The 60,948-nt window shown below is 37.5% G+C and overlaps 4 protein-coding genes and 1 pseudogene across 6 annotated transcripts; 1 reads left to right on the top strand and 4 right to left on the bottom strand.

The window, feature by feature from the left end:
- Positions 1 to 2,793: 2,793 nt before the first annotated feature.
- On the top strand, positions 2,794 to 24,082 carry LOC126733310 (protein TONSOKU). Of its 3 annotated transcripts, none has more exons than XM_050436550.1 (20): positions 2,794 to 3,310; positions 3,461 to 4,258; positions 5,922 to 6,098; positions 6,397 to 6,488; positions 8,149 to 8,247; positions 8,555 to 9,036; positions 9,296 to 9,339; positions 9,434 to 9,697; positions 9,920 to 10,064; positions 10,743 to 10,859; positions 18,730 to 18,836; positions 18,977 to 19,100; positions 19,246 to 19,355; positions 19,971 to 20,082; positions 20,349 to 20,453; positions 20,538 to 20,604; positions 20,686 to 20,806; positions 20,914 to 21,081; positions 23,041 to 23,158; positions 23,238 to 24,082. In XM_050436550.1, the coding sequence occupies exons 1-20, from the start codon at positions 2,822 to 2,824 to the stop codon at positions 23,786 to 23,788; spliced, it is 4,290 nt and encodes a 1,429-aa protein (XP_050292507.1). In that variant the 5' UTR covers positions 2,794 to 2,821; the 3' UTR covers positions 23,789 to 24,082. The 3 variants fall into 3 exon arrangements, with proteins under 3 accessions (XP_050292507.1, XP_050292505.1, XP_050292506.1); XM_050436548.1 differs by having other exon boundaries at positions 2,795 to 3,310; positions 9,431 to 9,697; XM_050436549.1 differs by having other exon boundaries at positions 2,799 to 3,310; positions 9,431 to 9,697; positions 23,241 to 24,082.
- Positions 24,083 to 24,558: 476 nt separating this feature from the next.
- On the bottom strand, positions 24,559 to 26,309 carry LOC126733311 (protein NODULATION SIGNALING PATHWAY 2-like; annotated as a pseudogene).
- Positions 26,310 to 39,129: 12,820 nt separating this feature from the next.
- LOC126733309 (autophagy-related protein 13b) lies at positions 39,130 to 47,217 on the bottom strand. Its single transcript, XM_050436547.1, has 4 exons — positions 47,053 to 47,217; positions 45,410 to 46,880; positions 45,148 to 45,329; positions 39,130 to 39,732 (listed from the first exon to the last, which is right to left on the bottom strand). Exons 2-4 carry the CDS (start codon positions 46,766 to 46,768, stop codon positions 39,417 to 39,419), a joined length of 1,857 nt encoding a protein of 618 aa, XP_050292504.1. The 5' UTR covers positions 46,769 to 46,880; positions 47,053 to 47,217; the 3' UTR covers positions 39,130 to 39,416.
- Positions 47,218 to 54,624: 7,407 nt separating this feature from the next.
- Positions 54,625 to 55,812, bottom strand: LOC126690010 (uncharacterized). The gene is made up of 3 exons (XM_050385158.1): positions 55,425 to 55,812; positions 54,991 to 55,341; positions 54,625 to 54,642 (listed from the first exon to the last, which is right to left on the bottom strand). Exons 1-3 carry the CDS (start codon positions 55,647 to 55,649, stop codon positions 54,625 to 54,627), a joined length of 594 nt encoding a protein of 197 aa, XP_050241115.1. The 5' UTR covers positions 55,650 to 55,812.
- Positions 55,813 to 55,902: 90 nt separating this feature from the next.
- On the bottom strand, positions 55,903 to 57,668 carry LOC126689682 (uncharacterized). Its single transcript, XM_050384890.1, has 3 exons — positions 57,325 to 57,668; positions 57,072 to 57,173; positions 55,903 to 56,076 (listed from the first exon to the last, which is right to left on the bottom strand). The coding sequence occupies exons 1-3, from the start codon at positions 57,433 to 57,435 to the stop codon at positions 55,978 to 55,980; spliced, it is 312 nt and encodes a 103-aa protein (XP_050240847.1). The 5' UTR covers positions 57,436 to 57,668; the 3' UTR covers positions 55,903 to 55,977.
- Between the last annotated feature and the right edge of the window lie 3,280 nt (positions 57,669 to 60,948).

Below are 60,948 nucleotides of genomic sequence, written 5' to 3'. Positions count from 1 at the left end.
GTCCAACCCAATTGAACCCGACATGTTTATTCAATTTTACACACAAAAAAATTATTGGGTGTTCCTAGAGTATGATAACTTACTCCTTATTCTTCTTACGTTCATGGTGAATTTTACCAAGAATTTAATTATTAGGACTTATTAAGAATATGAGAGAAATAAGCACCACATTACCATATTTTAAGAACACCTAGTAATTACTTTAAGGTTAGTAAAATCCAGATTGTTTTGCCATTTTTTTTGTTTTTTGTTTTTTGTTTTTCTAATGGGTTGAAAAGTCCCTATCCATATGAACATATTTTTTCTTTCGAGTTTGAAGGGCTAGTGGGTTTGATTTTCGAACGCAATTTTGCCAAACAATAAGAATAGCAATTGGCATAGGGTGCTGGTGTGGTGTACAGAGAAAATGCAAGGCAAAGTGGCTAGCCCTTAAAACTTAATAAATGTTTTTTTTTTTTTTTTTGTTGAAATTGAAATTTTTTTACTAAAAATACTGTAAATAAATATAAAAGTTAGCTGAAATAATATAGTGAGTAAAAAAGTACAATGAAACCCATAAATAGTAGCAAAAATAAATTAAATAGTAAAATAAGTTGGCATTTTATTTGGAGCCAAACACACACTTAAATTGGAAGATGATCTATAAGAGCATCCACAGCAGTGGAGCTAAAAATTTAGCTTTTTAGCTCCACCAAAAGTTACTTTATCTATTTTACCTACATATATGCTGCAGCAGTGGATCTATTTTAGCTTTTTACACAATAAAATAATATAAACATCACAATAAAATAATATATCCATTACAATAAAATAATATATCCACTATAATAAAATAATATATCTTATACAATAAACAACAACCATAACCACCTTCAACCGCCACCGCCACCGCCACCGCCACCGCCGTTGCCACCGCCGCCGCCACCGTCGCCGCCGCCGCCATCTTCTTCGGTTATACCACTTTGATGAAGTGCGTTAATTTGAGCCATACACCCAGCAAACTTATTTGTCTTTTCACTAATCGTACCCCAACGACTTAGTAAGGAGATAACAGTGCGTGTGGTACCGGATGTATTGTACTGCATAAAATATTCCCAAACTTTTTGACGAAAGGTATTTTGTGTTTGTTCATTACTGTTTATGGCATCAACACTAGTATTGAGCCATGCTGCCACTAAGAGTTTATCTTCCTCTACAGTAAAGTTAGAGCCCCGTTTTCCTTTTGTAGAAGAGATATTTTCAACTTGTGGTGGTGGAGGTGGAGAATCAGAAACTGACACAGGAGTATTTTGAGACGTTCCCAAAAATTGAGAGTCAATTTCTATATCCCCGTTCATTATACCCGTGATAAATGTTAGGTCTCTACGTAACTCTATGTCCCTACATGACTCCATAAAATTAGAAAAAATATATATAAACTTCCCTGCACACAGAAAATTTCCAAACTAACATTTATATCGACACAACAAATTACATAGATAAATTACACAACAAACTTACATTTATATTACATTTATAGACAAATTACAAATTACATAGACCATACAATAAATTATAGTGACCCAATACATTCATGTGGTTTTATGCAACACAGTAATGTGGTTTTGTGCAACACAACAATTTACAGAGTGTGGTTTTGTGCAACACAACAATTTACAGAGACCACCCATACGTAACTCTGGCTCTGTGCAACACAACAAATTACACTAACAACAAAACATAAAAACTTTCCTGCACAAATTACAGAGACCACATAATCCAGACAACAAATTCTTGCAAATAGAAAATTCCCAATACAGAGACCACATAATCCACACAACCAATTCCTGCAAACAGAAAATTCCCATTACAGAGTGCACAGAATCCACACAACAAAATAACAGAAAATTTCCAAACACAAAATTTCCAATACAGAGACCACATAATCCACACAACCAATTCCTGCAAACAGAAAATTCTCAATACAGAGAGCACAGAATCCACGCAACAAAATAACAGAAAATTCCCAAATAGAAAATTCCAAATACAGAGACCACAAAATCACAATAACCCAGAAAAATTAAGCTATGAAAAAATTCACTACAAAAGAAAAGAGAGAGCACTGACCTGAAGTGGATCGGCTGGGATGGCAACGGCGACGGCGACGGCGTGGAGAGCTTGATGAGTGAGATGAGAGCTTGCGACGGCAACGGTGATGAGTGAGGGAGATGAGCTGGAGTGTGATGAGTGAGGGAGATGCGGCGACGGACGGCGTGGGCTGGGCTGGTTTGGGACGGTGACGGCGTGGGCTGGGACGGCGACGGACGGCGTGGGTTGGGCTGGTCTGGGACGACGATGGGTGAGAGAGATGAGTGAGGGAGATGCTACTGGGACGGCGTGGGCTGGGCTAGGCTGGGACGGCGAGGGAAGGCGTGGGCTGGGCTGGTCTGTGGCGGCGACGGTGATGAGTGAGGGAGGAGTGATCCGGGAGTTGAGAGTGAGGGAGAAGGAGATTGAGAGTGACGGTGAGAATGTGAGATATAAAATAAAAGAATGAAAAAAAACTGAGTGGAGTGATTATTTTAATCGGGCTGCTGATTAAAATTATTATTATTTTTTTTAGATGAGTGCTACAGTGCACATCTATCTATAGATGTGCACTGTAGCAAATCAGCCAAATATTATGGCTTTGACTCCACTACTGTGAGCTTATTTTACTATATTGGTGGAGCTAAAATAGCATTATAGCTTTTTAGTTCCACTGCTGCAAATGCTCGGATTGTGAACTTGTGATGTGGTGCAGATGCCAGCACAATTTAAAATGTAGGCTGTAGCCCTTAAAATGAAAAAAGAAAAGGAGTTTTGGCGGGAGTTCACTTTCATTTTCGCACACAAAAATATTCTCACAGGCTGTAGGAGTAGGATCAGACCCCAAACAAACAGTCTCCACTCTCCACCTACAGAGAGATTAGAAACCCTTGTTCAAAATTCAAATCCCACATCTCCTCAGAAGTCACTGTTGGTGAGAGAGAGAGAGAGAGAGAGAGAGAGATCGATGGGTGGAGAGGATGGTGCGAAATTAAGCGTAGCGAAGAGGTCGTACCAGAGCGCCAAGGCGGAGGGTAATCGGCAGGAGGAGGCCAGGTGGGCGAACGTGATTGCAGACATCCTCAAGCAAAGAGGCGAGTACGTCACCGCCCTTAAGTGGCTCCGCATCGACTACCACGTTTCCATCAAGTACTTGCCTGAGAAGCACTTGCTGCCCACCTGTCAGTCCCTCGGCGAACTCTATCTTCGCCTCGAGGACTTCAATCACGCCCTCATTTATCAGGTCTATATTGCCTCTCTCTTCTCTCTTTTTGTATATGTTTCAGAAAATCTGTGAATCAAATCAATCATTAGCTGAGCTGATACAATTATACAGTTAGTAATTAAATTTTGAAATATTTATATTTATATAATATAATGTTTTTGGGTTTAGAAAAAACATTTAGAGCTTGCCAAGGATGCCAATGATCTTGTTGAGCAGCAACGGGCCAGCACTCAACTCGGTCGTACTTATCATGAAATGTTTTTGAGATCCGAGGTTGACCATTTGTCTGTTCGGAATGCTAAAAAGTATTACAAGTCTGCCATGAAGCTTGCGGAGACTCTTAAGAGGAATCCGCCTGATAAGGATAGCAAATTCCTCAAGGAATATGTTGATGCACATAATAATCTAGGTTTGGTTGAAATGGATCTTGATAACTTTGAAGAGGCCTTGAAAATATTAAGTGTAGGATTAAAGATTTGTGATGAGGAAGAGGTGGATGAAAATGATGATGGGCGCAGCAGGCTGTACCACAACCTTGGAAAAGTTTACATGGACCTCAGGATGTGGGTTAAAGCTCGGGAGAACATTGAGAAGGACATAATGATCTGTAAGAAAATTGGGCATTGCCAAGGGGAGGCAAAAGGGTACATCAACCTTGGTGAATTGCATTATAGGGTTCAAAGGTATGAGGAGGCACTTCGTTGCTACCAGAGAGGACTTGATCTGGCAAATTCCATGGAAGATGAGGATGCTTTGGTTAGGCAAATTGATGATAATATTGAAATTGTTAAAGAAGCTATTAAAGTAATGGATGACCTGAAGAAAGAAGAGCAGAATCTTAAGAAGTTGACAAGAGACATGGTCGTTGCAAGAGGAACTCCACGCGAGAGGAAGTGTTTGTTGAAACAGTATGCATCTCTTGATTGCCTCGCAGAGAAATCAAGATCGATATTTGATTGGTTGAAGGTACATACTCTGCTCCATACACATTTTCTGTCTTTCTGCTCTTCTCAACAGTTAGACGAGACTTCAGCAATAAATGTTGTATTTAAATTTGTTGGATAGTGTCACATTTATTTTCTTATTTGAATTGGGGTTGTAAATTACATGCTTAGCTAGATATAATCTTCCACAAACATTATCTTCGATAACTTTATTGTCTCCTCTCAACTAATTGGGTTTGTATGTATGTCAAGACTGATGCAAACAGTAAGTAGTAGGAAAAACAAGATTCGATTACCAAATGATTCAAAAATTGTGGTTTAGTTTCAATGTGGGGTTTCTTGTTACCTTTCATAGGCTACTTTAGTTGTTACTGAGTCTTAGTATTAAGTTTCTTTTGGTTAGAAACTTGTTGGGTCAGTTTTAATAAAGTATACTAAAATATGGGTAGTTTGGTAATTTCCAGATTTTTATAGATTGTGCTATAGTGGGCTGTGCATGAGCCATTGGTCTTATTTTATGTTTTGAGCCATTTTTCCATTTTGTTTAGAAGTCCTAGTCTTTCTAGGAAAAAGGTTATTTAGGACTGGTTTGGCTTACCTCTAGTGCACCGGTGCCAGATGGGCATGACACATGTCTTAAAATGGCCATGTGTCGGCTTGGTGTCCTGTTCAGTGCACATGAGCATTGAATGGAAGCCTCACCCATTTAGGAGTCCTAGTCCTTCCAGGAGTAATAGTGGCAATAGAGCCTTTATGTATTCAATAGAGACAGAAATACAGAGATTGATGTACTCTTGCCACTCAAAGCAGGTGTATTGCTCTAATATTGGTTCAGGTTTAGACTTTCTGACCTTTTTGGACAGTTTCTTTCCTGAATCTTGGGGCTGTTTTGTTTTGTTCTTTTTCTTTCATATACTCTTGCTTTTGTTCTCCTTTAGAGTGTCCTTAGTATACTCCCTGTGTACTTTGGCCTTGGCTTTTTTTCTTCTTTTTTGATTTAAAAAAGTTTCTTTTCTTACTGATTAAAAAAAAGAAAAAAAGAAACTGAAGTGTGATTGTCTGGGGTTTATCTTGCTCTCTTTCTCATTCTATTTACTGTTTTAGCACCAAGCATCCCTCAAACTTATTCAAGATCTCATCAATCCCTATTCAAGATCCTTTCAAGGACTGCAATTTAGTGCTGAAGTCCTAAAGATCCTACATGACATTTTGCAGTCTTGCGATTTTGTTTTTGAAATACTTCAAAAATTCAACGGTCCATTATTTTTAATTGGAATGTGTGGGCTAAGATAATGAAATGAATACTGCTTTGAAACTTGACCAGGTTAGATGGGAATCTTGGTCTTTGTTTGGGTGTGGGAGTGTGATGCCAATAGGCAAGTCTCCATAAACTTTTTCAAAGTTGAATGCAGTTAGTGTAAGATGAATGTAAATGAAAAAAGTACATATCCCTCTTCCCCCACCAACCCTGCGCGTGGTTTCTTTTTTCTTAAATCTTTGAGGCATATTGCAAATAAACTGGATTTACATGGCAAGGGAGTATTGCATTCATATTTATGCTACACATAAACAGTGCTTGATACATCTAACAGGCAATTGGAAGTTATGAATGTTACCAAAGACTACATTATAGATTCTTGTACAATTTAATGCGGCTTTATTTCTTATTCAAATTTTATGTTTAGCTTTGTGAATATGCGAAAAGGAAGAAGAGAGTTGCAAGTGAACTATGTGACAAGGAAAAGCTGAGTGATTCACTTCTGGATATTGGAGAATCATACCAGAAGCTCAGAAAATTTGACAGATCCATTAAATGGTACAAGAAGAGTTGGGAAATATACAAGTCAATTGGCAACTTGGAGGTAAGTTGGTGTTTTGTTCTATCATCTTCTAACATATGATACACATTAATTATTGTTTTTCTTAGATAAGGAGTAGCATGGAACTTTGCTTGAAATCATTCTTATGATATATTTGTATGTGACCTTAGTAATAAAGTTGAACGTTTAATTTTAGTTGCTTAAATTTCAGTAATAGTGATTGCTGTATAGGAAAATTATAGGCATCACAGTTAAAGTATGTGGGAGCAGTTCTGTCCATGGATGTGCTGTGTATTTGTTGATAAGTGAATTTTCACTCTTGAGTTGGTATTGATTTCAGGGGCAAGCATTAGCAAAAATAAACATTGGTTATATTTTGGACAGCGATGGTAATTATACTGGAGCACTAGATGCATTTGAAGAGAGCTACAGGTAATTATCTGTATATATATACACACAAATGCACAGATATATATATATATATATATATGTGTGTGTGTGTGAATGTGTGTGTGTGTATAATAAGAAAGTTAAGAAACATTTGTATTAATTAATTCCTAATTAGCATGAGTAGTCAGAAGAGGAGCTTCTTTCATGCTGGGCAAGCAAGCCTAGATGTTTCTGACACATCTGGAACTATTTTGATCTTGTTTGCATCACCAAAATGAAACCTATTCAATATTGTAGAGAACCAAAAGAGGGTCTTGCAATCCATGGAATCTCACATCTTCTAGGGAAGCATATAGGGATGTGTTTATAAGGAGTGACCTCCGTTTAATGTGTAGGGCCTTTTTCCCCCACTACTATGTGCTTTGGGGGAGAACAAAACCGTAAGGGAGTATGGGCTCCAAAGCGGACAATATCTACATAGTTGGGGTGGGGTCGTTACAAATGGTATTAGAGCCACTCCCTAGCCAGAAGTGTGGGCCCCACACGTGAGGATGCCTGTACCCGTAAGGGGGTGGATTGTAGAGATCCAAAAGGGGGTCTTGCAATCCATGAAATCTCACATCGCCTAGGGAAGCACACAAGGAGTGACTTCCCTTTAATGTGTAAAGGCCTAGTGGACAATATGTACACAATTGGGGCGGGGTTGTTACAATATGATATGCATGTCTTCAGGCAATGGGCAATGCTGTTTTATTGTTATAATATGAAAGACTAATTGCTACAGCAAACAAATTACAAGTGTATAGTAGTTCTTGTACTATGGCAGTGAGTGTATGTTAACATAGATCAGCAAATAATCATAAAATAGCAATCTGTGGAAATATAAGTTCTTTATATTTCCATACTCAAACCCAATTAATTCAATTGTTGATCAATGCTTATTTAATTATTATTATTATTATTTGAAAAATAAGCATGGGTATTTATGTCAATTCATTATTTTTAAAAGCTGTAACAGTGCTCTAAAGAACTGTAACACTAAAGCTTGGATTCCAGTTAAGCTTAAAGCTATTTTTTAACTTTAAGGGGGTTCATATTGCTTCCAATGTGGTGATCCATGAATGGACCAAATATATCAAGCCGTTGATATGTTCACAAAACCATTGTGCTAGACTTGTTATGTAACTTATTGTCAATGAATGTGTATTAGGGTTAAAGTACCTTTCATCCCTCAATAAAATTATTCAATTACTCTGCATAGATATAAATGGCATCAAATATATAAATTTGATCCTATTGCAAGGGAAGCTTTTTCTTGCATATATGGATAATTTGGTGAAACCACACTATTAAATATATGATTAATCACTACACTAATTGAGCCTCCTTTAATTTTATGCTATTACAAGAATAATGCTCAATTTGGGGCACTAGTCGTGAATATTGACAAACCAGATTCAACCTGCTTTTGGCTGTATAGAAAGGATTAAGAACAGATGTCATCATGATCATCATCTTATGTTTAAGTGATTCTTATCATTATGATTGTGCTTTATATTCATCCAAAGATATTTAATTAAAAAAAAAAAAAAAGATCTAGCAGCAATAGCAGTAATTAATCCTTAAATATGCACAAATGCACCATTGTTAACTTAAGAGGTCAATGTTGCTTTGTGCTCATCTAGTTTATCATGTATTGCAGGATTGCCATTGAAGCTAACCTTCCTTCTGTACAGCTTTCTGCACTAGAGAATATGCACTATAGCCACATGATAAGATTTGATAATGGTGAAGAGGCCAGGTAATTTGGATCATGCAATCCTCTTTAACCATATAGACTAGCCATTAATTTTCTGTGATGCTGCAGGTGAAGCTTCCAAGTTTTGCAGAATATAGGCCAAAACATTGATTTAAATTATAGTAAACTTAACTTGAAGGGACAATTTTTGGTAGTTCCATAAGAAAAATTAAGTTTTATGACCCTCCTTGGCCTTTTCTGTAAGTTTATTTATTTATCAAAAGAAACTATTAAGTTCGGTGAATTTTTTAATGGACTTTATACCACTTGGAAGTTATAATATTGCCTAAAGAAAGATGCTCCTGTGTAGGAGATTGCAGCTTTTAATTGACAAATTGAAGAAGTCAAAAGATAAAGAGCTTGAAACACATGATGTAGCAGAGGATTGCTGCTCTGAAACTTACACAGAAGGGAACTATCATTCGTCAGAAAGTAGGTCTGATGCATGCTGCTCCCCAGACATGAGTAAATTGAATTCTAGCAGATCAAATTCTGTAGCCAGTGTAGAAGAGTTGAATGATGATGCACCTCTGATTTCTCTGCTTCGGTCCTCAAAAAATTCGCCCAAAATGAAAGCAGCTCAGTCAGAAAAGCACAATATTTCTACTCAGCCAGCTAAAGTTCTACCAAAAAGTTTGTCTATATCAACCAGCAATCAACAGACAGGTGTTGGTCGTAAACGTGCTCGTGTCATCCTTTCTGATGATGAAAGTGAAGTGCCATATGAGGTGGAGCGCTCAAAAGGAAGGCCTGATAAGTGTCCAGTAGAGGCTGTTACTACATCTGATGAATGTAGGTTTAAACTAAGAGTCCTAGTGACACAACACTTTTACAACATTCCCAAATCTGCATACTACCTCATATGTGATTCATTAAAAAAAAAATTAAATTAAATTATGGATTGTGGAGGGCTCACGTGTGAGATGGTAGGCTAATTTAGGAATGTTGTGGATTTTTGTTGTGTCCTTAGCTTTATTGTTAAACTAATTTGTGCTTTGGACTTTTTACTGTACAAGCAGAATACTGAGCTGTATTTCTTACCTGATTGCAGTTAAGAGTACAAGTAATTCAGCAAGTCATGATTGCAAATTTCAGGTAAACAAGTCTCTTGCAATCCTTGATCAAAATTACTACCTCGTTCAAGTTGTTCTGTTGGTGTCTGGTGCTTAATCCTTTAGTTTGGCAGGAGGTCTCAGCAACTGCCTCCAAATGTGCCACCAGGTCCTGCAATCCCGTTAATATTGATGAAAGTGCTGGTTCATACAAATCAAAGAGTCCTAATGTAGCCACCCCAAATGGCAAACTGTTCAGATCTTCAAGTAGTGCTGAAGTTTTGATTGCATCTGATTTTGCTGCGTCTGGGTTTAAATGTGATATTGATCTCTCTGGAAACCTATTGCCTAAACATGATGCTTCCAATCTCAAGTTGCATACTTCTTGTTATGAACATGATGTGAGTGTTGCTAAAATTATGTGTACAAATGTATCTGAATAGTAATATGTGATTGCAATTTGTTGTATTTTGCTACCCAAAGGGTAGCACAATCGGCTAGAGACTACACCTCTTGAATTAAAGGTCACTAGTTCGAATCTCCCATCCTCTCATCATGGGGGCCAAAACTTATATAGGAAAATGTCATATTTTGCTAAACGGTCTTTCATACTGTTTGCACAGCATATTATTTGCAGGATTGACAAGGACCTGATATATTTAGAATCAAGCTTATGCATGGATGGTGATAATTTGAGCACTGAGGCCATGAAGGTTGAACTTGCATGCCTATACTACTTACAACTTCCCAGTGAAAAGAGATCAGAGGGTAGGCACTCTATTGAACATTACATGCTAGTATTTGCAAGTCATCAAATTTTTCGCATCTAAGGTGATTTTTTACTTGCAAACCTGTCTGATTTAAATTAACAATGAATTTAGTTGCAATTCAATTATTTGTGAACATAAGAAAAAGTGGCAGAAAAATTTCAATTGTAGTTAAGATGACTAATGCATTTAACTGGATCCCTCAACATCTTGAGTGGTCCCCAATATGAGAAGGAGGTTTCAGATGCTAGTATTTTATTGTTTGAGATACGGTTGGCAGTGTATTAGAAATGGAGGGACATATAGAGTTGCTATAGTAAATTGGAGAGATATAGTGGCACATATAGTGTTGCTGTAGTAACTTGGAGAAGCAAAAATGCTCTTTCTAATGGCACCTATGCTCAATCATGCCTACTTTATTGTTGGGTTGACTGCTCAAATCACAAAGCTTGGCTTCCACACAATAAGCCTTGGCTACTTTGTAAACGTTTGTATCTAAAGGAAACATGCAAGTTTTTTGTTTCCCTACTGTCATACTTTTCTCTCTTGTGATGCAAATCAGTAGAAAGATTGAAAGCGTGGTGGGTGCAGCCAGCAACTCACTATTGTACTTGTTCCATTGGTACTTTTATGTTGGTTATGATTTATTAATATGGTGGATTATTTTATTTCTCATTAGGTCTTTTGCCCATAATTCAGCAAATGAAATGTGGTGGAAGAGTTTTAGAATCCTTGGAAAAAATTGATACTCTTAGGGATCATTTGGGAAAAGTCTTGCTTGAAGCATTCATCGATGGTACGTGTTACAATTGCTTTATTACATTTCTTGGTGTTGTGATTCTTTCATTTTCATTATTTATTGTGATTATGCTTGATGATTTCAAATTTTTATCATTGATCTGAAGGAAAATGGGTAGTTGTTTGACATGTTTTTCAGTATTAGGTGTTACATACTAAATGTTAGTGCAAAGGTGAAGTCCTGAGTTGTTGAGCACCGGTCTATTGAATTTTTGAGAATGGATACCTCTTGCCAAAATACTGCATGTTAGGACCATATTGATGTAGGATTTACATGTGTTTGTGTTAGGCTTAGGGAAAGGATTTATGTGTGATTGTGTAGGTTTAGGAGCATTTGTGAATTTTATGGTTTAGTCTTCAAAACCTTTTGAAAGAGGTGTTAGGGTTCAATAATTATTAGAGTTTTGTAGGGAAGGTAAAAGATTTGATTTAGGGTTGCAAAGTGGTAAGAAGACACAGAAATCAAATCTGCCACAATCAATGAACAGTGCACATGCACAATATTTGGATAATGACATAATATGAGAGAGAGAGAGTAGGGCTAACTTGCCTCAATATTTGATTCATTAACTCTGTCTTGTTTGAGTACAATAACACACTTATAACTTAACCTTCCTAATAGATTTAGAAATCCTATTTTGACTAGTAAGCCAAACCTTAATTGAATTGAACTGAAGTCCACCCATAAGGACTTGATTATTATTAATAAATAAAACCCAAGGACCACAACTTACAATTATAGAACTAGAAAATTACTTTTGACTTTAGAATAGCCAAATAATACATAAACTAAGATACTAAAAACTTAATTAACTAATATGGACACATATTCTTGGACTTTGCCGTAATTTTAAGCTTCCAAAGAGGATTTTTTTTTTCTTTAACGATGCTATGGTTGTGACATCACATATCTATGTAATGCGGTGAGAACTTCGATATAGTATAGAGGAAGGGTTTGAGAAGAAATCTCCATCAATAAATCAAGATTCCAACTAGCAGACGAAAATAGGATTGAAGTTGGAATACCAAAACATTGATCTCTGGGCTCAAAGAGCTCAAGAGATATTCAAATCTAAAATTTCATAGATTAGATTAAAAAAATATAGCCTACATTGGCCAAAATAGGCTATATAAAATGGTGTCTAGTAACCCTAGAATTTTACCGTTCATCTTACATATTCCAATTAAATCCTAACCAACCAACTACATTAAGTGTCACATGCTAGTTTCATGAACTTTTAAAATACTCAATACATAAGACAGTGCACTAATGGGCCTTTTTAAATTCTTTTACATCAATTTTCCATGATCTATTGGAGTCTTGGATACCGTTGTTCATCATTTCTTTCTATGTCAAAGTACATCAAGAAATACTTGGCCTTAATATGCCAATAAGAACTTGTTCATAACAAACTTGAGAACTTCCTTCAATTCATAACATTAACAATCCATGTAGAGTAAATTATCATCATTTGGTATCATACAACCTTGTTCTAAAAATTGGTTCAACCTTGTCCTTACATCTCTTGGATCTTGGTGACCTAAGCTTCACTCTATAAATTCTTCCTAAACACAATCAAATAAGATTCAAAATTTATGCCAATAGAAGAATTATTAAAAATCACATCGTTCCAAGTGAAAATATCCATCTTGTCTAAAAAATTCTCTTTAGAATTTTCATCAAACGCTAGTAGGTTATTAAAATCAATGTGTATGCAAACATTCTAGATCCAAAGAACACTCTTAGGACTTGCATGGTGGTGTGCATAACCCTCTTAAATAGTTTCTTTGATGTGTGTTGAAAGACATGCCTCTAATTTGATGTACACATAGTACATACTCCCTGTGTGCTTGGAATCCATGTTTTATTCCTATTAATAATTTTTTTTTTTGATAGGTAGTGAAAAAAATTTTATTAAGAAAAAACAAGCCAAGCCGAGTACATTGGGGATGTATTGTAGGGGTAAAAATCAAGAACCAAAACTACAAAGATCAAGTAAAGTGGGAAGGGAAAAATAAGAAAAATGCGATAAAGCCACACTCCAAACAAGGAGAGTATGCAAGAAAAAAGACTTAATCTCTAACAAGGACCACTCACATCCTTCAAAACATCTAGCATTCCTTTCTCTCCAAATACACTACATCAAACAATGTCGCACAAGTCTCCAAAAGAAAAAATATTGTGATGTCGCCCGAATTTACCTTGCCAAGACTCAAACAACTCAACTACCTTAAGAGGCATAACCCAATGGAGTCCAACAAAGACCACAGCTCATAAGCTATTGGGCAATGAAGCAGAAGATGATCTATCGACTCCCCACACTTCTTACACATATAGCACTAATCAAGAACAATAATACTCATTCTGCGAAATTTATCAGTTGTAAGAATCTTACCTAAAGAGGCTGACCATGAAAAGAAAGCCACCCTTGGAGGGACCTTGATTGCCACACCAACCTCCAGGGAAGGAAAGAGTAGGAGGGTAGAAAGAAAGATAGAAACTTCTAACCTTAAAACACTGACTCCTTGCTGGCTTCCAACAATCCTTATCAGGGCCAACACCCCCCCCCCCCCCCCCCCCTCCCCCTTCCTTCCTCTCAAAGAGTAAACAATGGCCATAAAGCGATCAAAAGAGTCTTCTTCCCAATCCTGTGGTGCACGACGAAATTGAAAATTCTAATGAATCCTTCCACCAGTCCAACACATAACCTCTGCCACCGAAGAGTCCCTTGCCATACTAAGGCAAAAAAGACTTGGAAAAGCTTCTTTAAGGGCACAATCCCCACACCACACATGCTTTCAAACTTCACTCTAGTACCATTACCTACATCATACTGTAAGAGTTTAGAGAAGTTCAACCAGCCATTTCTAATAAACCTCTAGAGGCTAACACCATACGCACTTGTCACATTTTTCGTGCACCAACCACCCCAATCATTCCCATATTTCGCTTCTATAACCTTCCTCCATAACACATTTGTCTCTAACCCATACCTCCACAACCACTTGCCCAATAAGGTAGAGTTAAAGCTTCTTAATCATCTTAAACCTAGCCCTCCAACCTGCATTGGCTTACAAACCTTAGCCCATTTCACCAGGTGTAACTTAGAATCACCACTAACTTAGAAAATCTCTTTGTAATTTCTCCATGCAATTAGCAACCTTCCTAGGTATAGGGAGTATGGAAAGGAAATACGTAGGTAAGGAGGAAAGAGTACTTTTAATAAAAGTTACCTTACTCTCCTTAGACAAATACAACCTCTTCCACCCTACTAGTCTTCGTTCCATTTTCTTTAATATTGGATCCTAGATTGACAACTCCTTGAATTTAGCCCCTAAAAGAAGTCCCAAATATTTCGAAGGGAAGAATGCCTACAACTCAACAGCCCTACCAACACATCCAAATTACTTACCTCACCAACTGGTACTAACTCTGATTTCCCCAAATTAATTCTTAGCCCTGAAACCTCCTCAAATCTATTTAGAATCCCCTTCAAAGTAACCAACTGATAAGGATCAACATCACAAGAAATAAGGATGTCATCTGCAAATAATAGATGAGACACTACCATCGATGAAGTAGGAGTAGAACCTACAGAGAAACCCGAAATTGTCCAGCAGCTGTAGCCACATCCAACATATGGCTCAAAGCTTCCATAACAACATCAATGAGCAACAAAGATAGAGGAACCCCTTGCCTAATCCCCCTAGAGCTTCCAAAAAAATCCGAAGGACTCCTATTAATCAAAATGGAAAATTAAACAATTGAGATGCAACACATAATCCATTTTCTCCACTTGTTTTAAAACCCACAACACTGCAACATATACATTAGAAAAACCCAATTCACATGATCATATGCCTTCTCCACATCCAACTTACACAATACCCTGGAATTCCTGTCTTCAATCTGCTATCAATACATTTAGAAGCAATTAACATGGAATCCAAAATTTGTCTACCTTTTACAAATGCATTCTGAGAACTTGAAATAAGCCCATATGCCACCCTTCAGAACCGATTAGCCAACACCTTTGAAATAATCTTGTACATCCCACCAACTAAACTGATTGGCTTGAAATCCTTGATCTCCACAGCATTTGCCTTTGTAGGAATAAGGGCAAGAAAAGCAGTGTTAAGACTCTTCTTAAATACAGCTTGAGTATGAAAGTTCTGAAAAACTTTCATAATCTCAACTTTCAACATACTCCAACGAGACTGGAAAAGAGCCATGGAAAACCCATCTGGGCCAGGAGCCTTATCACCATTAAAACCATGGATCACCCCATACACCTCATCCTCATTAAACGACCTATCTAACCAAATAGCATCCTCCTAAGAAATTCTAGAGATTTCCATGTCATCAAGTACAGGTCTATTAATCACATCTTCGGAATAAAGCTGCCTGTACAAGCAAAAAATGCACTCTTCTATGACCTTCGGGTCTGAAGAGAGCTCTCCATCCACCATAAGCCTATCTATGGAGTTAAATCTTCTGTGGGAATTGGCTATACAATGTAAGAATTTCATATTCCTATCTCTTTTTCTAACACAAAGTACTCTAGTCTTTTGCCTCCAACATATTTCTTCCAAAAGAGAAGCTTTTTCAAGCTCCCCCCGAATTCTTTCCAAATCTTTCTTCTCCTCTTCCATTAGACCACGAATCTCCTCAATAGTTTCAAACTCACTAAGATCCTTCCACAACTGTTTTCCTTGTTCTTCTACATTTCCAAACACCTCAACATTCCATTTTTTCAAATCATTTTTCAACATCTTCAATTTATTTTCCAACACAAAATTTGGAGCACCTTGAAAATGATAAGAATCCCACTAGGAACTCACCTTATCCACAAAGCCTTCATCCTTAAGCCTCTTGTTCTCAAATCTAAACGGACTCCTACCCCTATGCTAGAAGGATCCACCCTCTAGGGCAATCAGAAAGTGATCCAATAAAAGCCTAGACATTCTTCTCTGGCACACAGTAGGAAACTTAGCCTCCCAATATGCAGAGAACAAAAATTTGTCCAACCATGGCTTCAACTCAACTTCCCTAGAATTAGACCAGGTAAAAATTCCTCCTTCTAATGGGATATCAATTAGACCTTGCTTAAAAATAAAATCAGAGAAATCACGCATAGCAACTGTAAAAACAGTAGAACCAGCACGTTCGGAAGGAAATCTTACCACATTAAAGTCACATCCCACACACCAAGGAATATTCCACCAACTGCTTAATCCAAACAATTCCTCCCATAACAGCCTTCTATCTTTCATTGAGTTAGGACCATACACTCCAGTAAATGCTCAGGCAAATTGGTCAACCACACTTTTAAACTTACAAGACACCAAGAAGCTTCCCATTGCTTCCTCCACTTTATCTACAACCTGCGTGTCTCACATCAGCAACACCCCTCCAAAAGCTCCACAAGAACCTAAATATGACCAATCAACATGTTGTCCACCCCACAAACTGTGAATCACAGCTCTGGTTATCAACTCCAATTTAGTTTCTTGAAGACAAACAATATCAAGCCTCCAATTTCTAATTAGGTTTCTATCTCGAAGCCTTTTATCTTGCTCATTTAACCCCCTAACATTCCAAGAAATAATCTCCAAATTCATTGATGTACCACAACAGCCCTCTCACTACTGACACTCCTTAACTTAGTTGACGCAAATTCAACATTCAAAGAGGTCATTAAATTCTTTAGTTCCCGTTGGCCCTTCTGCCCTGATGAAACCAGCTTCTTTTGACTACCTACGTCTTGTTGCTGCTTATTATTATTATTATTTTATAATTTTATTTTTCTGGCCTCTAAAGCTAATAATAGACCCGTTATTTGCTCCTCAAAACCTTCTAAAGAAGTCCCCACATATTTCCTAAATGCCTTAATCCTATTAGTTACCCACAGTAATAATTGATTGCTATCAACATTCTCCTTACACCCAAGCTCCATCCCAGTATTACACTCAATTTCCAACGGAATTTCTGTGGCCAAAGGTACCACAACTAAGGGCTCCCCACCTCTCACCCAAGTCATTGACCTTTCATCAAATTCCTATAGCTCATCCTTCGACCCATCAAGACGAAGAATCAACCACCTTATCATGTTCCTCAGTCCAGCTAACAATTTTCCTATTCGTGACAAAAGCATTATCACCTGTACCAGCTTCTCCCTCCATGACTGAGCAATCCGACTTGCTGTCTGGAGACCAATAAAATGACAGTTGAATCACTATCTGTCTACCATCTCTCAGTTGTAACATTCAGTCTTTAGAATTACCCCATGATTTATCCAAATCTCCCACCAATTCCCCAATAGTGGGACAATGAGTCGGATTGGTGAAAGGTGCTCACCTCTAAATCACCATCATCAAAGTAGACATCATAGATTGGTGAAGAATACATATGGTACAAACTCTTTCAAAATTTTGATTCAATTCAATTGAACACACCAACCAATCCTCCGGCCTGTCACGTTTCACACATTCTATTCGTATCATGAAAGCGGTTTTATTCTTCTAAATCATCATACCACCTTTTGATATGTCCCAGGGTTTGTAGTTGGCTTCCAGAATCTCAATATGAGCTCCTGCTAGTTCCTGGTTGCTGAAGAACTTGTACAACTCGAAACAAATCTTCACTTATATGCCTCATCGTAGCCATCTCTATCTGTTGCCCTTGATTACTCTAACCCATGACATCAACCATGACCAACCATAACTTATAATTGCAACATTTTGATTCAAATATGAATTATGTGGCTTAGATTATAATCTTTTGCTCTGATACTACTTGTTGCTTTGGGAAGAACTTAGATATGGTGTAGAAGAAGGGTTGAAGAAAAAATTTCAAGCAAAAACAAGATTACAACTATAAGAAGAAAATGATTGAAGTTGGAACACTAAAAAATCGATCTTAAGCTTAAAGAGCCCAAGAAATATTCAAAGTTGAAAATTTCATATATTAGATCAAAAAAGGCTGCCTACAATGACTCAATAGAGGTTATTTATAATAGATTAATAGTCTTTAGTAGTCCTAGAATTCTGGCCCTCATCTTACATAGGACAATTGAATCCTATTCATTGAACTTCATTAAAAGTCATATGCTAGTCACATGACCTTTTTAAAATACTGAAGACATAATAATAAGTGAAACATAACATAGAGAAATCAAAGACAATGTGCCGTTATTGTTATTATATTTCCTTTGGTCTTCTCCCACATTACTCCTCAAGCCACTTTGCTTAGCTGAGAATGACATTGTGTACTAGTCTTATTTTCATCTTTGTGATTGACCATGACATATGGGCAAACCATGTAATTATTCATGGTAGTTTGAAAAGGACAGAGCTGATCAATTTTGGAAGCTATTGGGAAGGCTACTTTGAATGTAGCTAAATACTCCAGCAGATGAGGATTATCTTTCTTTCTTTTTTGTCTTTTTTTTTTGTGTCTCCCCCTTGTTTGTTTTTGCTAGTTAGCCAATGGGAGTTCTTATAGTGGAATTATACCACATCAAAAGTGTTTACAGTGATAAAGACTAATCAAATCAGGTCCTTGCTCCATGGAATGAACGTGTTTGTGCAAATGTTTCAAGGGATGATGGTTTGGAATGGAATTCATGGAAAACATTATTATGGAGCTCAACTTTGGTTCTGAAATCTTGGTAGCATGTTAACTTATGTTGCATATATGACATGTTGGCTGCACAAATTTTGTTGTCAGTCTTTTAATTAGGAAAAAGGAATAGATAGGCTTATCTTGTACATTGGATACTTCTGCATTATATTGTTTTTAAACTTACATTACATAAATGTACTTTTGTTAGTGAGATATCTGTTTAATTCTTTTGTTTTCTTTCCAGGCTGGGTTCAAAAGCCTCTGATAAAACTGTACATCGACAGCTGCAATGAATTATCCGAGGCACCTAACATGAGGCTGCTGAAGAAACTATACAATAATAGAATGGAGGTAGTTGCTGGTGAACGAGGGAAAAACTTAATACTATTGTTACTTATGTATTAATAATCATTGCATGAAAGTTCTTTGATTTTCTTGCCTGAGAGTTGGAATAAATTTGTTTATTCAGGATGTATGTTTTTGTTTACCAGGTTTCAGATGATGAAGTGATTGTGTCTGAATGTGAATTGCAAGATTTATCAATAACTCCATTGTTGAATGCACTGCATGCCCACAAAACATTTGCAGTGCTTGACTTTTCTCACAATTTGTTGGGTAATGATTTCCAGCTTCAAGCTCATCTATTCTCATTGTGTCTAAACAGCAGCATTTCTCTTCAATTCTCTTTACATTAATTCAAGCAACAAGTATTGTGATTCTTTAATTATTAATAGTTGTGCATTGGCTTGCTTAACCCCAGGAAATAGAACAATAGAGAAACTTCAACAAGTATTTGCATCAGGTCAAAATTATGGTGGATTAACTTTGGATCTGCATTGCAATCGATTTGGTCCAACTGCTTTGTTTCAGGTTTGTAACTTTGTTTGCAACCATTTGGACTTCTGCATGTTAAAGACTTCAGGTAGTGATTTCTTTTAAAATATTCAGCTTCCTCATTCATTCTATAGTCAAATATTGATTTCTCTAAAAAATTGAACCTTCCTCTCTCCCCTTTGGTTTGCTGCTAGAGTGGGGTAGTAGATATCAGGTTGATCCTATCTAACAAGGAGACAGCATGGGTATCCCTGGACTTAAGGGCTGGTATTTGTGAACATTGAACTTATAGGAGGACATAATACAACACAATGATGTTGTGCCCAACAGCCTTTGTAGCCTGGTACCTCGACCTTTTTACAAGAGGAAGTATTGGGTCCAATTCAAGCAATGGAAGGGGAGGAGTTCTAGGATGCACCTAGTATTATCTCTATCATACCTTATTTGAGGCAAAATTCTAAGGAATAGGTTTTTCAACTCTGGCATAGTGATACATATATTATTTGGAAGTTCCACGGAGAAGTTGAGATTTACTTAATTGAATTAGATTTTAATTCAGTAGTAGCATGACTAAAGTGGGAAATACCTTAATTTTTAATTTGGTATTTATTATAAGCTTATTACTTATTTATTTATCTTTCTAATCTTCAGATTTGTGAATGCCCTGTGCTATTTGCTCGACTTGAAGTGCTAAATATCTCTGGAAACCGTCTTACTGATGCTTGTGGATCTTATCTTTCCACTATTTTGGAAAACTGCAAGGGTAAAGTGCTATTCCCACAGACCAGTTAATTTTGATATTTATTTCAGTGTCATCTCCATTATCGTCAATAGCTTTTTCCTGCTTTTTATTTATTTATCTTTATATATCATGTGCATTTAATGTTGTTTCATACCAGCTTGTTGGAGGTAAAGCTTTGTGGAGTTCAAGGATATCTATTATCAACTGTTCATCTCTGTCAAATATACTTGATTGTGGATTCTTGCTGTCGAGAGATAATCAGATCACTTGTGTTCTCTGTTTTGTAGGCCTTTGTAGCTTGAATATAGAGCACTGTTCAATCACATCTAGAACAATTCAAAAGGTTGCTGATGGACTGAGTGCTGGATCTGTGCTTGAACAACTTTGTATAGGTATGCTTGACTTACCAAATAGGTCTTGAACAATGTATACTTTATCTGTATCTTACTAGGTTGTCCAACCCTCTTCTTTTTCAGGATATAATGACCCTATTTCAGGAAATGCCATAACCAATCTACTGGGCAAGCTTGCCACTTTGAAAAGGTTTTAACAATTTAAAATCTTGGCGTTTTTAAAATGGCCTATTGATGTGAACGTACAAAATTAAGCTCTCTTTTTATATAGGTTTTCAGAACTGAATCTGAATGGTTTAAAGCTAAGCAAGCCCGTTATTGATAGCCTTTGCCAGCTTGCTCGAACTACATGTTTGTCAGGATTGATGCTCGAGGGCTCCAGTATTGGAACTGTGAGTTTCTGTGTCACTCTGTCTTCTTGTTATTATTGTAGCCTTGCAGGTTGACTGCAACTCTAGGCATTTATCTCCTGCTTATGACTAGATTGATCTATCTGCAGGATGGAGCATTGCAATTAACTGAATCATTGTTCAATGGGATTCAAGACTTTGTCAAGCTTGACTTTTCATATTGTGGACTGACATCTAAATACGCTCTTGGACTTAACAATGATATCATGTGTAGCGTTGTTGAGCTGAACCTTGCAGGAAATCCTATTTTGCTAGAGGTTTGTTGTTCATCACTTCCAAGAGCTTTATTGCATAAAATTATACTTTTTATGCAGTCTCCTATAGTTAGTTTCTTGATCTATCACCAAATTTTGACATTTTAAAATTCCATTTCTTTACATTTCTATATATTATTACAAGTGAGGGTTGGCGAGGTGGAGAAAATTGTAAAAGTACTCTTGCCCCCACACATGCAAGGGTACTTTTGGATTGCAAGTGCCCAATGAAGTATTTGGGCTAGCTCTTGGGAGCTAAATCCAATGAAAATTCGATCTGGAATCCTATCATTGAGAAAATGGAGAAGAGGTCGGCGGGATGGAAGCATGTGTATCTCTCAAAGGGAGGTAGAGTTAATTTAATCAAAAGTACTCTTTCTAATTTTGCCCACATACTACCTTTCTTTGTTTCCTATCCCTAGTGTGGTAGCTAGTTGCCTTGAACAAATTTAGGGGAATTTCCTTTGGAGTGGGATGGGAGATGAGTCTAAGCTACATCTGGTTAAATGGGACAAGATTGTGCCCCTTTTCAAGCTGGAGGTTTGGCAATTAGAAATTTGAGATGTTTTAGTGAAACCCTTTTAGGTAAATGGATGTGGAGATTTGGGAATGAGCGGGATGTGCTATGGAGGAGGGGAGGGTAATAGAGGCGAAGTATGGATGCATGTGGGGGGGTTGGTGTACCAATGTTGTCTCTGGCCCTCATGGTGTGAGCCCCTGGAAATCTATAAGACGGAGATGGCCTACCTTTTCTCAGTTGATTCAGTTGGAAATTGGAGATGGGTCGAAGGCGCAATTTTGGGAGGATGTTTGGTGTGGGGAATGCTATTTGAAATCAGTCTTCCAGAATTATATGAGATCAGCCGAGATAAGGGGACTGTAGTGGCGGATCTTATGAATATTCCTAATGGCATTCTTCAATGGGATTTTTATTTTATAAGATCTGTCCAGGATTAGGAATTGGAGTCTGTCAAATTTTATGGAGTTTAATATACTCTACTTCATTAAATGGAGCTGAGCCTGATAAGATGGTTTGTAAGCTTGAGAAGAGAAAGGGGTTTATGGTGAGAGTAGGTTTTATCTTTTTCTAATCTCTCCCAATGACCTGTCTTTCCCATGGAAGAGCATTTGGAAAGCAAAGATCCTGCCCAGAGTAGCCTTCTCTTGAACAGCAGCCCTAGGAAAAATTCTGACCATTTGTGCAAGAGAGTTATTGCGGGTGTTGGAATGGTGTTACATGTGTAAGGGAAATGGAGAAACAGTGGACCCTTTATTGCTTCACTGCCCGTTCGCCTTGGAATTATGGTCTGTGGTGTTTAGGCTGTTCGGTGTGTATTGGGTCATGCCTAAATCCGTTTTTAACCTTCTTGCTGCTTGGCAAGGATGCTTTGGAAACCATAGAAATGGTATTATTTGGAAAGCCATTCTGCATTGTGTTATGTGGTGTATTTGGAGGGAGAGGTACGCTTGAAGTTTTGAAGATCTTGAAAGAAACTTACTGGATTTTAAGATGTTCATTTTAAGAACTCTGTTGGATTGGATATCCTCTTTGGGCTGTTTTTCTTTATCTTCTATTTTTGATTTGATGGATTTGTGTAATTTGTGGCTCTGATTGTCTTGTCCCCCTCGTATACTTTGGGTGACTTCTTTTCTTTGGGTTTTAATAAAACTCCTTTTGCTTATCAATATATATGTGTATATATACACACACACAACTGATTATGTTTTTGTATGATTTTTGGCAGTTCAAGTTTAGTTTGTTGATTGAAATAGTTCTAAATCACATACTGTACTTTTTATTTGTTTGAATTCAATGTTTTCAGTTTCTTTGGTAATTTGAGAAAATTTTGCACGAGGTCATCCATTATGTTATGCTTCTAAGTGATTTTTTTGGTCAATAATGATAATTTGTATCTAAGCTTTCTGTATTCTATGGCTGCCTGACCGCAAGCATGATTACAGGGTGCCAATGCATTATCGTCACTGCTTCTTAACCCTCAATGTTGCCTAAAAGTTTTGATTCTTAACAAGTGTCAGCTTGGGCTTGCTGGAGTTCTTCAGATAGTTCAAGCACTAGCAGGTTAAAGACATAAGCCAACTTTGCTTTCAGTATTAGTCCTAGAAACTATCTTCTCAAATGTTGATTTTGATGTTTCTAGCAGGAAATGACTCTCTTCAAAGGCTCCGTCTTGCTGATAATATTGACCAGGGTAAACACTATAGTCTACAACATGACATAATTGGACAGGGGTGCCCAGAAATCTTAAAGCAAGAACTCAACATGTATGAATCTTCCCCAAAGGTGTATGTAACCAAAGAAGTGGACAATGCTGAGCCTCTTCTATGTGCTATGAACAATGAATGCAATCAAATTGAAGTTGCTGATAGTGAAGATGCTTCAAATAGAGTAGAAGCAGCTGCATCTACTGGAATTGATGACAGTTGTGCAAGTTCATGTCAAAGAAATATTTTATCTCCCTACTGCCAGTTTATTCAAGAGCTTTCAACTGCCATTCATATGGCAAAGAACTTATGCTTACTGGATCTTAGCAATAATGGCTTATCAACAAAGGCTGCAGAAACGTTTTACACTGCATGGTCGAGTTTAAGACCTAGTTCTGTTGAGAGGCACATTGAGGACCAGACAATCCATTTATTTGTGAAGGGAAATAAGTGTTGCAATGTGAAACCTTGCTGCAAGAAAAATTAGTTCCCCTTCCTCTTTGCCCTTGGAGCTTCTTCCAAAGGAATTCAGATTCACGGAAGCAGTTATCCATAAGTTATTGAGAATTGTGTAGTGTCCTTACTACCATATGGTGAATTGTCAGTTAATGTAACTGGGGCTCACTTCTGTATAGTACCTACTACACATGTTTGATTTATAAATTATTTAATGTTTGGTTATGGTGGTTTCTTTATGTCGTGATACCATGGAACTGACAAAAAGGTATAGGCGCATGGCAGTTGAGTTCGAATGAAATTGAATGAATCAGGAAATTTATTTATTTATTTATTTATTATTTTTTTTTTTTCTATTGAGTTAAATATGAATGTCAACTTGGCTAGCACTCTGTTGTCTATGTGATGTTGCAGAGGTTATGCTAGGTTTTTCACTTTCCTGAGGGTAAAATTTAGGTACACTTTCTTTGGTATTGTTTATAAAGTTCTTCAATTAAATTCAACCTCCTAGTTAGTTGCATTGAACTTAATTGTCGTTTCAAAAAAAATAACATTATAAGTTCTTTATAGGGGGTGAAGTTTGTGTCTAGTGCCTATTGCACTGAACACAAGCCGTATCCCTTTATAGGTCAATTCAACCATGTATTTGAATTTAATTGAGAAATTTAATTTATAACACATAAGAACTGTTTGCATATCTTGTATAATTGTGTGCAACATTGGGCATTTGTAGCATTCCTAGTTAAACCGTTTGTTAGGCCTTTAACAAGGTATTTTTGTTTTTTGTTATGACTTCTAGTATTGAATAATGCCAAAAGTGAGAAATTGCATTGCTATAAACAAATGGCTATACTTTACAAAATAAGAAGTCCTAATCACCCTACCAAGTGGAGTTCCCCCCAGAATATACGTCAATCTACAACAACTCGGTTTTGATTTAGACAAAAAGAATTAAATTGGATTTGACCTTACTCACTTTGCTTTTGTTTTTGGCACCCAGATGGATGCTGTTGTCAAAGGCCTTGACTTCCAGCACAAAGCCAACATGCACTTCTCATGCTGCACCCAATACCCCCCACCAAACAGGAGCACCAAGGACTTAGCTTGAGAAATATTACTAAAACTCAGTGGGATTCTCCTAAATCCCTTCAAGTAAGCAAACCCATTTGCCCACAACATTTTCTGCTTTTTCTCACAAGGGAACTGCTTCAAACTATCTAAAATCCTAATCCCCAACAACTCCTTCTCTATTAGCCTAAACCCCATTTTATACCCACCACAAAAGCTGTTCACCAGTGAGTCACTAAGTGCAGTGTAATGATGGAAGGCTTCACAGAAGAACTCTACAAAGGACATGGATTGGATTCTATTAAAATTGAACAATTCTTCTTGGACCAAAATTAAAATTTTAGGGGTTAATTTGAACATACCAGCCAAAAAACTTTTGACCAATTGAAAACTTCTGTTAGGCATGTGAAGCTGGTGAATCATACAATTGGCTATCAAAGTATTACCAACTACTATTTTTTCATAATCTTCTCTTACTATCACCATCTGATCAAACATGAATGCTAGATTGATTGAATTGGCAAACTCTTTCAATCTTCTTCCTGTCTGTTGAACATTGACAGCATTTGTCTGGTCTGCTATGATGGCTGTTATTCTGAGGAAAGCATCCTTCCTCATTGCAAGCTCAACCATCAAAGGTGGCCACTGAACCCCCTCCATGATGTCAAAATCAATGATATGGATCTCATGATCGCCTTGTGTAGCCTCAAGGATCGCTTGGTTGGCTGTGAAATGTGCAAACTTTACATAAGGAGAGAGTTCTTGAAGCATCTGAAAGGCAAAAATAGTGTTAGTGTGTTCAGCTACTGGTTCATTCTCCATTTGAAGAGAAGTATTGCTCTTGTAATTCAGACCTTGAGTGAAGAAAAGAGTCAACCTCTTGAATGAATCATCTCCATTCTCTGTATTACTTAAGAGATCGTTAAGCTTCTCAACAGTAGCTGAAAGCAAGAGACCAGTTCTGTGCTTCAACAGCTTCAGCTCCCATCAATAATAGATCAGTCAAGCTGCTTTCTTGCATCAGCTCTTCTTGAATTCCGTTTATGGGAGAACTCCCTTCTGCTGATGCACTCATGTTTTCTTGATTCATTTCGACACATGATCCGATTTCTACAACACTCTCAGGAGTACCAATTACTGTATCTTGACTGATGGAATCAAAGTCCATGACCCCGGCCTCTAGTTGAACTTGGAGCAATCTTTCTATGCACTCGTCATCTATTGCACCATCTTGGTTGGTGTTGGTGTTTGGGGATAATGTATCTTCTCTTTGCAAGGAGAAAGCTGTTTCTGAGCTACATTTCTGGAGTTTTTCAATGCAACTAGAGTTGAAGTAATCCATTGAATTCATGGGATATGATTAAACTTGATAAGAATCTATCTAAAATCTTTGATGGCTAAAGCTAAGGCTTTGTACTTATATAGTACCAGACTTCAGGAGGTGAAGATCGGAAGAAATAAGATGGACCTCTCACCTTGTTGGTTGAACCTTCAAATCAATATATTACTAAAAGCTGAAGCGTAGCGTTTAATGCTGCTGCGCTCACGTTAAGCCACGTCAACGTCCACGTCATCATCCCTTTTTTTCTTTTTTCTTTTTTTTTTTTCCATTTTCTTATAATTATTTATAATTTTTTTTTTATTTCATATTTACACTTCTCCAACCTTTCTTCCTCCCTTACCTTTTCATCTCCCCACTACTTCTCTAACCTTTCTCCTTCTCTCATTCTCTCACCTTCTCATCTCCCCACTACTCTCTACATTAATATCATTTTTCATCTTTCCCTTCATCTTCATCTATTTTTGTCTCTTCTTATTCACACTTTCTTACTATAAATTTGTCACTATCTCATTCATTCCATGCATAGTTTTTCCTTACAAAAAAAAGGTTCTCTCTCTCTTTCTCTCTCTCTCTCTCACACACACACACACAATTTTTGAGTGGATTTTTATTTTTTATTTTTCTTGCATCTTCGCTTTAGGTTGATAATTTTTTATATTCTTTAATCTACTTTAGGTTAATGCGATTCAGTTCTCTCTCTCTCTCTCTCTCTCTCTCTCTGATTGTTAAATGTTATCCTATTGCATTATAAAGGATTAAATATAAAAATATAATATTATTCTAATACATAGCATGATTTGGATAATTTAATTTGGTAGCTACTGTAATTTGATAGCATGATTTTTATAGTGCTCAATTTAGATGTTAAACTATGAGACTTTAATCATTTTTGTTTATTTTTTAATCCTTTGTGGTAGACAAAGTACTCTATAATGCAATTTATTTAGAGAAAAGCAAAGGTTGGCTAAACAAAAGTTATTGGATGAGAGACAAATTTTATCTTTCGCAATTTTACTTTAATTATTATTATTATTATTTTATAACAATGCATATATAAAAATTTAATTCTTAGATTTTGCTAATAATTGATTATTTGATAATATGTTTTGGGTGGACGAAATTACAATTTCCGCAAAGAAAATAACCTTAGTAGATTATAAATAACAATTTTTTTTCCCTAATTGGTTCAATTAATCATAGTTAAGTTTTATTAATTTTTTTAGTTACTTTTTTCAGTGTTTTGGATTGTAGACAGAAAAAATAAGTTTGAGAAAGTTTGTTTATAACTAAAAGAATAATTTCTAAATTTTATTTTCTTTTTAATAATTCACAAAATGTTATAAATAACTTTTATTAAAAAATAAATATTTTCGTTAAATTGCCTTTTGAATTTTTGAGAAAAATTGTATTTTTTTCATTTTAGTACGACAAAAATTATTAAATTTATGATTTATGATTGTTTCTATATTACATTTATGATTATTCTTATAATGAATAAAAATATAATTACAAAATACATTACTCTTTATTAAATTAGTTTAAATTGTATAAAAAAAATTTAATAAAACTACCATAAAAATAATTATCATGCGCAACGCGCAGGTTTGTGGCTAATCTATATATATATATATATATATATATATATATATATATATATAAAACCGAAACCTTTGGAGCTCCCACAATTTTCCACGTCATCACTATTTTCTTTTTCTTTTTATTTTAGATTCTTTTTATTTTTTGTTCAATTTTCCACGTCATTACTATTTTCTTTTTATTTTTATTTTGGATTCTTTTTATTTTTGGTTTTATATCTTATCAATTATTACAATAGTTTAGTTTAAATAAAATTCTATTAGATATATGTTTCAAAAGCTTGAAAATAGCCTTTGGAGCTCCCACAATTTTCCACGTCATCACTATTTTCTTTTTCTTTTTCTTTTTATTTTAGATTCTTTTTATTTTTGGTTTTATATCTTATCAAGTATTACAATAGTTTAGTTTAAATAAAATTCTATTAGATATATGTTTCAAAAGCTTGAAAATTCTGTTTCAACTAAAATTCTATAACAAAAATTTTCACAAATATAAACTTCTGCCAAGGTCGAAACCCTTCATACTCACTCAAATTTTCACAAAGAAAACACACATATCAAATTGAAGCTATAGCAGGAAGCAAGTTGATTCTTCAACGAGAACAAATCTTGTAGTACAAAGGCCACTTAATTGCTTTTAGTTTTGAACTCGATTGTCTTATTAACAACAAAGTCTATGAATTGCAGTGATGGACAGCTGTCCACAAATAACATCCACGCAAGGGCTTGATGTTCTTCTTAATTATCTCATATAATTCTAGGAATTATTTTATTTAATTTTTTTTGGAATTAATATATTTAGATGGTTGGCATAGCAGACAACGTAAAAACAATTTTCTGTCATTTATGTTGCCTTCTGCATAACCCTAAATCAATGTTGAAATGTTGTGTTTTACAACCATCTGATCTTGGTAACCAAACCCTGCACCTATGATTGTTTATGATTATTTTTGTTCATTGCTTGTAGTTTAAACCCATTAAAACTTATTGGCTGATGGTATTTCATGGTTTTTTTTTTCCCTTTACTTTTACTTTCAAGGTTGCTAGGAACACAACCTAACATGTGATTTTTTTTCATTGTTTAAAGTTTAGACCCATTAAAATTTAAAACTAATTACTTTATAGGTTCATGTACTTTTTTCTTCTTCTTATTTTTCTCTTTTGAATAGTCATATATTTTGTGTTAGTTTTTGCAATATTTGAACATGTTTAGCAGATTTCAACAACTATACCATGTATTATTCTTTTGAAGGTAATCAATTTTTCTTTTATATTTCTCTATTATAAAATCATATATATATATATATATATATATAGTTTTGTTTCAATAATTTATAGGATGTAAATCTTATGATTCCTTAATATTTTTTGGCCTTTTGGAAATTTTAACATCTGACTTTTTGAGTTATATTTTTGTAATATCCAAAACTATCTGGAAAATTTCAATAATTATAACCATGAATTATTATTTTGAGTGTAACAAATTTTTCTCTTATATTTCTCTGTTGTGTAGTCACACACACATATATTTTTATAATTTTTAAGCTCTTAATCTTTTGATTCTTTTCAATAGTTATAAGTTTATAGTCATGAACTATTCTTTAATATTTTTCGTAAGTCATTGCACGTTCAAACAATGACTTCTTTATCAAATTGTAACACAAATTGAAGTTATACAAGAGCAATTCATGCAATAATATAGTTTCTTAATCAATTTAAAATTTTATAAAATCAATTTAGTTTACCACATAAATAGGTAGGTTCCCGTGCATAGCACGGGTTGGCGACTAGTTGTAATAAAAATGGTTTCTTACTGTTATCAACCGTACTATCCTATCATAAAACTACTTGGAAATGTTAATATGTCATCCAATGTACCTAACACTAATTGAAGGAGAAATCAATCTTGTCGTCTTGAGCCTACTGGAATATCCACAGCATATTGCAAATTATTATCAAGCCATAGTTGTCCAATGTCATAAACATTTCATCAATCAACTTTACTAATTTTTGTACATGTGATTCCTTTATTAAGTTGCGAGAATCACATGGATATTGTATGATTATCAATCTAGTTTCTTGAAGATGTTTAAAAATCGTATGAATAACTAGGATGCATCATACAAACTGTTGTGAACTGGTGAATCGTTACATTTCATGTAATACAATTGGCTTTCTACTTAACTACATATAAAAGATGTGTATATATATTAAGTTGGCATTACTTAGACAATACAATATTTTAGGGCTGAAAAAAATTTGTAATAGCTACCTGCTTAAACAAAAGCCATCCCAAAATTTTTTTTCTCCCCTCTCCAGCTCTTTTATCTTTTTATTGTTACTCTTTTTCCACTATAGTTTTTGTTCTACTTCTCTCTCTCTCTCTCTCTCTCTCTCTCATGGATTGTGGAGGTAAATCTCACCCTTAAAGTGGAGCCGGGTCCGAACTTGAACTCATCCTTTTGGGAGAGTTATAAATGCCACTAGGCCTGGCTTGTTGAGGATTTAACCTCCATTTAAAATATTAAAAAACAAAAAAGCTTTCCATAGTTATTTATTTTCATTAATTATGTATGGGATTTGTGGAGCTTTTTTGGTGTGTGACTATCAGATGTTAGTGCATGACATTTTTTTATAATTTTTTTATTTAATAATTATATGCTTGTTTTATAGCATATTCTATTTAGATCGATAATGAAGACTATAAGATTAGCTCAATTACTACTCTTATAGTTGAATAAGAGATTCAAAGTTCAATTCTCATTTACATCACAAATCAATTGATATTTTAGTTTGATAATAAGAGTAAGCATCAGAAGCTAATGTCATAAATTATAACTTTATAAAAAGGAGGAAAAAAAGAAGAAGATTATTTTTATTCTATATCATGATTTTCCACTTTTTGTAGGCAATCCATTTAAATGTTACATGTGAAATATATCTGTGTTTGCTTTGTTACTTTAAAAATATATAACGAATATATCTCTTATATATATATATATATATATAAATTATTTTTTCTAAAAAATTTTATAAGCAGTATGGTGTCTCCCAATATATGAGACAATATCTCCCTCTCTTTCCTTCTATCCAAATTGGCCATAAATTGCGATTATGATGCAAATGAATATAATCCAAAAACCAACAGATTGGACACGGCAAATATAAAATGGAAGACAACAAAGTTTGATGATATCAAGAGAATATGCTGCTTGCATGACCCATGGATGACGATCTTTGGTCAGAGTAGTTCCAGTTAAATTTGGCCTTTCTATTGATATTTTAGGTGTTCTATTTGGAAGGCAAAAAAAAAAAAAAAAAAAAAAAAGATTGATGAAACTAGAAAGAGGCTAGAAGCATTGAACTAGTAATGGGCAATGGCGCACATAACACAACTCTTATCTGTTGTGATTGCGAACGTTTAGAAGTAGATATACAGCACATTTTTAGAATATCCTTTGGCTGCCGTAATTGTGGAACTTGTTTACTATAATCATTTTGTCATTAATGGGGAATTATCTGTCCCATTAACTTCTTAGAGTACATGAATGTTGAAACAAGAGACTATAAAATCGACAACCATTGAAGCAGATCATTAAAAAAATCAAAGTAAAACAATGGATAAAATTGGCAAATGCCCTTTTTGGGCCAAAAAAAGCAGCATTATGCCCTTTTTCCCAAACTAATTAGGGAAATACTTCTCTTTTGAAACTCGATTTTCTCAAAATCAAGTTAAGCCCTATAGTGACGTTTTTAAGGAATCTATAGTGACATTTTAAGGATATATAGTGTCGTTTTGAAACTCGAGCTCAATGAACTTGAGCTATAGGTAAAAAAAAGAAAAAAAAAATTGCAAGTAACTTGATTTCATGGAGCTCGAGTTTCAAAACGTCACTATAGGCCCTTAAAACATCACTATAGGCTACTTAAAATGCCATTATAGGGCTTTAGAATTTTTTTTTTTTTAATAACTCGATTTTGAGAAAATTGAGTTTTAAAAGAAGGGCATTTTCCTAATTAGTTTGGAAAATGGAGCAAAATGCTTTTTTTTTTTTTTTTTTTTTTTCCAGAAAAGGGCATTTGCCAATTTTGTCCTAAAACATTGTCTAGGACTATATATTGTGACAACCAAAAAGCAATTCATATTACTTCTAACCTAGTGATCCATAAACAGGGGCATAACATAAATTTTTACTTGGAGAGTAGCGGGAGGAGGCTGATTTTAATATTATACATATGCATATATACATAAATGTATAGATACTTGTTTGCTTTAACAAGTGTTTTCACAAAAATATGAATGAGAATCATACATTTATATTATCTATGTAATATGTTTAAATATTTATTCTTATTTATGAGGAGAATTTTGCTTCCTCAAAAATTATAACTCTTGAATATTAGAATTTTAAAATATGTAATATTTTTTTTTTTTTTGAAACTTACACCTTTTATAATTCTAAGAAATATTATATTACTCAATAACTTTAATTGGAATAAAATTTTAAAAGCTCACTGTTAGATTACATGGTTTCAATGTTCTTAACACATGCCGAATTTCATATCAATCAGATGCTATTTACTATTGCATCTAAAAACCCATCTTTTCAGCATAATTTTAAAATACAAAAACTTGACATTTAAACATTTGATATATGAGATAATTTTGATCTCTAATCATTTAGAAAATTTGCAAGGATATAGGGTATAAGAAGAAAATATAATTCAATGATGGACTTGTCAAAAGTTGCATCAAATTAACAAAAAAAAAAAAATCAATAGTGTAATATTACTTAAAGTTACAAGTGTAACCTGACCAACTCTCTCTCTCTCTCTCTCTCTCTCTCTCTCTCTCTCTCTCTCTCTCTCTCTCTCTCTCTCTCTCCATGTGTGTTTGTATATATAATTGTGTGTGTGTGTGCACGCGCGTGTGTACAGGCATGCACAAGCTTAAAAGGGACACAACCCTAGTACATAGGGAGGAGTTTACAAAGGAAACATACCTAATGCACAAAACTCTTGCTTTTTGCTAGTCTGGAAGAGGTCACGGTAGGCACTAGGCAAAATAAACAAAAAGTGTAAAATAAAGGGCGCCCCCTACTAAAGAAAAAACAGTAGAATAAATAAAAAGTGTTTGGCGAGAGCTTAAAGTGTCCAAAAACTCTAGAAAGTTAGTAGTAGAGGAAGTATGAAAAAAAAAAAAAAAAATCCTTTTTGGAACCTATGACCGATAAAAGCTCCCTCTTTGGAACTAGCATCAGAAATGCTCCCTCTTTGATGTTTTAAGTGCGAGCATCATTATTGGTGGAGGCATATTACTATTTTTAGCACCACAAACTACAAAATGTTGTGCTACATTGGTGGTGCCATAGGTAAAAAAATTTGGCTACATGCTACAGTAAACTAGTACTAATTTATTGTAGCAAGTTGCTACTTGATTTTAATATTTTTTTTTTTATTCTTTCTTCCTGTTGCTCCTCTTTTTTATTCTTATTTTTTTCTTTCATCTTCTCTCTCTCTCTCTCTCCTGTTACTCCCCTCTCTCAAGTTCCTGACCATTTCTCTTTTCTCTTTCTTCATAGTTAGTCCTTCTCCTTTTCAATTTTGTTTCTTTCTTACTACAACCCAATCTTCATGGTGAGTGTGTTCAATACTTCTCCCTTTCAATTTTTTTTTTTTCTTTCTTCCTTCAGCTCGAGCTCTCAACCATACCATCTCACCACTGGGTTTGGGGTTTGGTGGCTGGGTTCATTTTTCTCTCTCTCTTCTTTTGTGGGTTTGGTGGTTGTGGTGGTGGTGTTGGTTGATTTTGGGTGTGAGTTTTGTGGATTGATGGCTATGGTGGTGGTGGTTGGTTTTGGTTGTGGGTCTTGTTGATTGGTAATTGATTTTAGGTGTGGGTCTTGTGGATTGGTGGCTGTGGTGGTGGTGGTGGTTGGTTTTTGGTGTGGGGTCTTGTGGATCAGTGGTTGTAGTGGTGCTGGTGGTTGATTTTGGGTATGGGTCTTATGGATTGGCGGTTGTGGTGGTGGTGGTGGTGGTTAGTTTTGGGTGTGGGTCTTTGTGGATTGGTGGTTGTAATGGTGGTGGTGGTTGATTTTGGCTATGGCAGTGGCAGCGGGTTGTGGTTGTGATGGTGGCTGATTTTGGTTGTGGATTTTGGCTGTGGAAGTGGGTTTTGGTTGCGTGGCTTATGATTGTTGATGGGTTTATGGGTTCTTGCCTGTTTGTGGGTTCTTGTCAGTTTGTGTGGCAATGATCTTTGAGAGAGAGACAAAGAAGTTATAAAGTGAGGTGTTAAAATAGATAAAGTATCTTTTCAAGTTGCAAAAAGCTAGAAATTATGGCTCTACCAATGTGGATGCTCAAATACCTTATTTGGGGTTGGTCCGTGTTTGGGACTTAGATACAATACTGTGCCACTAATCATGATTTGCTTTAAGAATTAATATAATTAGTTGTAGACTCACGCATTGCGTGAGAATAGATAATTATTTTGTAATTGTGATATAATTTATAACTTTTTCTCTAAAATTTGTTGAAAATAATTTTTCTCCCTATAATTTAAACAATTTCTAAAATTATTTTATATATATCTATCTCTACTAATATATCATTCTATTATTTTGGGTGATTTTCATTGATATTATTCCCTTTTGAGGTGGTTTACATTCTTCAAAATTATGACATAGTGTGGTATGTTTTTCTATTTTTTTTTTTTTTTACAACTAAATTTTTTTTGTTTAGAATAAATTATTTGAATTCTGCATTCTCTTATAGGAGATCATCATTATAATCAAAACTCATAACAAAATAACAATTAATATTACTTAAATAATTGATAGGCACATTCAAATACATAACCAAGATTGTGTTTTGATAAAAAAATCAAATTCTCACTTTCAAAAAAATAAGTATTAACTCAAACAAAAATTAAATTAAAACTATAAGAGGGAGATATACTAGTTGTGATTGGGAACTCAAAAACACAACACCAAAACGTATTACTCAAAATAGAGTTATTAAAAATACAATGATTCATCAACCTAAAGTAGAGTTGCAAGTAAAAATAAAAAATCAAGAGAGAGAGAGAGAGAGAGAAGTCACTTTATTAGGAGAGAATGTCAAAGAGAATGGTAAATTTATAGAAAATAAGGTGAAAAGAAAAAGAGCCAAAAAAAAAAAAAATAGTAATAAACAAAGTAGAGTTTTAACACAAAAATTCATTAACCTAGTCCTAGAGTAGAAATTCAAGGAAAAAAAAAAGGATTTTAGGAACAATCCCTAACAGCATAAACTCTGTCAAGGCAACAATTTGCATTCTCAATTGCTTGATCTCATTTTCTCGACGATCGGAAACTGCTAACAACATACCCGTAGGGTTGTAATGACGACCTTTTTTGCCCTTTTTAATGGAATTAACTACACGTGTACAGTCATTTAACTGTTGATTGCACTGGGCAATGTTTGATTTCAAATTATGGACAGTGAAATTGAAGCTCACGGTGAAAAGTGACTTTGGATACCGTGGCCTAATGGGGAAGGGAGCAGTTGATTATTTTGGACTAACATGGAATTTTGAGGAATTTGGGTGTGGGTATTAGGAAATTAAGGTCTATCAAGCCAGCCTTAAATTAATAGGGGAGACATACTACCCTATCCCTAGGGTTAAAATTTATCAAATTATAATTTTAGATTGCTTGGTGTTGGGAAGATTGGGGAAGGGAGGGCGAAAGAGGAGGTTATGTGGTGAATTTTAAGCTTAAATGATGATCTAGAATTGACTAAAGGAATTGGGAACAGAGGGAATTAGAATTGGTAGGAATTAAACTTACGCCATACCTAAATCCATAGGACTCATGGATGGTCTAATTTCTTGTCACGACCAACAGATAATTTAGCATTTGAGGAGTTAATTTTATTATTCTTAAATCATGAGAAAGTATCTAATGTTGTATTGCGTTGGTGTATGCATTGAAATACCTTTTGAGCTTGTCGTTATAGGTTCGAGTTAGTAAATTTGAGTGCACGAGTGTGGGCAATATAGTGAGTCGTGTAAGGTGGGTAGAATTCGCTAATTTGGGTGTTTTTTCAACAACAAAAATAAATTGGCTATCAAAGTTTTGTCTTCCATTGAAAAGTCTATGTTTTACTAGCTCTATTTAGTGATAAATTTAAATGTATTTGGTTAATTCTTTTTATTGTATTTTTCTGGGACTTAATTGTATATTTGTATTTGGAGTAGAATGTACTTAAAAGCTATCTCACAACCTTCATAGCCCGAGAGTAACACGTGGCATGAAGCCAGAATGAGAGTATTGACTTGGCAAGTTGCAATCATCTAGGTCGTTGCAAGTTGCACGACTATTGTACTCTGTTCTCTGAACATTTTCTGTCCACTATGCTATTGCCAGCACATACGCTGTGTGCTGTTGATCGTGGTTGAGTCTTCATATAAGAAAAAAAAGAGGAAGAAATATTAAATTATGTTTCCCGAAAATGTCAAAAATATGAACTGCCCTTGCAAATGCCAGATTCTTTTCTAGTTGTTTCTTATCCTGTCCTCCGTATGCATTGGGTCGTCAAAATCATGCACACACCATAGTATGGCAATTTGGTCTTGTACATTGCAATCAGATTAGGCATTAAGTTCACCAAAATCAACGAAACTTGGTTCCACAAAAAAACATGCCTATAATGCATCATCTGTTGCAATTCAGCAATTGCATTATTGCAAGGAAACTCAATTACACCACTCACTGTTCACAAAAAAAAAAAAAAAAAAAAACCTTTTGGTCCAAAACTTTAAAAATGACCTATTACTTATGTGCAATATTAATACCTAACAAATAAACTAACCTAAAAAAATAGAAGAAGAGGTAGCATATAATTATATTTGTACAGAGTTATTAAAAGGTTTTTTCTGTTCATAATGTTTCAATATTTCCATAAACAATGTGACTCGAGATTTGCAAAATCATTTGATTTATACAAACATTTCATCTTTATTTTTTAAAATATATTTTTGTTACTCTAATTAATAGTAACACGGACAAAAATAATTTGACAAATTTATGCTTTTAATTGATTTTTTTAATATAAAAAATAAATAGTTTAATTTGAAACCATTCTAATTGATAATAATTATGTAATTTACTCAAGTATCCAATAAAAAGCAATCACTTGTCAAAAGAATTATGTTAGTCACTCACCTAGGTAGAAGAATATAACTTGACATAATTATTGTCTGTAATGATCAACTTTTATTATCTAATAATATATAATGTGTGTCTTGTTTAAAAGATTATTTGGTAAGTTTGGATACTGTTTATTTTGCTAAAACTGAAAAAATATTACTGAAAGTATTGTAGATAAAGGTAAAAATTAGTTGAAATAGTATAGTAGAGTCATGAATAGTGTCAAAAAATGCAATGACGCTCATAAATATTAACAAAATTAAGCTGAATAGTGTAATAATTTTAATTTTTCATTTCAATTCAAACGCACACTTAATGTAACTCAAAAAAAAAAAAAAAAAAAAAAATCCAAAAATACATTATTTGAGAAGTCCCAAATCTGAAATCAAATTGCGTTTAGTAAACTAGTGGTGGTACTAAACAAAAAATCCAAATCATCATTTTTTAATCATTCATAAAATAAGTCCTAATCACCATATATACCGACTTTCCCATGCATATATACGTCGATCTACGACAACCTTGCATTGATTTAGACAAAAGAATTCAATTGGGTTTGATCTTGCTCACTTTGCTTTTGTTTTTGGTACCCAGATGGATCTTGTTTTCACAGGCCTTGTCTTCCAACTCAAAGCCAACACGCACTTCTCAAGTTGCATTAATCAATATCACCTCCAAACAAGCTGCCCACTTAGCTTGAGAAATATTCGGTGTAATTCTCCTAAATCCCTTTAAGTATGCAAACCCATCCCCCACAACTTATTTCTCCTTTTTTCTCACAAGGGAACTTCCTCAAACTATCTAAAATCTTAATCCCAGCAACTCCTCTATTAGCCTTAACCCCATTTTATACCCACCACAAAAGCAGCTCACCACTCCAGTGAGTTAGTAATTGCAGTGAATTGCTGGAGGGGCTTAACAGAGGAATTCTAGAAAGTACATAGATCGGATTCTGGCAAAATCGAACAATTCTTCTTGGACGAAAATTACAATTTTAAGGTTAGTTTGAACATACCCTACACCCAGGAAACTTTTGACTAATGGAAAACTTATGCTATGTGAAGCTGGTCAATCATACAATTGGCTATCAAAGAAAGTAAATGCTATTCTTTCACAATCTTCTTCTTTGACCATCACCATCGGATCAAACATGAATGGCAGCTTGATTGAATTAGAATTTCTCTAGTCCACTATGATGGCTGTTATTTCGAGGAAAGTACTCTTCCCCATTGCAACTTCAGCCATCAAAGGTGGCCATTGGACCCCCTCCATGATGCCAAAAATGAATGAATGAACCTCATGATCGCCTTGTGTGGCCTCAAGGATCACTTGGTTGGCTGTGAAATGCGCAAACTTACATAAGGTGAGAGTTCCTTCAGCATCTGAAAGTTTGTGTGTTCAGCTACTGACTCGAGCTTCATTTGGAGAGCAGTAATGCTCTTGTAATTCAGGCCTTGATTGAAGAAAATAGCCAACCCTCTTTCTTTCTTCGCAAGTAAAATTAGCCAACCTCTTGAATGAATAATTTATTCTCCATTCTCTAAGTTAGTTAAGAGATAGTTAAGCTTCTCAACAGTGTCTGAAGCAAAAGAGCAGCCGGTTCTGCTCTTCAACAGCTTCAGATCCCATCAGTAATAGATCAGTCAGGCTTCTTTCTTGCATCAGTTCTTCTTGAATTCCCATAAAGGGAAAACTTCCTTATGTACATGACCCCCACATTTTCTTGATTCATTTCAAGACATGATCCAATTTCTACAACACTCTCAAGAGTACCCAATTCTGTATCTTGATTGATGGAATCATAGTCCATGACATGAACCCTGGCTCTAGTTGGAGCAATCCTTCTATGCACTTGTCATTTCTAAGCTACAGCACAATCAGAACGCTGATAGAGATTCTGTAAATTTATGGGCTAATAAAATCAACTGATCAAGTCATCCCTAAAGAGATGCAGACTCAACACCCCTGGGAGATCTATTTCCCTATAGAACCATTTTATGCACCAAGAGAGTTTGACTGAAATATAAAGCATCAATTACATTTCTTGATTGGAAGTATGTAGAACAAACCTTGTAAAGCAATTCGCATTGGGATCAGGCCACCCTGGCTTATAGATGCTACTAAATGAGCATGATAGAAAAACCACAGTAATAAAAACAAAAGAAAAGTATAATCCGTAAGGCAAACTATTTAATGTATTATACAATATGAACATTCAGTATAGAATGTGTGTATTTACGTATAAGTAATAACGCCAAACCTTTCTCTTTAGTTATCAAGTTTTAAGCATAAACTTAATATAAAATATAACTACATATGTACAAGAGAGAAAATCGGCACCAATAAACATATTCTTCAGAACCAAAACGCTGTACATGTCCAAAGGATTTAATATCAACATAGGTTAAAATCCAGCTATAACTCTGCCAGAAAATTCTGCCGTCCAGTGTAATTGGATTAAGTGTATGATTTACTGCCTTGCTTAAGCAACAATTTCTTCATCTCTCTATAAACCTGGAGCTCTTCCAATGCATCAGCTGTTGTCTTCAACCTAACAAGCCCAGATGACGTGACGCTTGCAGAAACTTCATTCTGTGCAGCAGGATGGGGTTCCTGGCTGCTGCTACTCCATATTTCAGACCCAGAGACTTGTGGCACATTTACTGAATTGGAAAATTCTGGGCAGAGAGGTGGAGCTTTCTTCAACATGCGTACAAGATCACCAACAGCAGCATCTTGGGATATATGTCCTTTCTGATCAAAAGAACCTGGTCTGAGAGATATGCACTACAGGTCAGTTTTTATTCACAACAGCACAATCAGAAAACCTGAAAGTACAATTTTTATTTCACAAGTAAATCAATCCAATCTAAAAGACAGGCAGAGAAGATTCTCCACTATGATAATGGAGATACTTATATGATAGATGATGGTGCTAAAGTATAAAGGTAGTAGAGACTTCACTCACTAGAAAATCAGCAAACTAAAAAACTAATCACTATATCATACAAGGACTCCAGTACAAAAAATTATGGACTAATTTTTCCTGCATAACTAATTTTTGTAAACCATTCACTTGTTTTCAGACATTAGAGTTTTATGACCAAGAGCCTTACAAACCCATATTTGAAGCATCCAAACTTCTGCATTCAAAATAAAAATAAAATAATTAGAAAAAGGTCCCTCCATACTTCTAGTCCAAGATTTTTTTTACCATAAAAAATAACTTAGCAAGAAAGATTAAAGATATCTGCTCAGGTTAACAGATACACAAAAGCCACAAAAATCTTGTCTCATAACAATGATGAAGAATTCTGATGACTACAAAACAATGATGTCTACTACACCTTCAAGCCAAGGCTAGGGAAATTAATACCCATTATGGCAAATGCAAAAGGGTTATTGGTAGTTTGGTACCAATTGTGGTTGTTGGAAGCAAAGGTGAGGTAGCAATAAAGCCTTGCTTTTCACTAATTTCATTGATGATGACACAGAAAACACTATACTTCTCTCAATTGATCAGTGAAAAAGGTTTTAGACCCTCAGGTTTCATGAAGAAATATCCATATTCTTCAAATAAGCACATTGAAAGATGGGTAAGAACTGGATAATTATAATATTTGTGGCACAGTTAAAATTAGATTACTTGAAGGCCTGTGGCATAATCTGGGTAATTGATTCAGAATGCATGGGACTTTTTTGTGATAAGTGAGAATGCAAGGGATAATTAATGAAAACCACAAGCTACTCAGTGAAATCTCCCAATAAATAAATAAATATATATATATATATATATATTAATTAAAATACTACTAATATGAATGCACAAGCTAATACCATAAAAAATAAAATAAAAAAAAAGACACAAAAGGAAAAGGATGATGACAACATACGCAGATGCATTACGATAAGACTAGTGAGAAACTACAAGCAGTTAAAAATGCTTCCTAACAGCATTTCTAATATAGAAAAATTCAAGCTTAACCAACCATTGTAATCTCTTATGACAATCAAAATGTTCTCCGTGAAATTTACACCAATCACCTCCCATAAAGGATAATGTTAATGAAAACCCTTCAAGAAAATATCCAGCATTATTGATACGTAACATCTAAATGCGTTTCTTTTCCCTTTTTTATTTCTTTTATATTCCGTTCCATTTCCTTTAGGTTGGAGGACAGTATATTTATTGTTCATTGGGAGGAGGGGGATAGTCATCTTGTTTAAATAAGGTTGTAGCTTTGTATAAGGAAGCATTAGAAGTACTAAATCTAACATATGCACTTGAGAAAAAAATAAGAAAAAAACAAATTCCTAGCATACATCAGAAATTCTGTTATGGATTCTACCATGTGTTTCAACTTCAAGGTAACCCGTTCAAAAAGTATTTGGTATTTTTCCAACCCCATTTGTTTTTTTTGGATTTAAAAAAAAAAAAACAAATCATTAAAGTAGGGTATAAAACTGACACCCTGCCAACTAATATTTCCATTATATAACACTTGAGTATGATAAAATGTATTACCATATTTCCATTATATTACCACTTGAGTATGCTGCTCTTCACTTATTATCAGGCAGAAGCATTTCTAATACAACCTATAATTATGCATATTTGGTACACCAGCTAGTTCAAAATGTCATGTTAATGAGGTGTGGGATATCAGTATATGATATGGCTTTAATCATTATTTGCAATCCATGCACATAGGTGCCATGAGCAGAATACCAGCTTATTAAGCAGAAAAAGGAATCATGGACTCATCTTCCTCCCTAGTAAACCTATTCCCAGTGCTCTACTTGTCTATGCAATTGTTGAACCTCCCTTGAGCTCAACTAATGGTCTCGTTTCTTTTCAGGCTAGCTCCATAAATTTAACATTAATCTTTCGCAATGGTAAAATCAATTCTTCCACCATCCATAGCATCTAGATCATAACTATGGTGTTTTGAGGAAACTCTTTTTTATATATAAGCAATGTTTTGAGAAATTCAGTAAATCAAAATATGCCAAGATAGCTCTCTGTTATTGCAAACAACTAATCATTGGTTGGGTAGTCTCATTATATACTCTAAAACAAGGGATTTATTTTTATTTTTTTGGTTTTCTTTGGCTTCTTGAAAGATTGCTGACTTCAACTGCAGTCCTTCAACCACTTTTTAATATTAAAAAAAAAAAAATCATGTAACTACTGCTGAGAGCTGGGGGAGGTTAAACCCGGTGAACCAACACTCTTGGTGAAAAAAATTATCCAGCCTTTATGATTCAGAGCAAGAGGAGGTCAATGAACTCAAGCATCACCATATCATCAAGATGGACCTTACTCATCAAGAACTGAGTGGCAGAAAGGCTGGGCATTCTACTTCTAAATCACAGGTCTCTTTGGAAGCCTAAGTGGTGCTTCATCAGCTTATTCATCTCTCTCAGCCTTCTAGGCTCCAGTTCCAAAGCATGAGGATTAATCTAAGTTGTTTGGTTCTGGGTTAAGGCATTTGATAAACCAACCTAACCCAAGAGCCAACAGTGACGTGTGATTTGGTTTCTTTTTTTGAAAAAGAAAATGCATTTAAAGTTTTTTTTGTGTTAAAATTTAGTTGTTTGAATTTATTATTATTATTATTATTATTGGATAATTCAATAGTTGGGGAGGGGGGATTTAAACACTAAATGTCTCCGTTGGAAACATTAGAAGGTGCTAATTGAGCTGGAAAGATCCAATTGCTAATCCACACATGTACCATTCTCTTATAAGCTAAAATAGCTAAAATAAACCATCAACATAAAAGAATTGCAAAAGGTCCATTCAAGAACTTTCATGGATTAGGTCGATTATGTTCCATTAGCCAATGTGTTGGTTCTAGGTTGATACCAAATCTCTGCAACTATTACTTAACTACATCAGAATTAAATTATAACAACTTTGCTGGAAACATCTAGAAATTAAGACCCTCTTTAAATAAACAACAAGCAGGATTGGTTCAAACTTTTCTCAGGAAAAATATACAGGATTGGTAGCACCAAGCAAAGGTGGGGTGACATTGGAGGAGGTAAGAGAACAAAACGATAGCAAAATAATGATTAAGAAGATGAAGTAGGATGCAATGGTTAATTATTTGCTGGAAAATGCCACACCATTTGTAATGCTTGGTCTTATTCATCAGTTCCAATGGATGGCCATATTAAAATTTATTTAACTTAGATAGTTAAACTTAAGGATCTCACAAAATAAGCACCCAGGAATTTCAGTAACGTTGTAATCATTTATGTAATAATTTCGGTTTCAAGGAGGAAGATTTATGACTTGCAAAAGAACATTTTCCTTTTTATTGATTATAAATGAATACTTTTAAAGTAATCAATTTTGTAAACAAAAATAACAAAAATTTTGAATTTATTATACTTCAACTGATGTTTCAAGTAATATCATTGACCTCAAGTTTATTAAAATTAACAATTTACCAGTTAAGCAGTTTTCCTTAGAAAGAGAGCTAATCTACAATTCAACCTCCTAGTACTCATCTAAGTTCATTGTCAAAACTATATGCTGATTGACTTAGGACAACTTTGGATTTGTTATCCAGGTGTTTTCTGTTTGCATAGTTGCCAAAAAAAAAAAAAAAAAAAAAAAATGAAAGAAACAGAAAAGGGGAAAAAAAAAAAGAAGAAGAAGAAGAAAAGAATGAAGAATAAAAGGATAATTCTTAAATCATATTACAAATAAACAGCTTTTAGATATTCTTAGAAACAACCTTTTTCAATTGTGCTATGTTTCTATATTCTACATCTGGTTCAAGAAACCAAATCCTCTCCATGTGTAGAACAATCATTTAATTGTGTGAAGTGCACAGTTTATGTTGTACTGACATTAAATCATATAAGAGTAGGGATGGTAGCTGGGTAGAGAAGGATCAGATCAAGGGTGCCTCATCCCCTCTTTCAGGAAGGGAAAACCTGCATGGAGCAGGTTGGAGGTAATTTGCCATCCCTAAATTGATGTGGCTTCCGCATAAATGAAGTAGAGATGAAAGAGAAGGGGAAGGGACATTCAGGAGAGTCAAGGGTGAGAAAGAAAGCAAATGTTTAGGGGATGGTACTAAAATATGAACAAAAAAAATTATAAATAGGATTTGTATAAAAGAGATTAACTTAAAATAATTGAAATATATATTTAATAAAAATATACATATAGACATTCAGGGCAGGGCAAGACAGGTCGGGGCAAGCAAAACCCCTCCCCACCCCATTACCTCTTTAGGCCGGGGAAAACCCGTGTGGGTCAAGTGGGGCAGGGAATTTTTTGCCATCCCTATATCAGAGGTTAATGATAATTCATATGTTAGAATTTCTGGTGCTGTTATAAGTTAACTCAGGGGCAATTCCAAGAAGTTTTAGAAATACTGCCCCTTTTAAGCAATTAGAACACAACAAGTGTAGAAGAGATCGATTCAACGATTTCATAGAAGATAGATGACCTCAGAATCATGCAGAGGTCCAAAAACACTAGCCACAGAAAGATAGAGATTTCATCCAACTGTAATTAAGGGAACACGCAGAAATACTGAACCTTAGATGATTTAGAATATGAACTGCTACCAGCAATAAAGCAGGGTTTTTTCTTTCATAAGAAGAGTTACATAAATGCATACAGCAATTTTCTGTTTTAAACATATCAACCTTTCAAACTATATGAAAATGGGAGAGAAGCATATCAAAGTAAATAGTCCAATAGAAAACGAATGCTCAAAGTAGAGTTAAAAGTCTACGGATTATTAAATCTCAGAGTATAAAAAGAAAATAAGTAATACAAAAAGATATGGCTATTTGCTAGCACTTGGCATTTTCCTTCTAACCCTTCTCAAAATCTCAGATCACTTGGTGGGTTTCTTTGATACTCAGTGCCTAATACATCAAGTAAGCTTGGTAGAACATATCAAAAGCCAGTGAATCAACTACGATATGAATTTCTATCAAGTTTTTACACTTACACATAAGGGCCAACTCATTTACTAAGCAATATGAAAATTCTTGCATAATGTTCTCATTTTCTATTTTGTCATTCAAAAAACATGTCCTCAAGGAGAGAACATTACCAATTAGAACAAAGCAAGTGAAAACACTTATGATAAATATTAGCAAGCAAATCTGGTCACTAAGAAGTAGAATCCATTGAATGAATTTCAAACATTACCTGCTACCTGGATCTGTCATATCAACATCATCAACATCAAAAGGACAATCAAACTCAGGATCATCAAAATCATCTGGTAAAGACCTGCTTGAGCTTCTGGAAAATGAAATCCGCGGTGAGTCATTGGATGATATCTTCGTTCCAAAATGTTTTCTGTTGTCATCCTTCCCAAGAGAGAACAACTATAGCAGATAAAAAGAAATCATAAATGAAAGAGATACATCCAACACTACAACTACTGTGATGAAATACATAGATATACCTGCTCAACTGCGGCACCAGTCTGAATTGGTGTAAATTTATCAGTCCTCAAAGTACCAGACCTTGTATTCTTAATGGGAGGAGACGGTGGCAAATATTGCTTGTTGGACAATGCAGGCAAACTAGAGAGCCTAGTAGTAGGTATGTTTACCGGGGCACTCTCAGATCGTAAAAGATCCTTTGAAAGATGAGCTCCAGGAATATATATTGGTGGTGATGGAGTAGGGGAGGGTGAAAATGTAGGAGATGGACAGTACTCATCAAAATTGGTAGTATTCTTATGAGCTATAGATGTTCCAGGTGGATGAGGTGGCAGGCTTGTGGGTGGGAATCGGCGGGAAGCTGGGTTGGAAATTGAAGCATTCGATTCCGAATGTGTAGGTGAAGGTGAGAAAGAAACCGTAGGAGAAGAAGCTCTATAAAGGTCAAAACCCCAACTATGCCGCCTAGAAAATGGCAATGATGAAGGAGAGCCATGATTCCCCAATCCTGCCACAGGTAGGGATGGAAATCTTTTGAGCGGCTCTGCCAATGGGCTGCCTACATAATCTGGTATAACTTGTGGGGTAAGAGGAGTTGGTTCAGAGCTTAAATCCAAGACTGATGAACGATACAAGACCAATAGGCAAAGCCTACCGGCAGAAGTTTCAATAGGGGTGAAATCAAAACGCTGCATTTCAGCCTCTGCACTACGAGGGAAGGGTTCAACAACAGAAGACACATGATAAGCAAGACTAAATGTTCGGAGCTGGGCAGAGGAATTAAGGTCACGAAAGACCTTATAAGCAGGTAAAAGCCTAACAGTGAGATACAAAGACCTGAGAAGCAACATGGATTTCTTGTACAAGGTATGCAGAGTAGTATTACTAGACCTCCTGCTGCTCCCTGAACTATGATTATCCTTAACTTTCCTAGTGTGATCATACTGCAGTACCCATCTCTCTATAACAATTTCTTCCCTTGTGGGTGAAAAATTGAGTGTTGGGTCCCAATCAAGAGGCCTTTGAAGAACTAACACTACATCAACCACCATAGGTTCTGGGTTGCTGTGGTGCCAGAGATCAAGATTCTCCATGGCACCAGGGTATCCCCTAAGTGCCAAATTAAACCACTTGTCCCTCGGCCTCGGCCTCACACTCGATGCAGCAGAGGTCGAGGCCGAGGCCGAGGCCGAGGACGAGGAAGAGGATGGGGATGACAACGACATCGACATGATTTGCTCACCACTAAAATTACGAGAAGACACATATGGGGTTCTAGACTCCAATATTATGTGGAGGCTTTTGGTATAGAATTCTGTGATTATTTGTTCCAATTTCGCAGCATCAGAATGAGAATGATTACCACGAGAGGGTGGCATGTTAACTTCTTCTCTTTTTCCTCGTTTAGCAGAGTTTTACAATATCGTATAACCGAAACTCAGAAACCCCTTTTTCACAGCAACAACAGAAACCCCTATGCAAAGCAATTCACTGAAAAAATAAAACTATGAAAATTAAGAAACTGCAGCAAGAACTTAGATTTAAATAAAATCTAAGCTTCAATCATAAATAAGAACAAGGTACGATGATCTTATCATAAGCGAAGAAAAATTAGAATAATAATTTATAATAAAGAAAAAAGACCGAGCAAGCATAGACTCACAGTTGAGTAGTAGTTCGTGTCGTACAAGAAAAGCGTGTGGGTACTGAGTACAAGGGTTTATTTAATCGCTTTGGTGTTTTTTTTTTTTTCTCTCTTTAATATTTTAAAAAAGGTTTATTCTTCAGCAAACGCAAAACTCAGGAACCTGAAGCGACAGAAAAGGGATTTACGTATTTTTAAGAGAGATAGAGTGTGTATAAAATAAAAGGAAAATGAGTAAATATAGCTTACATTCGGCAAAGAGGTTCATTGTTGAGGCCTGACTCTGAGGGGAGAGCTTTATGGAATATGTGTAGGTCAACTTTAGAAGCTGTATTTATGTCTTGTCTCCAAGATCCTAATATTAATTTTTTCTAATAGAGATACTTATAGAGTCAAATTATATATTCCTTGAATATGAAAAAAAACTTGTGTCACTTTATTAATTATTATTATCTATCACTTTAATGTATAATTTACCAGAAAATAATATATAAACTCTCTATAGGGAAGAAGTTAATATGAGTAAAACGTCTCCACATTAAAGAAGTTGACATAGATAAAACTTTTTTTTTCACTTTATTAATTATTATTGAAGATGATAAAATATTGGGCATGATGGGCTTACCTTAATGGGCCTGACGGATTGGGTCTCTTGGGCCTGCGTAAGTATGGTCCCAGCTTTGAAGGCCCATCACTGCTGACGCAGCGAGGGCCCATGATCCGGAAATGGGAATCCTTGCTCACCACGTTTGGAAGAATTGGGAATAGAGTCCCACATTGAAAAGATGTGGAAACCAAAAAGGGAAAGTCAACCCCTTATCACTATAAAAAGGCGTAATACCCACAGAAACCGAGGTATGCTTTTATGAACCCTCTCTAACGCACTAAGTAAAACAAAGGAATTCTAACTTGACCGTCGGAGAGCCTTCGGCCGGCACCACACCGGTGCTTCTCTGAAGGATTCTTTTGTTTGTTTCGTCGTGCAGGTTCGATTCGAGTCGCGAGTACGGTGTGACCCATTGGTGACGGTTTTCGACGTCATCAGTTGGCGCCGTCTGTGGGAAAAACGACCGGGTACGGTAACATTTCCTAGATAAAGGAGTTACATGGTACTCACGCGCTCGATGGCAACCACAAATGACGTCCAAGAAGAAGCTCCTACGACTGCCCTTGAGAGACAGGTCAAGACGCTCGCCGCAGCCGTGGAGCGCCTCACCAAACAAAACCACGACCTGACGGAACAGCTGAATCAAAAGAGTGCAGCCGTGAATAGCCAAGGAGAAGATCAAGAAGGGAACAGTGAGGAAAGGAGAAATAATGACGGACCACAGGAGAGTAACGCCCCGAGCAAACAAGTGCGACGGGACGCTAGCATCCCCTCAGTGACGGACACAGCTCCACAACCCATCATCGCGGAGATGCAGGCGATGAAGGAACAGATGGAAGTCCTGATGAACGCTCTCAAGGGGCGAGTGTCCAGCGATCTTGACGACCTTGTCAACCGGACTGACTCGCCATTTACGGCGTCCGTCAACTCCTTCCCCCTGCCGAGTAAGTTCCGCATGCCGAGCATGGACAGTTATGACGGAGTCAAGGACCCCCTCGATCACCTAGAGACCTTCAAGACCCTGATGCACCTTCAGGGAGTGGCAGACGCAATTATGTGTAGGGCATTCCCTACAACCCTGAAGGGCGCGGCAAGGATTTGGTTCAGCCGGCTGACACCAAACTCCATCGGCACCTTCAGGGAGCTGAGCGCTCAGTTCACTACGCACTTCATCGGAGGACATCGGTATAAGAAGTCCACGGCTTGTTTAATGAATATCAAGCAGAGAGAGGAGGAGACGTTACGGGCCTACATATCACGCTTCAATAAAGAAGCGCTCACGATCGACGAAGCCGACGACAAGATATTGGTGGCAGCATTCACGAACGGGCTGAAGGGGGGTAAGTTTTTGTTCTCCCTATACAAAAACGACCCAAAGACCATGTCAGAGGTGCTTTACAGGGCCACCAAGTACATGAACGCTGAAGACGCATTGTTAGCCCGAGAAGACAGACCCAAGAAAAGGGACAGACAAGAGGACCCCCGACAGGACCAGGGGCGAAAGAGAGGACGGATGGGAGATCGAAGGGAGGAGAGACGCCCAAAACCAATGGGCGGAAGGTTCACAAGTTTCACTCCGTTGACCGCCTCGATAGACCAAGTCCTAATGCAGATTAAGGACGAAGGATCCTTGACGTTTCCGGGAAAGCTGAAGAGTGATCCCAACAAAAGGTCCAGAGACAAATACTGCCGCTTCCACCGTGACCATGGTCACGACACGGCCGACTGCTATGATTTGAAGCAACAAATCGAAACCCTTATCCGACAAGGGAAATTGAAGAAGTTCGTCAGTAAGGAGAGAACGGATCAACACCCACAAGAACAACACCCCCGCCGAGAGAACGAGCGACCAAGGCCCCCATTGGGGGACATAAGGATGATAATTGGAGGAACAGGTGCGGCCGGATCGTCAAAAAAGGCTCGCAAAACATATCTTCGGATGGTACAGAATGTCCAATTAGCAGGCACAGTGCCAAAGATGGCAAGAAGGGAAGGCCCTATTATCGGGTTCTCGGAAGAGGATGCAAGGCGCCTACACCATCCACACGACGATGCCCTCGTCGTCACCTTGCGGGCAGGCGATTACAACATCCACCGAGTGTTGGTCGACAACGGTAGTTCGGCCGACATCTTGTATTATCCGGCGTTCCAACAAATGAGAATTGATAGGGAGCTGCTGATACCAACAAACGCCCCGCTCGTTGGTTTCGGAGGGAGTAGAATCTTCCCTTTGGGCGCAGTCACGTTATCGGTGACGGTAGGAGATTACCCACAACAAATCGCCAAGGACGTAACATTCTTGGTGGTCGATTGCTCGTCAGCCTACAATGCTATTATTGGGCGACCCACGCTCAACTCGTGGAAGGCGGCAACATCAACTTACCACCTGATGATCAAGTTCCCAACAGAGTATGGGGTAGGAGAGCTACGCGGAAGTCAAATTGCCGCACGAGAATGCTACGTAGCTATGATGGAGGTGGAAGACCAGATCCAGGCTTTGAACATAGAAGAGCACCGAACGACGACAGAACCTACAGAGAAGCTAGAGGAGATAACTCTCGACGGTTCCAATCCAGACCGAACCACCAGGATCGGAACGCTTGCAAAACCCGCAATCCGTCAAGAGCTCGTGGCTTTCTTGAGAAGCAATAAGGATGTGTTCGCCTGGAGCCATGACGATATGCCAGGAATCGATCCCTCGGTCATGGTACATAAGTTGAACGTGTTGCCCTCGTTTCCACCCGTCCGACAAAAGAAGAGAGTATTCGCCCCGGAACGAGACCAAGCAATAGCGGAAGAGGTCCGCAAACTCCAAGATGCAAGCTTCATCAGGGAAGTCTACTACCCCGATTGGCTGGCGAATGTGGTAATGGTGAAGAAAACGAGTGGCAAATGGCGGATGTGCGTGGACTTCACCGATCTTAACAAAGCATGCCCCAAAGATAGCTATCCCCTTCCAAGGGTCGACATCCTAGTGGACTCGACGGCTCAACACCAATTGCTAAGCTTCATGGATGCTTTCTCGGGTTATAACCAGATCCGCATGCACGAGGACGACCAGGAGAAGACTTCGTTTGTAACCAGTCAAGGTCTCTTCTGTTACAAAGTAATGCCATTCGGTCTGAAGAATGCAGGGGCAACATACCAGAGACTAATGAACAAGATGTTCGCACAGCAAATCGGGAGGAACGTCCAAGTTTATGTCGACGACATGCTGGTGAAGAGCCGGAAGGAGGAAGACCATTTGGAAGATCTCAAGGAAACATTCGGCACACTCCGATCCTACAACATGAAGCTCAATCCAGGAAAGTGCGCGTTTGGTGTAACGGCAGGAAAATTCCTAGGATTCATGGTATCTCAAAGGGGGATTGAAGCTAACCCGGACAAAATCTGAGCCATAATGGAGATGGCCCCCCCGAGAAACGTGAAGGAAGTACAGAGCCTTAACGGCAAGGTAGCGGCATTGAATAGATTCGTGTCGAGAGCGACGGACAAATGTTTACCTTTCTTCTGAACATTGAAAAAGTCATTTGAGTGGACGGACGAGTGTCAACGAGCATTCGAGGAGTTAAAAACCTATCTATCTTCACCATCTCTACTGAGCCCCTCGCAACCAGGTGAAGAGCTCTTCCTCTATTTGGCCGTCTCCACTGTGGCCGTCAGCGCGGCCTTAATCAGAGAGGAGGACAGGGCACAGAAGCCCGTGTACTACGCCAGCCGGGCGCTCCGCGGTGCCGAGGAAAGATACCAACCTATGGAGAAACTCGCTTTTGCGTTGGTCACGGCGGCTCGCAAGCTCAAGCCCTACTTTCAAGCCCATACCGTGAACGTAATGACCGACAAGCCCTTGCGAAGGGCACTAAGTAATCCTGAGGCCGCAGGTCGACTGACGCTGTGGGCAATAGAATTGAGTGAGTTTGACATCAAATACCGTCCACGTGTGGCCATTAAAGGACAAGCTGTAGCCGACTTCATAGCAGAGTTTACGCATGACGCGGACAAGGGGGCAGAAGAACCCCCCCAGTGGAACATCTACACCGACGGATCATCCAATAAGCGAGTTGGAGGAGCCGGCATAATATTGCTGTCACCTGAAGGAGACGAGATTGAATCTATGGTCCGTCTCGACTTCCCCATTACCAACAACGAAGCAGAATACGAAGCGGTAGCAGCAGGACTCGACCTAGTCAAAGCCGCCGGAGCTGAAAGTGTGGTCGTGCATTGCGACTCTCAAGTCGTGACCAATCAAGTAAACGGAGATTATGAATGCAAAGGGGAAAGGTTGAAGAGATATCTTGATCAAGTGAGGGCTAGAGTCGACGGGCTAAAAGCAATATTCGTCCAGATCCCCAGGGGAGACAATGAGCCCGCTGATCGGCTAGCCAAAGCCGCTTCAGCAGAACATATGATAACACCGGGTAATGTGCTTTCCTTTGTTCAAATCTTTCCGCTAATAGACCCCGACAACATGCAGGAGATACGCTCCGAAAGAAACTGGACTACGCAGATAACTTCATACCTAAAGGACGGGATATTGCCTGAAGAGAAGGAGGCAGCGAGAAAGTTAAAAGTCCGAGCGGCAAGGTTCGTCTTGATAAAAGACATTCTTTACAAGAGAGGTTTCTCCCGTCCTTACCTAAGATGTCTCGGGGTTGAAGAGGCAGACTACGTGATGAGGGAAGTACACGAAGGAATATGCGGGAATCATTCTGGATCGCGGTCGTTGGTGCACAAACTGCTACGAGCTGGGTATTACTGGCCGACCATGCAAAAGGATGCTGAGTCCTACGTTAAAAGATGCGACAAATGCCAGAGGTTCAGCAATTTTATCGGACAGCCAGCTGTAGAGCTAACCCCCATAACGGCTCCATGGCCGTTCGCTCAGTGGGGACTGGACATCATGGGACCTTTCCCAACGGCGATAAGGCAGTTAAAGTTCTTGGTAGTGGGTATTGACTACTTCACGAAATGGGTAGAAGCAGAAGCCTTGGCCACCATTACAGAAAAGAACATTAGAAGTTTTGTCTGGCGGAGCATAGTATGTAGGTTTGGTATTCCTAGAGTCCTTGTCTCAGATAACGGGAGGCAGTTCGATAACGGCCCCTTCCGTGATTTCTGCACACAGCTAGGAATAAAAAACCACTACTCATCACCCGCCCATCCTCAGGCTAACGGTCAGGTTGAGGTCACAAACCGATCCCTGCTAAAGATTATCAAGACTCGGCTCGAGGGGGCAAAGGGCATATGGCCAGAAGAATTGCCAAGCATACTGTGGGCGTATAGGACAACGGCGAGGACTCCGACAGGAGAGACACCGTTTCGACTGACATACGGGAGCGAGGCAGTCATCCCAGCAGAAGTTGGGCTCACAAGCTACAGGGTTCACAACCACGACGAGGGCAGGAATGACGAATCCACGAGGCTACAGCTGGACCTTATAGATGAGGTCAGGTCGGCTGCAGAGCAGAGGATCGCTAGATACCAGGATCGCATGTCCAGGCATTTCAACTCCCGGGTCCGACAAAGAAGCTTCCAAGTAGGAGACCTCGTACTCAGGAGGGTCATGGGTGCAACAAGAGACCCTACACAGGGAAAACTCGGCCCCAACTGGGAAGGACCTTACAGAGTTGCGTCGTGGAAAAGGAAGGGAACATACCACCTGGAGACAGTAGACGGAGAAAAGCTGCCGCATCCGTGGAATGCTGAGCACTTGAGGAAATACTACCAGTGATAACGACACGACAACCAGTTTTTCCTTTAAGACTTTTTGACATTATTAACTTTTCCATCAACTGTTTAACTATTTTTGCTACAATCTTGTCGTGCCTTTTTAAGCCCGGGGGGGCAGGCACTTTTCCTTTACACATTTCTATCAACTTTGATTTTCTACTTGAATGCCGTTACAATTGCCCACAAAGTAACTGAGTTCCACCAAATGTGCGGATGCGAAATAAAGTCCATAAGATGGACGGATCCTTCAAAAGGATGATCACTTGAGGTCCACAAGATGGACGGATACCGAATCAAATCCGCATGATGGACGGGTAAGCCTACGAGGATTATCACTTCCACAAAGTGGACGGATCACTAAGGTGATGAAACGTAAGTCCACGAAGTGGACGGATCACTAAGGTGATGAAACGACGGATCACTAAGGTGATGAAACGTAAGTCCACTAAGGTGATGAAACGTAAGTCCACGAAGTGGACGGATCACTAAGGTGATGAAACGTAAGTCCACGAAGTGGACGGATCACTAAGGTGATGAAACGTAAGTCCACAAAGTGGACGGATCACTAAGGTGATGAAACGTAAGTCCACGAAGTGGACGGATCACTAAGGTGATGAAGTATAAGTCCACAAAGTGGACGGATCACTAAGGTGATGAAATAAGTCCACAAAGTGGACGGATCACTAAGGTGATGAAATAAGTCCACAAAGCGGACGGATCACTAAGGGGATGAAATATAAGTCCACAAAGTGGACGGATCACTAAGGTGATGAAATATAAGTCCACAAAGCGGACGGATCACTAAGTGATGAAATAAGTCCACAAAGTGGACGGATCACTAAGGTGATGAAATATATGTCCACAAAGTGGACGGACCACTAAGGTGATGAAAAATGTCCACAAAGTGGACGGATCACTAAGTTGAACATAATTCCACACAGTGGACGGATCATTAAGGTGATTAAACATACACTATGGACGGATCACCAAGGTGATTACACATAAGTCCACAGTGGACGGATCACTAAGGTGAACATAATTCCACACAGTGGACGGACTATCCCACAGGGATAATAAAAGAGCATGTACGCAAGGTGGACGGACCACTAGCAACGTTAATTTTTATAAGTCCGTTCAAAAGTGTCATACAACACCATAGAATGAATGGATCCTCAATTATAAGTGCTCAATAAAAAAAAAAATAAGTCCTCAATACGGACGGACAAACAAAATATTCTCACACAAGCCCTTCCTCAGGAAAGAGGACGGACCTTTAAACGAAATACCAAGCAATTATAGAAAGGATATATGAATATTAAGCCAAAAGCCCAAAAGGTAAGTGTTTAATACAATTAAAGAAGACGGACAGTTCTGAAATGTAAATAAAATGAATAAAAAAGAGGGACGGATTGTTCACAAAATAAAGTACATAGGCATCAATCTTTCTTTTCTTCAGCAACTGGGACATCCTTCGACGGGGCGGACTCTCCGTCTCCTTGAGCAGCACCGTCGCCAAAAAGGTCCTCCGTGTTTTCAGAGGCGACGGGGAGGGCAGAAGTCTGGGCTTGATCCTCAAGTTTGACCATTGTCAAGTCCAGCTCTGGATAAGCCTTCTTGACTTGACGGAGGGAATCATCGAATCCTTGGAGGAAGGAGTCCGACAGCTCGCTCAAACAGGACTCCGAGCATCGGTATTCCTCGACGGCTGCCACTTTAGCCTGACGGAGATCTTCTTTGAGTTGTTTGATCTCAGCCTCTTTATTCTCTATGACCGTCAGCGAAGTGGCCGTCTTCTCCTCCAGCTCCTTCCTCGCCTGCTCAGAAAGCTCCAGCTTCTTCTCCATCTTGGACCTCCATCTCTGAAGTTGTCCGAGCTCTTCCTCCGTCTGCTGCGCCTTCGCGCGCACCCGGTCCAAGGTACTCTCACGGTTGAGACACCGGTCAAGTAGTCCCTTCATCATGACCAAGGACTGCAAACAGACAAGAGACCGTCACATAATGTAGGTAACAAGAAGAAAGAAAAATAAAAACTTATTTGACAAACATAACCAACCTGAGCGACGGAGAAGAGGCCCGTCTCCCCCATGGCCTCCGTCGAATGGTTTCCCAGGTCTTCATAGTCTTCTGCCGTGATGATGGACGACAGCTTCTCCAATGCATACTTGGAGTCATCACGGAGAAGGGAAGGAGGTCTTTCTTGCTTACCCTCTGGGGCCGTCATCAGTCCTTTACCCGTCCCCTTCTTAGCTGGGGTGACGGTCTTGACACCCTCTGCCATCAAACCAACCACGGGCTCAAGTGAGACTTTTGGTTGCTTAAACGGACGGTCAGATTTTGATGTTGGTTTCCTCTTAGGTGCTGAAGCCGACACCTTAGGAACCACCTCGCCGGATTCCCTCTTCTTGACGGCTTGGGATTTGATCAAAGCTCTCCTTTTTGCGTCATCCGTCTCTGCAAATAATGACGGATGAAATTAAAACTACGTAAGGTCAGATTAGATGAAAAAGTAAAGTTGACGGGCTTACGTTTATGAACTCGTTCGTCGTATCTAATTGCTTCTTGGGTGGGCTCAGGACCGTCACAGTACCAATGTATGGTCCTTGGGTTCACCAACTTAGCCCAAGTCCTTTCCTCCGGCGCAGTTTTCCTGCAAATCTTTTCAAGGAAACTAAACTCCTCAAGGCTGACTTGTGGGCGCCGTCTACCTGCAGAGAAAGGTGATCAAGATATAGACATAAAAATGGACGGATATGAATAGCAGTATAAAATTAAGACGGATGCATACGTGTCTGATTTATTACTGCCCAAGTTGTGTCGACGGGCATGTACTCCGTCTCCCCTGGATGGTTCATCCATCTGTCACCCTCCAGGAAGAAGTACCGACTCTTCCAGTCTCTATTTGAGTCTGGGGTCTCAAAAATCACCTTCAACAAGGAGCTCCGACTAGCAAAACTGTACATCCCCCTTGATCCGGAAATCTCGTCTGGACGGTAACAGTGAAGAAATTCACGGACCGTCAATTTCCTTTCCCCGTTCGACATTGCATCGTAAAGAATCTCCATGGCTATGAAGACCCTCCAGGCGTTAGGGGATATCTGGGTGACGGACAACCCCAGATACTGTAAGAGTTCCCTATGAAGTGTAGAAAGCGGGAATCGAAGTCCAGCCTTCAACGCCTGCTCGTACACTCCGACACCGTCTACCCCCTCATAGTAACACTTCTCCGACACGTAAGGTAGACGGATGGAAACATAGTCAGGGATTTGAAAGTTGGTTCTGAAGGTTCTGAAATGTTTCTCTCTGATGACGGATGTAAACCTATGCACCGTCCACTCTGGTAACATAATGAACTGCCTTAGTCCATCAGCACCTACAACAGACTCCAGTGCTCGATCCCCGTCATCGTCGGAACCATCTACTTCAACTATCTCCACATCCTCATCTGTTGAGGATGAAGAGGAGGCAGACGGACTCCTACTTTCGCCGGGGCTCTCTTGGTCTTTATGACCGGACGGGTATACATCCTCGTATTCCGTCCCATCACGAACCACCGACTGGTTACTTGACGCACTAGACATTTCCTACAATTGACAATAAAACCTAAGACTGACGGGTTTGAAAGTGTTGACGGGTATGGAAAGCCTAACAACAATGCATGGACGAAAATGTAACTTGACTATAGTAAATTAGAAGCACTTACCGAACTTAGCAGAGGATAGGTGACGGTTGGTGTAATCAGCAAATATTCGTCCTCGACGGATTTCTCTGACAAGGTTGACGGCTTCGCTCTGACAAATGTTTTCTGAGTGAAAATTGAAAAATGAAAGAGTGAGGCGCCTTATATATATAGGAAGTGCACGGAAGACGAAGCGACGCTTCGATCCTATACAACGACCATTCAGAGAGTGACACGTGGCATGCTTAATAAATGCTGACAACCTGTTAGTACGTACCAACAGATTTGTACCCGTCATGTAACCGTCAACTTGATGATTCTTCCTTTGACGAGTTGATCCATCTGGGACCGTCATCCTATTCTGCATGAATCCGTCATAGCCATACATAAGGACCGTCACCCCATTGATCCTTTGTCCTTAAAGATGACGGATCATTGGGGTGAAGGGGGCAACTGAAGATGATAAAATATTGGGCATGATGGGCTTACCTTAATGGGCCTGACGGATTGGGTCTCTTGGGCCTGCGTAAGTATGGTCCCAGCTTTGAAGGCCCATCACTGCTGACGCAGCGAGGGCCCATGATCCGGAAATGGGAATCCTTGCTCACCACGTTTGGAAGAATTGGGAATAAAGTCCCACATTGAAAAGATGTGGAAACCAAAAAGGGAAAGTCAACCCCTTATCACTATAAAAAGGCGTAATACCTACAGAAACCGAGGTATGCTTTTATGAACCCTCTCTAACGCACTAAGTAAAACAAAGGAATTCTAACTTGACCGTCGGAGAGCCTTCGGCCGGCACCACACCGGTGCTTCTCTGAAGGATTCTTTTGTTTGTTTCGTCGTGCAGGTTCGATTCGAGTCGCGAGTACGGTGTGACCCATTGGTGACGGTTTTCGACGTCATCAATTATTATCTATCACTTTAATGTATAATGTATAATTTATCAAAAAATAATATAAACTCTCTATAGTGAAGAAGTTAATATCAGTAAAACGTCTTCGCATTGAACTCCACGTTGAAGAAGTTGCCATGGACAAAAAAGAAGAGATATCGGACAAAATATAAATCTAAAAGATAGAATTAAAATCTCACTTAACTTGTGTATTGAAAGTCCTTGACGCATTGGGCCGTGTGAAGAGAAAATAAGCAGTTGTGATAAATAGACTTGCCATCATATACTACTTTAGTTTACCAACAAGTCTATAATTTTAATAAAAAAAGAATAAAAAAAATTCATGTCAACAAAACGTTAATAAAATATATATGTTAGAATAAAAAAACAACGTAGTAAAAAAAAATAGTTGATAAAAATTCCAAATTTAATTCAATCCAAAATCTTTTAAAATTTCGGACTAATTTCAAAGTGAATTAATCGTTAATCTCTATCCACAAGTTCTTAAAACACCATCTTTACTTTATAAAAAAATAAATAAATAAAAAAGGAAAAAAATAGTTTGATATAACTAAAAAGGTTGTATGTTTTTGAGAAGTTGAAAACAACAAATGAAGTGTTGTTTTTATCTAAAAAGTTACTGCAATTTTATCCAAAAAAATTGATAAAGCTTTAGAGAAAAAAAAAATCCAAATTTAACTTAATCCTTTTTTGGGACTAATTTATCTTCAAGTTTAAGAAGAAACCTTCTATTAGATAAAACAACGATTTAATTCAATCCAATTTTTTTTTTTTTTTTTTTTTTTTAAATTCAGAGTAATTTATCTTCAATTTTAAGAAGAAGCCTTGTATAGAAAAAATTATATAATTTCAACGTGTTAAGAAGAAGCTAATTAGAACAAATGAAATGGTGTTTTTATCTAAAAAATTACTGCAATTTGACTAACCCATTACTGCAATTTGATTAACTCATTTGGGGCAACTACAACTTTTAAGCCTTTACTACAATTTGGAGAAACTACTTAGCACATCCATGACTTTTAAGTCCAAATTTTATTATATAATGTATTATATGATATGATATAAGATGATATAATTTGTGTAAAAATAAAAGTAACCCAAATATATATCTCTTTGTGTATTTTCTTTATATATTTCATTTAAAATTAAAAGGATATAAAATAAAAACAAGCATAAAAAAATAAAGATGAAGAAGTAAAAGTTTTATTGAAGAGAGAAAAATACCCAAAAAATTAATGTTACCTTTCAAAAGTTTTAGGAGCTCAAATTCATTAAGGTAATAATTTATAATCCTTCATAAAAATTAGTATAAAGTAGTAAAGTTTTTGGAATAATTGATAATAAACTCCATATTTTGATATTGTTTTTGTAGGAGTATTGGGCCCAGGAGTTCATTTTTTATGTATATATTAGGCTTGAGGCCCAAGCCAAGGACAAGGAGTCGTCCGAGAAGGAGTAAACATTGTCAAGGGAGCCCGTGTTAGTAAATGAAGAAGTTAGTTTTGATCATAATGGCCCAGGAGGTTGGACCAAGGATGAATGCCTCCTCAGCTAACCAAAGTCAAGGTCCGTTGAGGTGATCTACCATCCAGGAGATTGTTTTTGGAAGTTCTATTGGTATGGGTAAGAGTTGCAGAAACAAAGGACAGAAGGGGAGTCCTAAAATATCTAAGGAGAAAGCTGCTACCACCGCATTAAATGCTCTACAACTAATTCTCTGGCCGCATTAATGTAGAAGTGATATCTGAACAGTGGTTTTCAACCTTATAGTTACTACATAAATACTTTAGGAAAGTGGTGATGAGACAAGTATCAAACACCAACCATTTAGTTTGCACGTGGAGGGTAAAGATGAAAGGGGAAGAAAGTATAAAATGAGAAGGAAGCAATAAGACAGGGGGACCGAGAAATTAAGAGAAAAATACTATAACCATCAAGAATTGACTTTGTAATCACACTTGAAAGAAATATATAAGAATTGATCTCCTCGAACTGTGTTGAGGACGATTTTCTTTAGCTTAAATAAGTTTATCTTCCTTTTCTTGTCTCTTGAATCCATTATATTTGTTGTCAAACTTGTTAAAGCCTAGTTTTTCCAACCCTCTCTACAAATTCATTGTATTGGGCTTTTTAAACCTAAGTCCATCCACCTTTTGGGCTAGGGAGTCAAATTTGACCCTTACAATTGGTGCCATCTGTAGGAAATTATGGTGTTATAGTGAGTCTAATGTGCAACTATGGTAGGCTCAGGTCCACACCAAGCAAAATCTATGGGGTCCCAACGTAAAGATCACTTTGCCAATCTTGAACAAAGAAGGGACTGTGATGTTAGTGTGCATACTGCCCATACCAGCAGGAGCCAGTCCTAAAATGCGAGCCACCTTTCTCACGGGGAAGATACTAAGGCTCTGCAATTGGAAATTGATCATCTGAAGAGAAAATTGTGCCACGAATGGCAAAAGAGAACTCCGTCCATTTCTGGGTCTTCTATTGATGATAAAGAGGATCGTAGTTACAAACGCAAATCGAGAACTCATCCTAATGAGTCTTTCTTGTATGATGAGGACTTCCATCATGAACGCAGAAGCAAAAATTTGTCTTCCAAAGGCTTAGGAAATGACACGATGAGTAGAGCACTCAACCAAATCTCCAAATCACCCTTCACACGTAGAATCGAGAGAGGGAGACTTCCTTGGCGGTTCACTCAGTCAATGTTTACCATGTATAATGGTCGGAAAGACCCTGTGGAGCACATGAGTCACTTTAACCAGAGAATGACTATGCACTCCAAGAATGAGGCCTTGATGTGCAAGGTGTTCCCCTTTAGTTTAGGGCCCGTGACCATGAGGTGGTTTGATGGCTTGGGAGTAGGCTCCATTGATTCCTTTAAGGAGCTCACTCAGGCGTTTAGATCCCGCTTTATTACATGTAGCAGGGTCCCTCGGCTCTTAGATTCCTTATTGTCTCTGTCCATGAGAGAGGAAG

Source organism: Quercus robur, chromosome 6 (assembly GCF_932294415.1).
Source record: "Quercus robur chromosome 6, dhQueRobu3.1, whole genome shotgun sequence".
Taxonomy (NCBI): domain Eukaryota; kingdom Viridiplantae; phylum Streptophyta; class Magnoliopsida; order Fagales; family Fagaceae; genus Quercus; species Quercus robur.
Note: the sequence above shows the minus strand (reverse complement) of the source record. Positions and strands in the feature narration are given on the sequence as shown.

Coding starts and splice junctions, on each gene's coding strand:
- LOC126689682 (XM_050384890.1), bottom strand. CDS start 57,435: ATGTATGGCTATGACGGATTCATGCAGAATAGGATGACGGTCCCAGAT. Junction 57,174..57,324: donor TGACGGGTACAAATCTGTTG/GTACGTACTAAC, acceptor ATTTTCACTCAG/AAAACATTTGTCAGAGCGAA. Junction 56,077..57,071: donor CCTATCCTCTGCTAAGTTCG/GTAAGTGCTTCT, acceptor CTTTCTCTGCAG/GTAGACGGCGCCCACAAGTC.
- LOC126690010 (XM_050385158.1), bottom strand. CDS start 55,649: ATGGCAGAGGGTGTCAAGACCGTCACCCCAGCTAAGAAGGGGACGGGT. Junction 55,342..55,424: donor GCCTCTTCTCCGTCGCTCAG/GTTGGTTATGTT, acceptor GTCTGTTTGCAG/TCCTTGGTCATGATGAAGGG.
- LOC126733309 (XM_050436547.1), bottom strand. CDS start 46,768: ATGCCACCCTCTCGTGGTAATCATTCTCATTCTGATGCTGCGAAATTG. Junction 45,330..45,409: donor CTGGTGCCGCAGTTGAGCAG/GTATATCTATGT, acceptor TATCTGCTATAG/TTGTTCTCTCTTGGGAAGGA. Junction 39,733..45,147: donor ATGACAGATCCAGGTAGCAG/GTAATGTTTGAA, acceptor CATATCTCTCAG/ACCAGGTTCTTTTGATCAGA.
- LOC126733310 (XM_050436548.1), top strand. CDS start 2,822: ATGAAAAAAGAAAAGGAGTTTTGGCGGGAGTTCACTTTCATTTTCGCA. Junction 10,860..18,729: donor GCTTGAAGCATTCATCGATG/GTACGTGTTACA, acceptor TTTTCTTTCCAG/GCTGGGTTCAAAAGCCTCTG. Junction 20,454..20,537: donor GCTTGAACAACTTTGTATAG/GTATGCTTGACT, acceptor CTTCTTTTTCAG/GATATAATGACCCTATTTCA.